Source organism: Vigna angularis, chromosome 1 (assembly GCF_016808095.1).
Source record: "Vigna angularis cultivar LongXiaoDou No.4 chromosome 1, ASM1680809v1, whole genome shotgun sequence".
Taxonomy (NCBI): Eukaryota; Viridiplantae; Streptophyta; class Magnoliopsida; order Fabales; family Fabaceae; genus Vigna; species Vigna angularis.
The window spans coordinates 48,424,433-48,496,521 of record NC_068970.1 but is presented as its reverse complement, the minus strand read 5'-3'; the positions used below and the strand labels follow the sequence as shown (position 1 = coordinate 48,496,521).

General features: G+C 33.7%; 5 protein-coding genes across 6 annotated transcripts in view; 4 read left to right on the top strand and 1 right to left on the bottom strand.

Moving 5' to 3' along the window:
* Positions 1 to 18,928: 18,928 nt before the first annotated feature.
* Positions 18,929 to 23,921, top strand: LOC108347664 (ATP-dependent DNA helicase 2 subunit KU80). Of its 2 annotated transcripts, none has more exons than XM_017587093.2 (12): positions 18,929 to 19,037; positions 19,240 to 19,332; positions 19,425 to 19,476; positions 19,898 to 20,029; positions 20,576 to 20,979; positions 21,535 to 21,821; positions 21,932 to 22,127; positions 22,231 to 22,437; positions 22,668 to 22,835; positions 22,934 to 23,257; positions 23,391 to 23,521; positions 23,607 to 23,921. In XM_017587093.2, exons 1-12 carry the CDS (start codon positions 19,023 to 19,025, stop codon positions 23,665 to 23,667), a joined length of 2,070 nt encoding a protein of 689 aa, XP_017442582.1. In that variant the 5' UTR covers positions 18,929 to 19,022; the 3' UTR covers positions 23,668 to 23,921. The 2 variants fall into 2 exon arrangements, with proteins under 2 accessions (XP_017442582.1, XP_017442719.1); XM_017587230.2 differs by having other exon boundaries at positions 18,991 to 19,131.
* A 14,024-nt stretch (positions 23,922 to 37,945) lies between these two features.
* LOC128195543 (uncharacterized) lies at positions 37,946 to 39,489 on the top strand. The gene is made up of 2 exons (XM_052873481.1): positions 37,946 to 38,008; positions 39,229 to 39,489. Exons 1-2 carry the CDS (start codon positions 37,954 to 37,956, stop codon positions 39,480 to 39,482), a joined length of 309 nt encoding a protein of 102 aa, XP_052729441.1. The 5' UTR covers positions 37,946 to 37,953; the 3' UTR covers positions 39,483 to 39,489.
* A 7,252-nt stretch (positions 39,490 to 46,741) lies between these two features.
* On the bottom strand, positions 46,742 to 53,645 carry LOC108326749 (uncharacterized mitochondrial protein AtMg00810-like). Its single transcript, XM_017560311.2, has 2 exons — positions 53,105 to 53,645; positions 46,742 to 46,785 (listed from the first exon to the last, which is right to left on the bottom strand). The coding sequence occupies exons 1-2, from the start codon at positions 53,643 to 53,645 to the stop codon at positions 46,742 to 46,744; spliced, it is 585 nt and encodes a 194-aa protein (XP_017415800.2).
* Positions 53,646 to 58,134: 4,489 nt separating this feature from the next.
* LOC108326733 (tetrahydroberberine oxidase-like) lies at positions 58,135 to 60,083 on the top strand. The gene has a single exon (XM_017560310.2). It carries the CDS (start codon positions 58,317 to 58,319, stop codon positions 59,967 to 59,969), a length of 1,653 nt encoding a protein of 550 aa, XP_017415799.2. The 5' UTR covers positions 58,135 to 58,316; the 3' UTR covers positions 59,970 to 60,083.
* Positions 60,084 to 69,804: 9,721 nt separating this feature from the next.
* LOC128195187 (uncharacterized) overlaps positions 69,805 to 72,089 on the top strand; it is a 2,719-nt gene continuing 434 nt past the window's right edge. Inside the window, exons 1-4 of the mRNA XM_052872232.1 lie at positions 69,805 to 69,887; positions 70,131 to 70,671; positions 70,731 to 71,578; positions 71,659 to 72,061. Coding sequence (XP_052728192.1) covers positions 69,805 to 69,887; positions 70,131 to 70,671; positions 70,731 to 71,578; positions 71,659 to 72,061 — 1,875 coding nt within the window. The remainder of the gene's footprint in view (positions 69,888 to 70,130; positions 70,672 to 70,730; positions 71,579 to 71,658; positions 72,062 to 72,089) is intronic.

The following is a 72,089-nucleotide window of genomic DNA, read 5'->3' as shown; positions in this document are numbered from 1 at the left end:
TACGTTCATCTCTCAAACTAAGTATTGTAGAGAAATTCTTAAGAAGTTTGAAATGGACAAAGCAAAGGAAGCATCTAAACCTATGGGAACCTATTGCTATCTTGACAAAGATGAGTCAGGTAAAGAGGTAAATCAAACTAAATATAGATGCATGATAGGTTCTTTGTTATACCTTACTGCTAGTAGACCGGATATTATGCAGAGTGTTTGTGTGTGTGCTAGGTATCAATATAGTCCTAGAGAATCTCACCTTACAGCAGTTAAAAGAATATTGAAATATCTTAAGGGAACTGCATCCATTGGTTTATGGTATCCATCAGGAACAGAACCTAGTCTTGTAGGTTTTTCCGATGCAGATTATGGAGGTTGTAAGATAGATAGAAAAAGCACTAGTGGAACATGTCATCTTCTAGGTAGTTCCTTAGTTTCTTGGAACTCTAAGAAACAAGCCTGTGTAGCCTTATCAACCACTGAGGCTGAATATATTGCTGCTGGAAATTGTTGTGCGCAAATTTTATGGATGAAACAGCAATTAGAAGATTATGACATTTATTTAGATCATATTCCACTCAAGTGTGATAATACAAGTGCAATAAATCTTACAAAGAATCCCATAATGCATTCTAGAACCAAGCACATTGAGATTAGGCATCACTTCCTTAGAGATCATTGTTGAGACCTCGGCAAGTGTACCGAATCGTACAAGTAATAAACCGGTAAGTCCGGAAATCGTTTTCCCAAGAGATTTGTTTTGATTCACAGAATGATTAAAGTTTACTAATTTAGAGATTAATTTTACAACACAAGTAAGATTTGCATACAGATGAAATTAAAGTGGTAAAAACAGATGAATTAAAGTTCACTGGGGTTGATTTTCAAGTTCATCACTCAAGTAATTTTTCTACTAACACAATTCCTCAAAATTAAGCATCAACATCCTAGGCGCATGCAGTCCTGATCTCTCAGATGACCGTTCAGAATCATTCAAACTAAATCCTAATCTCTTAGATAATTCAGTTATCAGATTTGCCTTAATCACAATGTCACAGATGACTAAAAATTTCCTCCTATGTCTAGGACTCGAAATCCTTTAGCAGTTCTATCCTAGGTCCGCGGTCTCATACATTTCTCAATGATTTAACCGTTCAAATAGCTCAGATTCTCATCATAGGCATGAATAATAAAGATAGAACACAAAATTCATACAAGATCATGCATTAATATAGAGATTACAAAGAGTTTCAGAAATGTACTCTCAACCCCAGTGAAATGGAGTTCTAGCTACTCATATACATCATAGAAGCGATAAAGCATGGATTGGACGGTGGAAATTGGTGATTTTCCACCTTGGAAGCACCCAAAACGAGCTCTGCAGCGTCCTCTAGTCTCCTCCCCTCCAGAACTGCCTCTCTCTGCCTCTGGATCGCGTCTTTAAAGAGATAAGTCGTAAGTGACTTTTCGCTGGGCGAAAGGAATCCACTCGCTGGGCGAGTGGGCTAGCTGGGCGAGTTGCTCCAGCTCGCTGGGCGACTGGCTCGCTGGGCCACTGGTTCCTGGTCGCTGGGCCACTGGTTCACTTCTGGCTAGGCCACTGGTGTGCTCTGGCTGGGCCACTGATTCACTTCTGGCTGGGCCACTGGTGCGCTCTGGCTGGGCCATTGATGCACACAGGGTCTCTTCGATATTATCCAATCCTTATTCTATTGCAAAAATAAACACACAAAAGCATCAAAACACATTTAAACATTACAAACTATACTTACATCAATAATTATATACTTTTCATGAGAATTAATACTAAAACTTACTCAAAAACACAACATTTTAAGTAACAAAAGCAAGTAAAGTTTACACCTATCAATCATGTGCAAAAGGGAGATTGTAAAATAGAATATATTGATACACAACATCAATTAGCTGATATTTTCACCAAAGCATTGCCTAGGGAAAGATTTTTTGAGCTTAGAAGGGAGTTAGGGATATTGGAAATAGAAAAATAGGTACTCTTGGACTTAATATTGCATTTTTCGTTGCTTAAACAGGTTTAATCTACGTGTAAATCGATTAAAAGCATTACTTTTCCATTTAGGACTGGATTAATCGATTAATCTACGTATTAATCGATTACGTAATCGATTAAAATACCATTTAATCGATTAAAACCGCTCCAGACTGTTTTTTTAAAAATGTTACCGTTTCTAACCGTTGCCAACGGCTATAAACGGTCAAAATCTCAAATTCTGAACGTTGGGGAGCCTTCTTGAGCCTATTTATACCTCCCTTAGTCTCCACTCTCCATACTTGAACCAATCTTGAGCCTTTACCTCTTGCTTTCCCTTTTTCTTTCATCAAAATCTTTGCTTTCATCCATTGAAATGGCTGAACCTTCCAGAAGAAGAAGACGAAGAACAAGTGAAGTTTCGGAAAATAATATTCGCAGAAGAGATGCTACCAAAGACGGGTGGCTCTCCGATGAGCAAGATCATCATTCATTCTCCACATTTTGGAAGGAAAGGAAGCTCATTAAACAAAAGTTCATTGATCTCTCATGGTACACATACTACAACTTCTCCTTTCCCAATCTCATCATTGAACAAGGAGTCCAACACATCATGGATCTCCGAGGGAAGTACTATCCCGATCTTGTTCGAATATTCTATTTCAACTTAAAGGTTTGTGATGGGGTTTTTCGAACAAGGGTCAAAGGTGTAGACATTGTCTTGGACAATGAGATTTGGACAAATGTGGCCAAAGTCCCTGTTCTTGCAAATTCTCAAATCATTCCAAGTGACTTTCCTCACTTCAACAAAATAATGGTGTATCAATCATTTCTCCGAAATCCTAGACAACGCAACAATCGCCTCTTTCTTGCTGGTGGCCTCAAAATGGAAGAACGCCTTTTGCATTACATTATTGTGTGGCTTTTGTGCCCTAAAGGGTCAAATCATGCACAGTGTTCTGAAACTGATCTCATCGTTATGCATGCAATTACTCAGAGCATTCCACTCAACTGGCCTCACCTGATTCAAACAATCATGCTCAAAGCCAAAAGGTTAGATCTTGCACCTCTTCCATATCCTCTCCTTGTCTCCAAAATTTGTGAATACAAAGGAGTAGATATCTCAAATGAACATTTTGAGCATGTCCTACCGGGTCATAAGATTGGAGAAAATTCCCTGAGGCAAATGGGCTTTATCCAACAAGGACTCTCCTACATTCACCCTGAGGATGCCATTGGTGAGCAAGCAAGTGAAGACGATGATGCAAATATTCCCATGCCTGACCCTACAAATGTTGCTGGCCCATCTCAAATCCATGAGGACTATAGTCTAGAGAGTCTCTCTAGACAAATTACTGAGATGGCTCGCCTTCAAAACACTCGTCATGAAGAAATATGTACTCATCTAAAAAATCTAGACAATAGGATTTCATGATTAGAGCGCCACTTTAATAGTGACGAAAGTGATGAGTTCTAGATCTTATTTCTTAGTTATCTTTATAATTGTATGCTTGTCTATTTAAATTCAATAAAATGTATGTTTTTCCCTAAATATTTCTATGCATATATGCTTTTATTAAGGGGGAGTATAAGTCCTAATAAATTTAGGGGGAGAAACTTAAACACAACTTTTTAATTATGATCAAAAAGGTGGAGAAAATAATTTAAAAGCTTATTTGCTTATTAGTGTTTCCTCACTAGTGCACTCTTTCTTCCATAAGTTGTGCTTTAAATACAGGTTATTCCAAAAGCTTTAAATCAAGGAGTTTTTTATCATCATCAAAAAGGGGGAGATTGTTAGCAAAATGATGAAGATGAAGTTTTGATGATGTCCAAATCAAGTCAAGAAGAAATCAAGATGTTATGAAGACTTGTATTGCTATGGAAAAGCTTTTGTAATAATTGTAATCTAGTGTCTAGGACTTAGACATTTAGTGTTTTTGATTCCATGTAATTCCATACCATATAATCAAAAACCAGAGTCCAAAGTGCACTGTTTTAATCGATTAAAATGGGTATTAATCGATTAAAACGAGGCTGACACTGAAAACCAAATTGCCTCTGGATTAATCGATTAAAGCTTGTTTTAATCGATTACATAATCGATTAATCCTGAGATTAATTGATTAAAACAGACCGTTGGAGGTTCCTAAGTTGAAGACTAGTCGTTGCACTGGAATAATCGATTAAAGCCTAAAATAATCGTTTAGTTAATCGATTAAACCTGAGAATAATCGATTAACACTAGCCGTTAGGGGTTTCAGATTTGAAAAACTAGCCGTTGTACTTAGTTTAATCGATTAATACTTGATTTAATCGATTAAAACAGTCAGATGGCTCATTTCGAAGAATGGAATAGCCTTTGGATGAGTCTATAAATAGACTCTCATTTTCCTCTCAAGGCATCAACTACTACTCTTCCCTTGTGCTAAAATACTCAGAAACTCTTGAGAATTGTGTGCTCTTGCTCAGCTAAGGAAACTCTGTCTGTAGAGTTGGTGAAATACTGCTACGGTGATAGAGGAATAGCTGGTTCATCCTTGGTGTATCTAAGGAAGTGTTCGGAAGAGAAAGTCATCCTTCGTGAAGTATTCGGAGGAAGTGTTTCATCCTTTGTGAAGATTCAAAGGAGGTGTTGTCTCATCTCTTGTGGCATCAAGAGAGGTGTTTTCTAAACTTTTACAAATTGTATCTTTGTGATTGTAGTTTGTAATTGTTTTGTGATTAGTAAATTGTTTATCTTGTTTTGAGATAAGCGACTGGACGTAGGATTGGTAAGATCCGAACCAGGATAAAATCATCTATGCAAATTTCTCTCATCCTTACTCTATTTTATTATTATTATTAATTGCTAAGTAAGTTTAATTGAGTAGAAATTTTTAAGGCACATGTTTTTAGTAAGAACCAATTCACCCCCCCTCTTGGTTTGTTATTCCACGCTAACCATTCAGCTGCAGCCGCTCTGACAATGTGTACCTAGAGGACATTTTCAGAGGAACAGAACTGGTTCTGTGGTGAACATTAGAAGGACTGATCTTAACCCTCTTGCAAAGTATTGGATGGCATTTTCTCATGCCAACATTCAGGCATGTTCTCATGTTTCAAACATCACTCTTAGCAGGGCACTCCTCCTCTAGTGTGCGATCAGGAATTTGAATGTCAACATTGGATAGGTAATAGCTAATGAGATACGGATGTGTGCTAACACAATAAACAACAAAGCACCCTTAGGACATCTTTCTTTGATCACACACCTGTGCAAGATAGTTGGGGTGGATACTTTTGCTCCACCATTTGAGAGGCCAAGGAAAGCAATTGATGAGGCCTATTACAAACAATATTGTGGAGGTGAGGAGGCAGCTCAGCCAGTTCCACCACGCCGTCCTCATAGAGAAAGAGGACAAGCACAAAGTCAAGCATCTGTAGATACACATGAAGCAGAGCCTTTCCACATGAGGGACATGAATATGTCTCTTATAGGTGCACAATTGCAATCTATCCAAAGAGGGCAGGTAGCCACTACTGAGATGATTGTTGGAATGTATGATACACCTCCAGCACACAGGTGGACTATGGATGAGTTCCATAATGTGGTAGCTTGGCCAGAGGAGCAGGCCCAAGGCGGTAGAGCTGGAGCAGCTGAAGTTTCAGCCATGGAGAAGGATGAAGATGATGCTGATGATGACACATTTGAGGATGCTGAAGATGAGGAACAAGAGGAGGATACAAATGATAGCGCAGACTAATGAGGAGCTGAGATAGCATTTACTGATGGATGCTATCAGCACTAGAGCAGGATTTATTTTATGCTTTTGTTTGGTTTTATATTATTGAACTTATTTGCTTCTCTTTTTAGAATAGGGTTTGATGTACTCAATTGGAAACTTTATCTATTATGATGGTTTGCTTATGATTGTTGTTTGATAAGTAATACCTGATGATGCTTTGATGTTGATTGATGTTGAGATTGTGCACATTATATGCCTATACAGATGGTTCACAAGCTTTGTGAACAAATGCATGATGTTGTGATTGTGATTATGATACTAAGCAGGATGTGTATATGTGGAATTTGAATGAGCTTATATGTAAGGCTTTGAGCTCCAGAGTTGTTGTGATTGAATGCTATTACTTTGAAAGTATGAATGACTTTGCCCAGGTTTTCTATGATTGAATCAATTGCTTGTTTGCATCATATGATCAAGGCCATTTGTTCGTAACCCTTTTATTAGCCAAATGCATGATTTTAGCCCACAAAAGAGAGCATTATGTGTTCTATCCTTTGAACCCTTAGCCTTGAACATGATTTGAAAACCCCTTGTGAAAAGCTTTACCTCGAGTTAAGTAGAAAATATTTTGTGGTATAGACAAATGTTCAAGTTTGGGGTTGTTGGGAAGTTATGAAAGGCAAATTGAAAGCATTGAGCTAAGAGCTAAGAACTAAGTACGTGAAAAGAAAAAGAAAAAGAGAAAGAAAAGAGAAGAAAAATCAAAGCTCAATGCAAAGGAAAGTTGGGAATAAGTAAGAATGATTGTGTTTATATGATTCTCTTAACTCAAGGGTTTTGTGATCCAGAAAAATCAATTTTCTTGTTAGCCCAGCCACATTATAAGCCATTGAAAAGTCCTTGTGATGATGCATGCTTGTGAATGTATTTGATTGTGGTTAAATAAAGGCAAAGCCAATTCATGTGACATTGAGATAGTAGAGTGAATGAGTGAATACCTCTTATACACTTGTGTGTTTGAGTGATACACTTTATCTAGTGAGGAAAGATTCCATGAACATATAAGAACATCTTTACTTAGTTGATTGATCATTCATGAAAAGTAGCATTTGTTGGATAGTATGTGATTATGTGAACACTAAAGCTTGTGCATGTCTTGATTGAAATCTTTGCAATGAGCTTAATTGAGTACTTACTTATCTTGAAAAGGGATTTTTGAATGTGGTGAATCATTGTATTGATTGGTAGAAGATTGAGTTACATCTTGTTTGCTTGAAGACAAGCAAAGTTCTAAGTTTGGGGTTGTGATAACAGTTGAAAAACTGTTATTTTCATGCTTAAAATTGATACTAAAAGCAACCTTTAGCACTTAGAAACTAGCTTGAAATCATGCTTTTGCTTATATTTTTGGAAATAAGAGAGTTGGACAGGTTTATGCTTGATTTCAGTGTTTTATGCAGATTTTGAGGTGAATTTGATGAAAGAAGTGAAGAAGGATAGAGATGGAATCAGAAAAGAACTCAAAAAGTGCAAAAGAAGAGAAACCGCAAGTACCGCTCAGCGCCATTTTACCGCTGAGCGGCACTAATTAACACTCGTTGGCACCGTTGAGGGGTGAAAGTGCAGCTGAGGGGAAGAATTCAACACACGCACTTACCGCTGAGCGGTATTTTACCACTGAGCGGCGTTAATTAACACTCGTTGGCACCATTGAGGGGTGAAAGTGCAGCTGAGGGGAAGAATTCAACACACGCACTTACCGTTGAGCGCCATTATTTTGGGCTTAGGCCTACTTTTCTGTAATTTTTAGAATAATATATAAGCTTTAGGACTTCCTAGGGATTGTATCTTTGGCAGAGTATGAAGCAAACACACACCTTTCCACCCCTTGGAGGAAGATCTTGGATGCTAAGGCTACCTACTCAACTTTCTAGGGTTCTATCTTTCACTCTTTCATTGTATTTCATCTAGTTTCAACATGAATATGGTGAACTAAACTCTTATTGTTGTTGGGGAATCAATGTAATCTTTTGAAGCTCTCATATATGGAATTTTGTGTTTAAACATCATATTTATGATACATGCTTTCTTTCATCATTAGTTAGGGTTTTTCCTCTTTGCTCAAAGCATGCATTGTTTAACTCATTCGATGTTATGATTATTGGTTTTATTGATATGGACACATACGGTAAAATCTAGATTTGGGGAAACTCTCCCAACAGTAGTATAAACCTAGACATCGGGTTTAAGGTAATTTAGAGAGTGACATTAACATTGATGAAAAGAATGATGAATTCCTAAAATATATGAGAGTGGATAAGATGAAATTGATTGCTCCAACAACATACTCATTGATGAGTCAATATTTTCTTTCCTTCACCTAGTTTATTGTGCTAGAATTAATCAGGGAATTGTGCTTAAATGTCCGATATTTTTCCGTTTTTGCTAATTGTGCTTAAATTGACCAGAAATTCTTATTTTAATTAATTTGAATTATTTGAGCTAATTATTTTCATCATTGATTGCAGGAAAAATTTTGGAGATACATTTTGGGACAGCAGGAAGAATGCAAATAAATTCAAGACTATCCACATAGACATTTTAGAATTAATTAAATTGTGATTTAGTAATGTAGAATGTTTTTGGATTAACTTTTGTAGATTGAGCAAATTTTTGGCAAAATGAACTAGGCCCAAAAGTGAGGATGGATGACTTGGCACCTTAGGATTTTTGTATGAACCCCACCCTCATAAAAGAGAACTCACGGCCTAAGAAAGGGGAGCCGCCACCCTCACGGAATTTTTCTCGCTTTGGAACATTGTTTTAAGTTTGGAAGGAATGAAAAAATAGGCACGCTGCTACGTTTTGAATTTGCCATTTAATTTCATTTTGATCATAAAATTTTTGAGTGAAGCTTCGGTCCAGTAATGCTTCATTATTGGACTGCATGGTGATTTTTAATTTGGAAAGAAGATGCGCTGATTCCAGGAGCTGTGAGGTGCACTCGGTGAATCATTTTCATCTCGGCTGGTGATTGGAATTTTATTTTCTTTGTTGGAGAGAAGCAAGCTGCTGAACACGTCCAGCATAGAATGGAAGCGCTGATTCATAGCACATGGTCTTGTTTTTGTCTTCATGTTTGAACCAGATTTTTATTTTTATATTCTATAAATTAGAGTGTTATTTTGCTGTGAAGAAGTGTGCATGCTGGCAGCCTTTATCACTTTCATTGGTTTTGGAAGAAGCGCTGCTGGCATCCAATTAATTTCTTGTATAAAAAAGAAGTGTGATTAAGTGGAAGCAGCACACGGTGATTCACTGGATGAAGTGGTGTGCACAGCATGGTGGATTTTGAGAAGCGCAATTCCTTTTCTTTTTAGCTGCACGGTGCATTTACTTTTTTTTATTGAGAAAATGAAGAAGGGGTGCTAGAATGAGGAGGGTTGTTGCATTTCGCTTTAGGGAAGTAGCGTTGATACAATTTAGAGAAGTTGGTGCACGGGAATGAGCTGGAGATGAAGCGGTGGTTTATTTGAAAAGTAGGGCACACGCGTGATTGATTTTGGTGGTGCAGCACGGATGGAGTCTTTCTTTCTTTTAGGAGAGCACAGTGTCCAACAGGTTATGTCCACTAGGGGTTAGCATCCATAGGTTTTATTTTCTTTTTATTAGCTCAAGTATATGTAGTGAAACGGATTGGATATTATATATATTGGAATGCATTCAGCTTGGAAGGAGCTTACTAATTCATTTTATTTTCACTCTTTTCAAACGTTTTTAATACCGTTTTCGTGATGAATGTTGCATTTCATTTTTCTGCCGTGTGCTTTCCAAGAGATGCTGCAATGTTCAATTAATTTATTAGTTAAGCATTACTCTTTTATTTGAAGTTTTATTCCAGTTGTCGTGTGCATCTGATTGTTTAGCTCAATGTTGCATTTTAATAGCTTTAATTGTGTTTGGATATTTACCTATTACATTGTTTATTTTAATGTTTTCATACACTTTAATGCTTTCAATTATATTCGGTTGTGTTTAATTTTCATTTTTTTGAATTTAGTTCAATTGTATTCACAAACCTTTCACAAACCCCTCCTCCCCCACTTCGTGTTTGACCTGATTCTTGAACCACAGTTTGGTCCTTGAGAGACAACCTAGGAGTCACTTCCTAGCACTATACTGTATTCTTTAATGCACATCAAATTTGATGGGCCGCAATAGCCGCATCACTCATCCACATATTTCAATTCACGTGTTTTTGTTTCTTCTTTCCCATTGATCATCACATGAATACATGTTTACTTTTTGTCTTTTACATTTGAAACTTATAATAATTTGTTCACAAGTCTTAAATAATCAAGAAATCATATAACTAACTAGGCCATGAGTCCTTTGGGAGAATGATACTTGATTTTACCGAGTTTATTACTTGATATGATTCGGTCACACTTGCCGAGGGTTAAACAAGTTTTTGGCGCCGTTTTTCGGTGTTCATAAATTTTTCATCAGACACATATGTGGAAATCTAGATCTGGGGAATCTCTCCCAAAAGTATATTACCAACCTAGACATAGGAGTATGATAGTTGGTTGCCTTTAAGCTTATGTTCACTATAATGCATGATTAATTGCTAGGGAGACAAGACATTGTAAACTAGTGATTCTGATTAGGCTTTCTTCGCCGAGACATCGGGTTTAAGGTAATTTAGAGAGTGACATTAACATTAATGAAAAGAAAGACGAATTCATAAATGCATGAGAGTAAATTACGTGAAATTTAAACCCAATAACAATATCATCAACTTCATCCATTTTTTCTTGTGTTTAACCTCAATTGATCAAATTGAATTCATGTTTATTTTATTGCATTTACATTCAAAAACCCCAAAATATTTTCTTTAGAGTCTTAATTAGCTGAGTAATCACATAACTGTTTAGTGCCGTGAGTCTCTTAGGAAAACGATACTTGGTCTTACCATGTTTTATTACTTGATACGATTCGGTTACACTTGTCGAGGGTTAACAAGTTTTTGACTCCGTTTTCGGTGATCGAAGATTTGTTCATCAATGACTTCAACATCCTTACCTATTGTTGGATTATCTACAGATCTTTCAATTTCTGCCTTAGTTACTTTCTTTTCATTTTAAGTGACACTCAACTCTAACCTAAGACTATTTACTTTTTGTTGAAGAGTGTTGACATTATTCCTAAACTTATCTACTTTATCTTTTAAGTTGTTTCTATGTGCAAGAAGTTTCGTACATTGATTACATAAATTTTTGTATGTACATGAAAGTTTAGACGAATATGACAGTAGTTCATAATATGCATTTCTCACTGAGTGTAGATTAGAAAAGTTTACCTCGTCATCCGAGTCGTTTGATGTACTCTCAGCACTTCCTACGACCAAGCATACTTTGGCATCTTTGTCTTCGTCAAATGTGTCTAGGTCTTCCCTGGTGCTCATCAACATGTTTTTCTCTTCGTATCTGGGCCATGATGACTTCTTCTTCAACTTTTCAAGCTTGGGATATTGTGATATGAAATGTCCAGGTGTGTTGCACTCGTAACACACAATTGTATCTTTTGGTTGTCTGTCTCTGGTAATGTTCTTGGAACCAGATCCGACACGTATGGTCTTGAACATTGTGCCTTTTCTTTTTCTCCATACTGTTTTGAGCTTTCTTGTGATGAATGAAAGCTCATTTTCTTCGTTCTTGTCCATGGAGTCATATGTTCATCATCATTTGACTCCTCGGAGGATTCGTCCGTTCTAAGAGCCTTGGTGGGTGTCTTCTTGATAGCTTTGAGCGCGCTTCTTTTCTCCTTCTTGATGGAGCCTCGGAGCATTCTTTTTTACTTCATTTGATCCTTCGTATGTGATGACCAAGGTGTCCCACATTTATTTTGCTACTTGGTAAGCATGGACCTTCCTGTATTCTTCTTCAAAGAGTTGCGAGCCTTGGAGTTTAACAAGTAGCATTGTTTCTGCTAGTCAATATACTTACTTTTTGTGAGTGGCTCTCCTTCTTCATCTGTGGGAATGTAGTTGTCGTTCTCCACCACGTCCCACATGTCAATGTGACATGATTCAAAGAATGTGATCATTCTTTGCTTCAAGTAGTTGAACTTCTCTCCCTTGAACAGGGGAGGACGGTTGACGGTGTATCCTTCGTTTTCCATTCCTTAGGATCATTTCCTCGAGCCTTGCTAAGAACTAACCCCGCAAGGTTAGCTTTGATACCAACTGAAGTACCTGAAAAACACTTGAAAGGAGGGGGGTTGAATAGTGTTTTTGGAAAATGTTTTTCGTAATCCTTCTGATATAGCATGTTTATTAAGCGTGTAAAATATTGTTTCAAAGGCTTAAACGCTCGACTTGAAATATAATCTTTGAAAAGATCAGCGTGTTATTCAGAATAAATCCTACTACAATGTTTGTAAGAACTTCCTTTAAAAATACAGGATTGTTTAGCCTAGAAGTTCTTATATTTTAAAATATAAAGGTCAACTGTAGGTTTTCTAAGAGGATCGTTTAGAAAAGAGAAGAGAGAATAACACGAGAGATTTTATACTGGTTCGCTCCAACTGAGCTACGTCTAGTCTCCTCCGCAGAGGGTTCCACTATAATTCTCACACGATTACTGTAAGAAATATTATGCTTTGTTTCTCAACACCAAGAGGGGGGGGGGGTGATGGACAAATTTATGATCACCAAAATATGATGTCACAAACTTGTTTTACAATTGGCAAGTATGACCGAATCGTTTCAAGTAATAAACTCGGTAAGACCAAGTATCATTCTCCCAAAGGACTCACGGCCTAGTTTAGTTATGTGATTCGTTGATTAGCTAAGACTTAAGAACAAAATAATTGGATTTTACTATGCAAAAGACGAAAATAAACATGTATGCATGAGGTTGATCAATGGCAAAAGCAAAAGACAAGCACTTTCAATGAAATATATATATGAATATGTTGTTGGGGTTCAATTTCATCTTATCCACTCTCATATATTTTAGGAATTCAACATTCAAATCATCATTGTTAATGCCACTCTCTAAAGTACCTTTCAAAGAAGGCTTCTCCCTAATTACGAGTTCATACAATTCCTAGCATTCCTAATAATTAGTTCATCAAGTGCAGGAGCTTAACGACAATCAATATAATATTGGGAGAAATTCCCCGGATCTAGACTTCCCCGTACGTTCCCGTATCGACAAAATCAATAATCATGCATTGAATGACTTAAACAAAGCAAGCATTAAGCAAAGAGGAAAAACCCTAACTAATGATGAAAGAAAGCATAAATCTTAGATTAAGATGTAAGCACAAATTCCATATATGAGAGCTTCAAAAGATTACATTGATTCCCCAACAAACATACAAGGTTTAGTTCACCATATTCATGGTGAACCTAGATGAACAATAATGAAAGAATGAAAGAGATAGAACCCTAGAAAGGTGAAGAGGTAGCCTGAGCATCCAAGATCCTCCTTCAAAGGGGTGGAAGAGAGAGTGTTTGCTTTGTTTATGCCAAAGATACCAACCCTAAGACATCTAGGTCTTTAAATAGGACATAAAAATAATAGAAAACGGGTTCAGGCCCAAACAGATCATAAAACTGGCCCAAAACTCGTCTGGTTGACTTTTTTTGTATTCTGGTTGACTGGTTGACTTTTTGGTTGACTGGTTGACTTTTCTGGTTTCTGGTTGACTTTTCTGATTCCATCTCTCTCCTTCTTCACTTCTTTCACTAAATTCACCTTAAAACCTGCACAAAAACACTGAAATCAAGCATAAACCTGTCCAGCTCTCTTATTTCTGAAAATATGGATAAAAGCATGATTTCAAGTTAGTTTCTAAGTGTAAAGGTTGTTTTTTGTGTCAATTTTAAGCATGAAAATAACAGTTTTTCAACTGTTATCAGGGGGGGGAGTGAATTGGTTTTTAATAAAAATACTTTCTTTTCTATCTTTTTGGAATCATTAGAATGATCTTTAACTCATAACACAATAATGAAAATAATGTAGTAAAGGAGTTTAAGGATAGAAAACAAACACAACTTTTTATACTGGTTCGGCCTCTATGCCTACATCCAGTCTCTTCCAATCAATCTTAGATTGAAAGACCTTCCATGATAAAAATTTGAGTTTTTACAACAAGGATTTATAGAAAACACCTCTCAAATGAAATCTCCTCTCTAACTCACCAATCTAATATAGTGAAAACACAGCCTGCAGAAAGCACATTCCTCTTCTCTATAATACCCCTTTGAGACCCTTCTCAAAGTCAAAAGAACACCACATTCTTCTTCCTGGCAACACATACAAGGAAACCAAAATCTCTTGATTGCACAAAAAGTTCTGATCAGGAAAGAAAACACCTTAACGTGCAGTAGTTGATAAGCAAATAAAAAGTCCAAAGCTCTCCTTCAAGAACCCTTCAAAAATCTATAAATCTTTTGTATCTTGATTTTTGGAGCAATCAACGCACCTGCAATTCTTTTCTTGACTCACTGATATCATATATGAAAGTTCAAATGATCAAAAGTGGTTAATGTAGAGTGCATCGCGTCATTATATAGATTTTCTTATATTTGGCGCTTTTTAATCGATTGGGAAAATAATGTAATCAATTACACTTTTAACAGAGTTACACCAGAATTACATTGAAATAGATTTAACTGATTAAGTAATTAATGTAATTAATGGCACATAAGCTGTAAGACGGATTATTTGAAAAATATGACCATTGTGATAATTATAACATCTCATGAAAACAATTTTCAAAGAATACCACACTTAACCGATTAGGTAAACAGTGTAATCGGTTAATCATTACAGTTAGACAATTTTGAAAACTTTTTCTTCTCAAAACTCATCACAGCACATAGCAAACAGGTGTTAGCAAAGGCACGAGTTTTAATCGATTATACATATAATGTAATCGGTTAAAACTTTGTAGTTTCCCACAGTTTAAGCATTAGCTATCTGATGAACTTAATTGATTACATAACCACTATAATCGATTACTTCATACAGATCTACTATGTGCAAGTTGTTTTAACAAATGAAAACATGAGTATGCATACAACAAATGTAAACAATAAAGTATGCAACCCAAACAATTCAGTCAATATATGAAACATTTTTATTGTTGTCATGCAAACATATATGTGTTGTCATCATTAGAAACCAAACACATTAGGGATTGGGTTTAACATTCACATTGCTCCTCCTATCAACAATCTCCACCTTTTTGATGATGCACAACCATGATGTACAACACAACCATGATGCACAACCAGAAATTGTTCTACCAATTATTTCAATTTTACTAATTTCTAATGCCATTAATTTCTCCCCCTTTGGGCATTAGCAAAAAAGATATAATGAATTAGAAACAGAATATCATCCAGAGATACACCATTATGTATTTTTACATATTAATATTAGAAATTGATGCCCCCCTATCATTATGCAGTAGTTCTAATTTCACTAGTTTCTCCCTTTATCATTTAGTAGCAGAGCTAACAATAATGAATGTATCAGGTATGTAACAGCTTAAGAACAACAGAATTAGATTCAAACATATAGCAGATTTAATAACATGTATTAGAGTAATAAGTAATGCTTGATGTCAATGGATTTTAGTTTCCAACATCCAAAATGCTCAAAATGATTAACAACAGATATGATATAATGAGTATAAGAATGCATGAAATCATATGTCATTAGAATGAATGTGATAGAATATATGATTTAGTATAAAAGAAACTCAAACCACATTCACAAGGACTAATCGGTTTAACTACTTTTGCAATCGATTAATATATGCAGAGCCACTTATATTCCATTTCATATCAATGCAACTTCAAGTAAACATATTATGTTCAGTAACAGACCTGCAAATCACATTCTTCTCAACTTTGTTGAGTGTTAGTACAGAGATAAAGTACAATTGTGAAATGATAGAATCATCAATTGAGTGTGAGTGTGTAAAGAAGTATATGACAGTGAATTTCCAATTTGCACTCATACAACTCATTCAGCATATATATTCAATGTTATTTTATGTAGTTTTGATCAAGTATTCCTAGTTCATTCCTTATAGTATAATTTTTTTTTTGTTCAGAGGCTTTGTAAAAATATTCGCCCATTGATGTAAGGTATCCACATACTCAATTTTGATTTCTCCTTTCAAAATGTGATCCTTTATAAAGTGATGCCTTATTTCAATGTGCTTGGTTTTGGGATGAAGTACAATATTTTTTTGTTACATTTATGGCACTTGTGTTATCACATTTCAAAGGTATATGATTTAAAAGTATGCCATAGTCTTCTAGTTGACTCTTTATCCAAATAGGCTGAGCACAACAACTTCCTACTACAATGTACTCGACTTTTGTGGTGGACAGTGACACACAAGTCTGTTTCTTTGAATGCCAAGACACTAGAGAACAACCTAGAAGGTGACATATGAAACTGATGCTTTTCTTATCTAGTTTGCAACCACAAAAGTCAGAATCACTGTAACCTTCTAGCAAAATATTTGCACCACTATGGTACCATAATCCAAGATTTTTAGTTCCCTTTAGGTATTTTAAAATCCTTTTACAACAGTAAGGTGTGATTCTTTTGGATTGGATTGAATCCTAGCACATAGGCAAACACTATGCATGATGTCAGGATGACTAACAATGAGATAGAGTAAGGAACCGATCATACCTCTATATAGCTTTTGATCGACATAATTACCTTTCTCATCCAGGTCTAGATAGTAATTCGTTGCCATTGGTGTGGCTGCTTCTTTGCACTCGCTCATTTTAAACTTCTTTAGTAAATCAGTGCAATATTTTGACTGGTGTATGAAGATGCCATTCTCATCTTGTGTGACTTGTAGTCCGAGAAAGTAGGTCAGTTCTCCCATCATACATATTTCGAATTCATCCTACATAGTTTTTGATAAATCCTTGCATAGAAGTGGATTAGTAAATCCAAATATAATGTCATCAACATATATTTGTACATATAATTGATCTTTACCAGACTTTTTAATGACACCTAGAGCCTAGGATCATCAAACTTTAGTATGATTCCTCAGTGCCTGCTTGAATGGATCACCTGAATTAAGATCAAGACTCTATATCCAACTGCAACCTTATATATATTCCTAGCATCTAAGCATACAAGATAATTGATCGGACCACAACTTGAAACTAGCTTCCACCCAATCTCAAGTCAGTGAATTATAATGAGTGATCAGTTCTACCAACAACAAGCACAAATCAATTCACAAACTTAAAATCAAAAGCAAGCATGTATACATAAAATAGTTTTGAATACAAGAAAGTTTCAAAGTGGTTTACATCTCACTTCAACGCATAGGAGATTTAGTTCCTTATAAAAGATAGAAAGAAGTTAATACGTGGAAGAAACTCCATCTCCTAGGCCTCTAATGTTGTTCTTTAAAAATAAAGAGGAAGTGTGAGAAGACTCTTAAAGTTTTTCTCTAAATCTCTCTAAAGGAGTCTCTCAAAAGTTCTCCAAAAAGCTCCCTTAAAATATAGGATAACTGTTTTTATAGAGACTGACAACGTGGCTTCAACGATGGCTTCTATGGCTTTAGTTGTGAGATTTCCTTTTAAGGTGGGTTTCCTCTGTGGCTTTAGCTTTGTCTTTCTAGGTTGGAGCCTTCTGAGATTACTTATAGGTGAAGGATTTTTCATGGCTTAAGCCTCAGGTTAGGGCTTGAGGTTTCCCTCCAAGGTGGGTTTTCTTTGTGTGGCTCAAGTCCCAGATTTAAACATTACAACCGCCCTATAATCAATTTATTGTATTTTGCTTAGAATTTCTTTGTTTTCTTCAAAATTCAACTTTGACTCTCGAAATTAATAAAAACTTGCAAAACAAATAGAACCTTTCTGGGCTGATGGGCTACAATCTCGACTTCCTCGCGAACATCGCCAAGTTGGAAGGTTGTACCTTGCTTGAGAATTCTAGGGGCCTTCTTCACGGGGGTCTAGCCGAGGTCGAAGAAATGACCTCTCATTTTCCAAGGGAGTCAACCTATGTTGTAGCTTTTGGAGTTCGTGTAGGTCGGCTTATTGTCGGATGTGCATAGCCTTCAACTCCAACTCAATATTGCATTGCCTGTGTTGTTCATTGTGTTATTGTATAAGCGTTTGCACTTACTGGTTAAGGGTCACCACTTGATTGACTTCTATCTCATGGGAGATTTGGATAGACCTTCAGGTGGTGACCATAAGGAGGTGAAATCGGGAAAGTTTTACTAGAGCCCCATGGTCTTACCAAAGTCTCACGGTGGACGTTAAATGATCTTACCGGGATCTTGAACGTGGATTTGTAGACAAGTGACAAGATCTTATCGGTGACTTGTGAGCTCTTATTAGTCAGAATGAAAATTCATTGTTGTTAAGAAGGGGAGAGGAATCCATCTATAAAAGACTCTCTAATGCTCAAGTTAATAAGAGAATTTAAATTTTTTATGAGTAAGTAATTATTAAGTGAATATTCCTTGAAAAATACTAGTTGAATTTATAAAATCAATAATACTTCAAGCATATAATAACAATTTAGTTAATAATAACATAATGATACATCATCATAAATAATAACCATAGTTCCATAATGAAAATACTTAATAAAAGTTAATGAGTTGTACTTTTTAGATTGAATATGATAAAAACAATATTTAAGAATTTAAACTGAACAAGATGTAAAACTAAAACTAAAAACGGGACAAATATATATATATATATATATATATATATATATATATTTATACTAAATTAAAAAAAATTAAATATTACTCAATGAATACGAAGATTTTCCATATTCGAACAATATCAACCAAAATGGATTTATATGTCATCCCTCTCTAAATTAATTTAACATGAAAATCTACACTTTTAATATTTATTTTAACATGAAAACACTACACTTGTTTTAAAGTACATTTTTTACTTCATTAATTAAATATATCTGGTTTAATATAAGGCGAGACAAGAATGATTTTTAATATGAGATGATTACACTTGTTTAATATGAAAAATCTACCTCTTAATATTTATGTCAAGATGAAAACACTACACTTGTTTTAATACTACAATTTTTTTCTTATTAATTAATTAAAGATTATTTGCTTTTGAAATAACTATTACAAATACAATTGAAGAATTTCTCTTAAAGCGGGAAGTCCGAAAAAAGCCTGTTCATTCAACTCTCCTTCTTCTGCAAGCCTAATCTCACTCTTTCTCTCCTTTTCCATCCATGCCTCCGGTCAAGGTTCGATTTTACTTCGTTTTTCTGTACCCTTTTTTGTTTCCCCACTTCACTTCTCTGGGTTTAGGGTTTTGCTTCAATATTACTCATTTTCAGGGTAAACCCCATTTATAATGTTATTATCTTTCCTTTTGTTCTTCTGAATTTCATTACTTCTGAATCTATAATTTAATTTTGTATTGCCTCAACGATGTTACGAAAACAGGATGCGTTGCTTTTGTTGCTTGATGTGGGCCCATCCATGGATTCTGTTCTTCCTGAAATTGAGAAAGCCTGCTCCTTGCTTGTACAAAAGAAGGTATTAATCGTTCCCACCCTCTTATTCAAAGTTTAAATTTTTTTATTGTTGTTATTTCAGTCTTGTGTGTTTTGACTTTGTTTTATTTGCAGATGATCTATAGCAAAAATGATGAAGTGGGAATAGTCTTATTTGGAGCTGAAGGTACTCACTCACTTTGATTTTTACTATGCAATGAATCGTGTTGATTTGATGCTTTTATGTGCATTTGATTTTTTGTCATGTGATTGCCGAGTATGCTTGCACTGAAAATGGTAACTGTCTGTAATGCAGAAATGGGGAGTAAGAACTGAGAAATTATTGAATCTTCCTTGAATTTCTTTTTTCTTCTGTTGTTTTCAATCTGATTGTAAATAGAATATTTTCCCTGTTGACTACACTGAGTTTTTACATTTTCATTTCTTGCTGTTGCTGTTACTATCTAGTAACTATTCATGTTGCTGTGTGTCAATGGAAGAATCCCATTAATACTTTGCTATTTGTTTTTTTTATTATGTCATTTTCCAGTGGTGACATTTGATTTAGGGCCCCTCCCTCACCTCTTTTTATGTTGATATTTCCTCAGACACTGATAATGAACTAACGACGGAAGTGGGTGGGTATCAACATGTTGTGGTTTTAAAAAAGATTAAAGTTGTGGATGGAGATATTCATGAGGCTTTACAACAGCTGCCTCGAGGAACAACTGATGGTGATTGTATCCATAAGTTTCTTGGTTGTTTTATATTATGCTAGACTTTGCTTGTTAATTGATAACATTTTTAACATGTAAAATTATTACCATACGGTTTTGAGTTTTGCCATGCAATAAAATATGCACATGTTTGCTTCTGGCAAAAAGTATTTTCTTTTGCAATCGCAGAGATTAGTTTTTCTGATTACACTATATTACAAAATGCCATTAATCTTTCAAATTAGGTCTGTTTTTTTTCCTTTTCTAATATTTATCTATACAAACCTCTGTTTCGGGCTTTACAGTTTACTTGCCTTCTTATTCAGTAACTCATTGATTTATTTAATTTTTGTCGATGGTATTGTTTTTGCATGAATTGTATTACAAGTCTAGATGTCCCTGAAACCCACTAGGTTTGTGTAATTAAAATCAAGTTATTCAATAAATAGCAAAACCTTTTAAGATTGACTATTTAAATTTCGGGAGGAAGTTGATCCTTTCCTACTGCCATAGATTTTACTTCATCAGCTTGCTGTTACTCTTTTTCGTATTCCTTGACTTCGATGTTAGTTCTTGATGCTGTCATTGTTGGCATGGATATGTTGATAAAAAAATTTGATCAAACAAATAAAGGAAAGAAACGTCTCTGTCTTATTACAAATGCACAATGTCCAATAAAAGAACCTTATGAAGGCACAAAGGAAGAGCAAGTTACCATCATTGCCAAACAACTGACTGCCCATGGTATGAAAATGGAAAGTATTATTTTTAGAGGAAAGCTTGGTCAAGATGCAAACAGGGAAATAATGGATGAGAATGATCACTTGTTAAATATTTTTTCCAAGGAAACATCAACAAGATTGTTGTATTTGGAGAATCCAATTTCTTTGTTTGGTGCTCTTAGAACAAGAAATATAACACTTGTTACAACTTTCAGAGGGGATCTCGAAATCAGTCAAAAATTGAGCATTAAGGTGAGATCTATGAATATAAATAAATTTAATTTCCAGAACATGAATCCATGTATCTTCAAATGTCATTTATCCAATGAACCCATCATAGTCCTTTCACATGTTTTTCATTGTCATTGTCATATTGATTAAGATATTTAATGATGTTATGCCTTCTTACATACTTTTTTCCTCTGTAAAAGATTACCAAATATAAAATGGTATAATTTTTAGTTGTCCGTGTACCATGATCCATGGACAGTTTATCTCTGATCAAGTTTACTGTGGAGGGGCATATACAATTATTTATCTTGCATCTTACTATTTAACACCATATTTCTTTTAATTTTCTGTTAGAATATTAAGTATAATTTTTTTTTCTGGAGTAATGTATATCGTGATTTGTGAAAAAATTTCAAGTTGAAGATTGCTTGTTTACTGTGTTTTTAATTTTTTTTCTTGTCCCTCTGACAATTGACACACCAAGCAAGTGGACTATTTTTGTCCAATTGTGTTTTAAATAGAACATTCTTAGTAAAAAATGTATTTTGTTTTCTTGAAAATGGCAATGGTAATTAGGTAATGGTATACAAGAAAACAGCAGAAGAGAAATTTCCTACACTGAAGAAATATTCTGATAAGGCTCCTCCAAGTGCTCAATATGCTACACATGAACTCAAAATAGATTATGAGTACAAGAGTTCTGAAGATCGTGACAAAGTTCTCCCCCCTGACCAAAGAATTAAAGGCTATCCTTATGGGCCTCAAATAGTTCCCATATCCCGTTCTGAGTGGGATGCTGTTAAATTCCAACCGGAAAAGGGTGTGAAGCTTTTGGGATTTACTGATTCTTCTAATATATTTAGGTAAGATTGTATATGTTTTAGAAAAATATATTTGATGAATTTGTTTTAGGAGATTTCCTGACTCGTTGTTTCTCTTATATCCCTGTCCGAAAATGAAATATGCACTTAAGACATCATTACATGAAAGATGTATATGTGTTCCTACCTCAACCTGGAAATACAGGAGCCATGCTTGCACTTTCTGCTCTTGCACGAGCCATGAAGGAAATGGATAAGGTGGCAATATTACGCTGTGTCTGGAGAAAGGGACAATCAAATGTTAGCATTGGGGTCTTGACACCTAATTTATCTGATAAAGAAAATATTGTTAGTTTTTCCTATCTGTTGCTTGTATTTTATAGGTTTTCTGTTCTCTTTAATTTTGCCTCTACTTTTATTTATTTCTTGCTTCTCTCATTATGCTGTGCAGCCTGATTCATTTTACTTAAATGTACTTCCTTTTGCCGAGGATGTTAGAGAGTTTCAATTCCCTTCCTTCTCTAATTTCCCAGCTTCGTGGAAGCCAAATGGACAACAGCTAGAGGCTGCAGCTAACTTAATAAAAACGCTTGATCTTGCACCACATGGGCAACCGGAAGTTTTGCTACCTGACTTTACAACAAATCCAGTGTTAGAGGTTCTTATTCTATCCACACGTATATTTCTGGTTTATATTCTCATTTCTTCCGAATCTGCATTTACGTCTTGTTGGCTAGAGCTAGTACTGGATGTTTTAAGACATGGAGAAGTATGCTTAATTAGCATTGATCTCTAATAAACTATCCCCTAACCCCCCCCCCCCCCCCCCCCCCCCCCCCCTTTTAAAGGGTAATCATATGATAAAGTTATATTTCTTCAACCTTTCAGCGCTTTTATCGTTTCCTTGAGCTGAAATCAAAGGATCCTGATGTGGCGGTACCTCCTATTGATGACACACTCAAGAAAATTACAGAGCCTGACGCCGACCTGCTTTTGCAAAATAAATCTGTAATAGACTCATTTTGCAGGTCTTTCGAGCTTAAGGGACAACCGTTGGTGAGAATGAGTCCTATGGTCTTATGTTTTAAACATCGACTGTGATATTTGGAACAACCACATCAACTATGATTTACGTTCAAAATGTCTTGCTGTAGAAAAAGTCTAGGCGATTATGGGGAGGGAAGAGATCTTCTACAAATGATGTTATTGAAAATGCATCTGTTAAAGTTGAGAAAATCGGAGATCTGACTCCTGCTCAAAATGCATCTGTTAAAGTTGAGAAAATCGGGGATCTGACTCCTGCTCAAGATTTTGAAGCCTTGATTTCCCGCAGAGATAGTCCAGATTGGGTTGTAAAAGCGATCAATGAAATGAAAAATAAAATATTTGACCTGGTGGAGGACTCTCACGAAGGTGATAACTATCCTAAAGCATTTGAATGTTTAGTTGTGCTTCGCAAGGGTTGCATTCTTGAGCAGGTAATCATCTCCCTTATTCAAGATGGTAGGATTTTCGCTATTCAACCCTTAATGTTATCACTCTTCGAATTTCTTTTGTTTTATCTGCCTTGGCTTTTTAACTTGTTGAATTAACAATTTTTCGTTTGTGAAGGAACCAAAACAGTTCAATGATTTCCTTAAACATATTTGTAATTTCTGTCGAGAGAATAGACTTCACAGTTTCTGTCAATATCTTGCTTCTAAGGATCTCACCTTGATCTCCAAAACAGAAGCTGTAGACAGGTTTTTGTATTCTCATCATTCAATTCATACAAGTGTTTCTTTTTTTCTTTATTGGATCATAATTTGTTCTTTGGTTTCTTTACAGTGATGTTACTGATGAGGAAGCCAGAAGTTTCTTGGTTGAATCTGAACCAAAAGTTGAATGATTCCTTCTCTATATGTACTGAAATAAAAAGCTGTTGTTTTTTTGGTCTCAGTAATGATTATCTTGTAGAAACAACTGATTTTTGAAAAAAAGAAAAGTACATAGGAATACCTTGTGAATATTGTTAGTACTCGCCGGAGATTCTCTCACTTCGATTGCATTTGTGAGAAATCAGAATTTGATAAGCCTGAGTTTATCAAGCATATGTTATCAACACAATAAACTATTGCAATGTCTATTATGTACTTGTTTTTATTTTTAATGTTAAAAGCTAAATTTTCATGTAGCGTTAGCGAGAAGATTTTTATAAAGAGATGGATTTGAAGGTAATTAAAAATTAAAGCATGCAACGAGTTTAAAGTAAGCATAAAAAAATATATTGTTAATGTGTATAATTTTTTAAATATCTGATGTTTAGACATTATATTTATTTGCTTTTTTAAGTTTTGTTTGTAATGTTATCAATTGATAAGAACATTCATATGAGTAATGAAACATATAAATTAAAAAAGGCTATGCTTGAATGCTCGTTTGGGTAGTTCTAACATACTCTGTCTTGTACTTGTGAAGTTCAGTCAGTTATAATATTTGGTTTTCTCAAATGCATGTATTGGAACATATGATTAGCGAGGAAAGTGAATTGAACTGAAAAAAAAGACCCATTAGTTTGCTATGACTTAAGAAAAAAGAAAAAGATTAAAAAGTAATTGAGCCTATTTTAAAAGGAGTAAAAGTAGTTGTTATATATGCAATGTTTAAATATGTTGTTAGGAATTCTAACTATTTTAAAAAAAATTATAGTTAGTTCTTATTCGAATATTTAATTCTAATGGGTTTTTTATTTTCTGAAACATTGAATTTAATTATTGTTTCCAACAACGTTAAATTTTGTCTCACATGTAACAAACGATATTTTACATAAACATCTGTAGTGCTTAAACGTGTATTGGCATATAACGTGTATTGGCATATAACGTGTTCAATTTATTTATTATTGAATAAAAAATATTTTTTTTAAACTTAGAGTTATAATAACTATTATTACTGAGTGCACCTTCACCACCATCTTCTGCGTTTTCAAATCACATCTTCACCTTCATCAACCCAAACTATTCCTCCATTTTTTCCATCTCTACTCACAAAACAGACTCAGCCTTCTTCACTTTTTCTGCTGACTTATCTCTTCACAAACCTATCTTGGAAGTTGTACCTTTTAACAAGGATAACCAAAAATAATAGTATAAACAATATTAGAGATCTCATCTTTAGATATATTAATGGAAACACATTTCTCTGCACGTGTTTTCACTTTTATCTTATGATTATAAAAAAATAAAAAAATTAATTATTCTAATTATTATTAAATTAAAATTGTTATTAAATTTATGAAAAATATATTCCTAAAATATAATTATAAAAAATAGATATTAAATTTAAAGAATAAAATAATTTATATTATTAAAAGTAAAATATGTACATAAAAAACGGTTACATTTAAATATATAGGTATATATAACTAAAATAATATATATTTAGGTATACTAAACCAATTTTATAAAGTTCAATTATCCATTTTCTTGTAAATCTACCTAAAATTTCTTTAATTAACAAACCCAAATCCATTCAATGAGATTAATTAATTTAAAATTATATTATCACAAGAAAATAACAATCAATTTTAAAGACAAAAAATAATTAGTAAAAACTAAAAATTTATAAACTAAAAATTAAATAATTAATGTTGTTTAATATAGTAAAAACTATATATGAGATTAACCTTTCTTGTATTGAATATACACATAAATACTCTATTTATAATAGAAGAAATATGAGTTAAGACTAGATCGTCTATAAGATTGAACTGTCTAAATGACTTCATATGTTTTGAAGTTTAACAAACAAAAATAAATGAAATGAGTATATGACAGAGTATTATCTTTAGAAAAGCAATCCAATTAAAAGATTAGTAGTTTATGAAAAAGTTTTATGAAAACTAACTATCTTGAGAAAAGCTTTAGTAAACACACCAAACACATGAATAAACACACTACTAAACAATTTCCCTATTATATCCGTTAATTAAAGTCTTGTTGAATACACTAGTGTTATACATTGTTAAGTTTTCTAAGATCTTTGGTTTAAAAATAGTTGCAAAGATGTTGTTTCATTTGAGAGATGCCATGACTGCCCCTACTTGTAAGAACGATGTCATTAACATATACTATAAAGTAGACATATCCAACACTCGAGTGACGATAAAAGATTGAATGATCTGCCTCACACAAAATCATACCAAATTGTTGAACAATGTTACTAAATTTTACAAATTAGGCCCTAGGAGATTTTTTTAGGCCATATAAGGATTTGTGAAAATGACAGACCAACCCAAAGAACTCTTCTTGAGCAAAAAATCATTGAGGTTGCAGCATATAAATATCTTCTTGAGCAAAAAATCATTCGACATCCAATTGATAGGCGATTGTTGAATAGCTGCATGACTATAAATACACGAACAAATGTCATCTTTTTTTATGGAGAAAAAGTATCACCATAATCCAACCAAAAAATCTGTGTATAACTTTTGGCCACAAGACGAGCTTTGAGGCGATTAATAGTTTCATCAAGACCAACTTCGATGGAGAAAACCCATATGCAACCAACAATAGATTTTCCAGATGGTAATGGGATAAATTGTCAAGTTCTACTATTCTGAAGAGAATTTAGTTCATCTAACATGGGCTGACACCAACCTGGATAGGCTAAGGCATCACTAACAAATTTTAGGATGGTCATAGAAGAAATAGACGAAAGGTAGGTATAAAAAGGTGAAGACAATCTATGATAACTTAAAGCAATATAATGTGGAGAGGGATTACAGGTATAACATATACCTTTGTGGAGGACAATTGGAAGGGTAGACTCTGTTGTAGGAACCAGAGTAGACAAAATAGTTCACACTTGTATTGAGTCACTTGGTGGTTGTTGAGAAACACTTGGTGGACTAGGCAGAATTAGAGGAGCACAAATAATAGGAATATTAATTGTATTAAGAATATTGACATGTATTAGAGGGAGACATATCAGAAGAATAATGATTGTTAAATAAAAAGAAGACTCATTGAAAGTGGAATCTACAAAAACAAAATAACGGTTGGAAAAAGGAAAACACTTGTATCCTTTTTTGATCTAGTAAATCCTAAAAAAACAAGTTTGTGTCATTGAAAAGATAAGTTATCTGTCCATTGGTAAAATTATGAACAAAACATGTATACCCAAAAACATTTAGAGGTAAGGGGTGAAGGGTTCATGAGGAAATAAAATAGAATGATGTATTTTATTATCTAAATCCGAAAAGGGCATGCAATTAATGAGATAACATGTAGTAAGAGTATAATCACCGCAAAAATAATAAGGAATGTTACCTTGAATTAAAAGAGTGCGAGTTATTTCAATGAAATGTCTATTTTTGTGATTAACCATCCCATTTTGTTGAAATGTATATGCACATGAAGTTTGACAGAGAATACCATGAGAAGCCATAAATTGTTTAAAAATATGGTTTGTGCCTGAAAAATTCCCCCCTTTTATAAACTGATTTTATAACAAAAATCGACTCTTTCAAAACAAGAACGATAAAGATAATAAAAACTAAAGACAATAGTGTAAAGAAAGAGAAATTCACACAAATAATTTTATACTGGTTCTGTTTAAAAGATCTTATGTTTAGTTATTAATCTCTCTAGAGAAGGATTAACCAATCACTAAAAATAACTAATAACTTACACTAACAGATAATAAAGTTAAGGTTATAAAACACCTCTTTTGAAGACACAAAAAATGAATAAGACTTTCTTTGACATACAAAGGACGAATAACACTTTCTTTGACACACAAAAGATGAAAAAGTTTTCTAGAAACAACAACGCACAATCAAAAGACATACTTAGTGAAAGTTCTCACTCTACTCATAATAGGGTTTTCAAAGACCCTTTTCACAAGCATAAATAATTTCTCTAGCACACAACTCTTAAACATGGGTAAAACGTTTTTTTTTCAAATTAGGTTTAGAGAAACTATATATAGACCCTTAACCATTAATTTGAAATTTAGGTTGGAAAACTGAAGAGTCCTTTAGCAACTAGCATTGATAATCGATTATCATAAGTGATAATCGATTATTCCAGAAACTATTTCAAAAATTATTTTCCCTTTGTGATAATCGATTACCAAGTGAGATAATCAATAATTCCAGAGTCTTTTTGAAAATTCTGAAATTAATTGAGATAATTGATTATCAATCATGGTAATTGATTATTTTAGAGCGCTTTTGAAATAAGACACTTTCATGAGTGCTTTGCTTTATGGGTTTTGTCTGTTGACTCTTGATATTTTAATTTAAATACAATACACAAATTACAAGACTTCAACAACTACATTTATTCATTCTTCGATGTATCTTTTAAATCAAGGAATTCTTTAGGTCTACAACACTTCTCCATGTATCATCATCATCATCATCAAAACTCTTTATTGAAGCAAGATGTCCATCTTCTTCTTTTTGCTAACAATCTCCCATATTTGTTGAAAGCTTGTGAAGTATCTATTCTTGAAGGCTTGTGATATCTCCTATTCTAAATCAACAACTTAAAGGAAAAGAATAATTATAGAAAATATTAGACCAAGTTTCTCAACCAAGAGGAGGGAGGGTGAATTGATTTTTCTTTATAAAATTTGTTCTTTTAAAACTCTTTTAAAAATCTTTGAACCTTTCTTGGAATACAAACAAATAAAGAAAGTAAGGAAATAAAAGAGTGTAAGGATAGAAAGATCAACACCATAGTTTATATTTGCTAAAAAGCCTCTAGAATAATCGATTATCACACCTCATAATCGGTTATCACGTAGAGAAAATAAATTTTGAAATAATAATCGATTACTAGTTACGAAAAGACTCTTCAGTTTTCTGACCTAATTTTTAAATTAAGAGTTGAGGATCTATACATAGTTTCTCTAATCCTAATTTAAAAAAAAAAAAAATCACTCAGAGGTTTAAGAGTTGTGTACTAGAGAAACTATCTATGTTTGTGAAAAGGATCTTTGAAAAACCTAATGTGAATAGAGCGAGAACTTTCACTAAGTGTGTCTAGTGATTGATTGTTGCTGTTGTTTCTAGAAAAGTTATTCATCGTTTGTATGTCGAAGGAGGTGTTGTTCATCCTTTGTGTGTCAAAGGAGGTGTTGTTCATCTCTTGTGTCTTCAAGAATTGTGTTTTCTAACCTTAACTTTATTCTTTGTGATTGTAAGTTGTTGGTTATTTTTAGTGATTGATTAATCCCTCCTTAGAGAGATTAACAATTGGACGTAGAGTCTTTTGATCCAAACCATATAAAATTCCTTGTGCAAATTTCTCTATAACTACACTATTTTATTTACTTGGTATTATCTTTATTGTTCTTGTTTTGAAAGAATCAATCTTTGTTATAAAATCACTTTATAAAAGGGAGAAATTTTATGGAACAAGCCAATTTACCCCCTCTTGGTTTTTGTCTACATGTGAACATTCCGTTGCCCGATTCTAAAACTTCAAATTTTTCGAAAATGGTGGGAAAAAACCAAACCTTTGCAGAAGGTGTGTCTATTCATAGACCTCGATTTTTTATTGGTGAAAATTATCCATTCTAGAAATTTAGAATCCAAATCTTTATGGAATCTATGATAGAGGTGTTTGGGATGCTATTTTGAATGAACCATATATGCCTACTATTGTTGTAAATAACATGTAGGAACCAAAAGCCCTAGAAAATAAAAGATATCAATACGATTTAAGAGCTATATATATTATTTCATCTACCTTAACCCTCGATGAGTTTTACTAGACCTCTGTTTGTAAAAGCGCTCAAGAAATGTGGGAAGTTCTAAGAGTGACACATGAAGGAACATATGATGTAAAGCATGCACAAAAGAACTACTTGATACAAGAATATGAGATGTTGCAGATGCAACAAGGAGAAACAATATATGACATGTATAAGCACTTCACTCATATTGTTAATCATGTCTCTACTTGTGTAAAAAAATTTATATTGATGAAATAAATATAAAAAATTTGAAATCTTTGAACAAGTTGTCACAACCTAAACATGCTACAATAACGGAATCACAAAACCATATCACCATGTGCGTGGAGACACTCTTTGGTAAGTTAAGAGAACATGAACTAGAACTTGGGCGATTGAATGAAGAAGAGAAGCAAGGAAAGAGAAAGAACTTGGCCTTTAAATTTGAAGTTGAGAGGTGTAAAAGTCTCGAGGAAGATGAAGACTTAAGTGATGAAAATTTGAGTCACATGATCAAAATTCAACAAGTTCATGAAATCCAAAGGTAAGGAACAATTTAAAAATGGAAAGAAGGAGAAATAACGATCTTCTTCAAAGTATCGATGCTATGGTTGGGGAGAAAAAGCACATGTTAAGGCAAACTGTCCAAATGAGCAAAAGGGTGAAAAAAGGAAAAAAAATCTTCAAGAAGAAGAAAGATTATTCTACTTAGAAGGATAATGATTCTACCTTATCAAACTCAAGCAATTTTGACGAGCAAGCAAACCTCTGCATAATGACCAACAAAGAATCATCTAGAAGCCAAGTAAGTATTTCTAGTTACAATAATGATTATGATGAATTGCATGATGCTTTTCAATAATTATTGCATGAATCTGAAAAATTAGATATTGCCCATAAAAAGTTAAAAGGGGATTTTAAAGAGTTACAATCAAAATTTGAAAAATCTCTTGAAGAGGAAGACATTTTGAAAAATAAAATATCAAAGTTAGAAAATAAAGATGTTTTAAATGTTGAAGTGACTCTTGTAAGAGTCACGTGTTTCATATTGATATTCTTGAAAATTTGCTTGAAGAGGCAACTAAAAATAAAAATGTTGAAAATCCTACACTTAAGAAAAATATTTTTAAACATAAAAGTGTTTCTAAGAATACTAATGAGAGAATTCATATGGTATGAGTTAAAAAAGGAAGCACTAATTATAGGAACCCAAATGTTATTACATGTTTTTATTGCATGCAAAAGGAACATACCTATAATAAATGTAGAATAAAACATTAAGGTCTTCCAAATGAAAAATATGTTTGAATTCCCTTTATAAAGTAATTAACATGTAAACTTAAAGGACCTAAATACGATTATGGGACCAAAATTCTTAGTTTTGTTTTACAAGTTAAAATTAAAAAATAAAGAAAGGCGCTATGGTATCTTGGTAAGTTTTATGAGCTTTGAAAAGTTTCAGGAAAATTAGATATGTTTTAAAGGATTAAGAATACTCAAAATTTGACTTTTCCAAAAATTTAAGTGTAGATAATCGATTATCAATGGTGATAATCGATTCTCAAGGCCTTAAAATGTTCATTTTGGCTCTTGAATAACCGACTATGAAATATAATAATTGATTATCTCCATGCAGCCCCAAAATATATATTTTCCTCTGAAATAATCAATTATCCTAAGTGATAATCGATTATCTTAAGTTCTAAAAAGAAAAACTAGTTTTTTTAAAATCTTATTAATCAAGGGATTACTTATCCTAGAAAGAAAGGTTTATTTTAATCATTTAGGAGGAATACTACATTTATGAGGGAGTAAACTTTTAATGATTAAGAGAGAGCTAAATTCTAATTGAATTAACGAAAGGAAAAATATTAATAGTCCCAATACCATGAGCTAAAACTCTAGATGCATCAGCCATTGTAATAGAAGATAAAGAATTCAAAGAGGATAAGAAGGACAACAAAGATATGTTACCAGTAATGTGATTTGTGGCTCCTGAGTCAAGAACCTAACACTGAAAAGAAGATGGAGTCAAACCAACAAAAGATGTACTTATGTGTGTTATATATTGTTGGTCCTTATACCATTTCAAAAATTTACTGAAAATACATCATTGGTAATATCGGATGAAAGAGGATCCTAGTAGGTGATTGTGAGGGAGGAGAAGTGTGAGCAACAACAAAAAATCTAGGAGGACAAACATGTAATGCATAACACTTGTCAATCTTATGGCCTAGTGTGCCACAATGGTAACACTTGTGACGTCCTTTTCCCGGTTTGCGAAAGTGATTGTGATCATCATGTTGAGATGCCAACATAGAGGAATCATCAAAAAATAGGTGTATCATTGATGGGTTTACTAGGTACACGTAAAAGAGTGGAATAAGTAGAAGTTAAAGTGGGTAGAACAAGTGAACCCAAAATCTGATCACAAATATGGGAATATTTATCAGCAAGGTCAATGCCAATATCATGAAGAAATTTTACCATTGCTGTATTTCTTGGACAAGAGTAGAGGTAAGAGGAATTAATTATTAAGTTCATGAAAAAGAACATGAATTTTATCCATATAATCAACCATAAAGTCTTCATGCAGAGGAGTAATAACATTGAAAAGATCATTACAAATATCATAAATACGTTGCGTATCATTGGTGTATAATAATTTGGCGTGTTCCCAGATTTGGTGTATAAGTCAAAGTTTAACGTCTGATGTCCAAGTCACATAATTAGTGTCATCTAACTTATACATAGATAAATGCACATTGACATAATTAATATATATGGACAAGTCAGATATACTAGTGACAACATAGAGGTCAGAATGGAAAGCTAGATCAACGCAAAGGCTTACAAGCCCAATCAACGCAAAGCTAGATCCAAAGAGATTAGGTCCCAATGAGTCCAACGAACTATGATTAGCGTGTGAGAGTGCATCTAGACTCTGATGACAACAGTCTAGACAACGTTGTAGTCGCCTGGCCAAGATAAGGAAAATCATGTGGTTGCTGGTCAAAATTGATGCTCTAGCGATGGTGATACACTTGTAAAAAAATGCCTTTTTAACGCGCTATATACGCCTCGGTTTTACTGAAACTGAAGCGTATAAAAGCGCGGTGGTATTTTCGTAGTTTTAGGGAAGTTATATGCCTCGATTTAAAAGAAACCGAAACGCAAGATGTCTACTACCTCGGTTAAGCCAGAAACCGAATCATAAAGTTTTTCCATGTACCCTCTGCTTCTTTGCAAATCAGTTGACAAACTTTTCTAAAAACGCATATTGCCTCAATTACAATCAGAGCCGAGGCATAAAGGCCACGCTATCACATCAGTTTGGTGCCAACCGAGTCAGACAATGAATGATGGGATAGGTATGTAAAATGACACAAAATGATGGGATAGGTAAACTGACACACTGAATGAACATGGAAATGTAGTATATATTTCTCTCTTTAAAAATAATTCTTATTCGAGTTTTTTTTTTAATTTTATTTTAAATAATTTGTTGTTTTAAAAGTTAAAGAATATTGTTTATTCTACCATGTGGTGTTTTTAATAATGATAGCGATATTATAGAACGAAGAAAATTTATAATATTTAACATTTGAAAAAATATATACAATTTTGATCTTATTCTTATTCTTCTCGGTTTTCAAATTTTAAAAGACTTGTTGATCTAATTCCCAACTTTTTGTTTACATTTTATTTCTTTTATTTTACTGAAAGCAAATATCATATATTCATTTCATGTATGACAAAAATAATAAAAATAAAAGATAAACATATATAAAATTGATTATAAAATAAAAGTTACAGATTTTATAAATTATGAAAACTAAAATAAAGAGAAAAAAAATTAATTAACAATATTTTTTAATAGATGAAAACATTGTATGTGAAAAAGTGATAAAAGAAATCCCCCAGTGACCTAATTAAGGGTTCAACTTCTTCCCTTGAACGCGCTAGCTAGAGGCTGAAGCTTATTTCCTTTCTTTTCTTCCTTTCTGTGAGCACGAGCAGCGAAAGTGTTGTGATGGAGGTGAGTGGCCAGCGAAGACGCAAAGAGATGCGGCGAGGCGTGGCAAGGTCGCGTCCGACAGCGGCAGTGCTTTCGGGAAGGTTCAAACTCCGACTTCTTCGATGGCAACGACTGCGCGAGGACGTTGGTCGTTCTGATTTGCGACGCAAGTTTCCTTCTCCTCCTTCTTCCTTTGTTTTCGTTTGAGTTTTAGGTGTTTCCTGTTTCGTATAAGAACGCGGGTTGGGTGTGAATGGGGTTGTGATGATGGACGAAGGCGGCGAAGGCGCGTTGCGAGGAAGGTGGTAGCGAAGTGAATCGTTTTTCGATTTGGCATTATAGGGTTTCTGAAATTGAGAATTGGGGAATTAGGTGTTTCATTTTCAAATTTGGGGTTTCTGTTCTTGTTTTTACGACTTAGGGTTTCAGCTATTCATCTGATTTGGGGTTTCTAGCTTTGCTATCTGAGTTTGTGAATTAGGAGACAAAGATTTCATTTCAAATTAATTTTTGGGCTTCTATCTTTGCAATCGTGATTTTTTTTTTCAGTTTGGGAGTTTGAAATTAGAATCTGGAATTGAAATCAGAATCGAGGCATAAAGGTGGCAAAAGAAGAAAAACAAAATAAGGACCCTACTGCCTCGGTTCAGGTTCCAACCGAGGCAGTAGAGGGGGACAAACTACCTCAGTTCAGAATCGAGGCAAAAAGTCTACCACTTGTTGCGTTGCTTGTATATGCCTTTGTTGAAGAACCGCTGCCTATAAGCGATAATAATCACTGCCATTTCCCCTGACTGCACTAGTGATAGCAACAACGAAAACTCTAATATATAGTGGCAGAAATTGTAGTGGGCAAGGGTAACAATTTTTTTTGCAAAGAACCTAACTTTAGATATGTTCAATATAGTAAAAACCATTGTACTATACCTGGGTAGCCGACCGTTCGAGGGGAGTGTCATCCGCACCAACCGGTAATCCAGTGATCGCGAGCCAGGTAAGATGAATGTCATTCATGGCCAGTTAATATATTTAATGACCATATCAAAGGCAAATATATGATATTTATGGGTGATTGGAAGATTATATTGCACAAATATATTGTATTAATGAATAATTAATATAATTAATGGGCTGGACAATTATGAGGCCAATAAATACAATATTAATGTTCAGGTAAAATGATATGATTCCAAATTACTATCAGAATACACAAGGGGAATTTTTTTCTGACTTGAGCGTCGAAGTATTTTCTACAGGACCACCCCTGGCCGGGAGGACAACTTAAACACTAGACGAACGGATTGGCATAGTGAAGGTCATATCTGTAGGCAGAAGAGGCTAGGATTGAAGACGGACAACCTCAGACCCCAATTAAACCGAAACAAATGGAGCCCACCGCGGGGCCGAGGCTTGCAAAAGAAACCCAACTTGAGACCACAATGGCAGAACAACTCCACTTACAGGTGCTTCAGGAGATGTAAGAACTAGGGGTAGAGGTGACGACTTTAAGGGTTGAGCGTGATGGTGGCCAGAGGGAGTAATCAGTGCAGCAGTCAGTGATCCCGACACAAGAGCATCCAGCTGATATTGACCGTACATCTTAGGCAGAGAATAGAGGCCAATGGGAACCAGTGATGTGAGGAGAAATGCTCAGGATGCTCAACATAACTTGGGGAACCGTTTGGTCCGTGATGAAAACCCAACCACGGTAAATCGTCCCGAGAGGGGTAACCATATTGTGCTGGTGGAGCGTCCCGATCAGGCAGAAGGCCTTCATCCCTTTACAACAGCAGTAATGAGGGCTCCAATACCCGAAAACAAAATGCTACCCACAATGGATAAGTATAACGGAACGACTAACCTAGAAAAGTACTTGTGGTCTTTCGTGGATGCTATGGCGGTTTACTCACTGGACGATCTAGTCTAGTGTCGGGTTTTCTCTTTATCCTTGAAAGGAGAAGCCTTAGATTGGTTCTACTCTCTAGAGTCTGAGACAGTTGATGGATTCGCGACGTTGCGAAACTTGTTCGGTCAACAGTATGTGTCTAACAAAGCGCAGGGTTTGACATACCTTGCGCTGGTCAAGATGCGGCAAGGGAGGGAGGAGACGCTGAAAGACTTCATGGATCGGTTTAATCAAACCGTTCGGTAGGTGAAGGTTGTAGATAGGAAGCTCATAATAAGTACCTTGACCAATGCATTAAAACCTGGACCTTTTGCTGATTTTCTATATGCCGAGGATCCACAAACGCTTGGAGAGTTGCAAAATAGGGCAGCAAAGTTCATACACATTGAGGAAATGCGCATCTTTCTGAGGGAGGAAAGGGAGGAGGCAACACAAGCGGTTAAGCCCAGTCGTGAAAACAAGGAAGGAAAAGAACTGTTCATTCCAAACGAACGGGTGGTGGTGCAAGGCTCCAATATACGAGTTACACACCTTTGAATGCCTCCAAGGCGAAGATGTTGCAGGAGGCACTACGGGCGGACCTGTTAGTAGTAAAACGAGTACCTACTTCACTAAATGCTGATGGGGGAAAGCATTGCCAGTATCATCAGAATCTAGGGCACAATACCAAAGATTGTGTGGCCCTCTAGGACAGCATAGAGAGAATGGTGAGAGCTGGGCATTTGAAAAGGTATGTACGGGAGAGTTGCAGTGAAAGGCCCCGAGGGAAGACAATCGGCAACCTGACAGGGCCGATCGGTGGCATGACGATTCGCACAGTAGGAGGAGGAGTAGGGAACGACCTCTTACGGGTCATATCAGTTAAGTACAATTTGTAATATGATATTCAAGAAATAATACTATATGTTTTTAGATATTTGTTAACTTATTGTCTGCAGCCAAAAACTTACCTCTACCTAGAGCGGAACTGCGACTCGCTCGGTGACTCCACAGACGAATCATCTCAACCAAGAGCGAAGCACACACACCTCTCGATGATTCCACAAACAAATCACCTCTACCCAAAGCGGAACTACGACTCGTTCGGTGATTCCACAGGCGAATCATCTCAACCAAGAGCGAAGGAAATGCACCACTCGGTGATTCCACAGACGAATCACCTCTACCTAGAGCGGAACTACGACTTGCTCAGTGATTCCACATACGAATCACCTCTACCCAGAGCGGAACGACGACTTACTCAATGACACTACAAACGAATCTACTTCGACCACAAAGCTCCTTTGTAGAAGAAGACAATCACCAGTAATCGCATTCGGTCCAACTATTCCTACCACTACTTAACTACCTGATTTATAAAACCTCTTCGCACCTGCAAACAGCTGCTCGGGGCTTGGGGGGCTTAATGTACTATATCCCGGTAGCCGACTATTTGAGGGGAGTGTCATTAGCACCAACCGATAATCCAGTGATCGCGAGCCAAGTAAGATGAATGTCATTAATGGCCAGTTAATATATTTAATGACCATATCAAAGGCAAATATATGGTATTTATGGGTGATTGGCAGACTATATTGCACAAATATATTGTATTAATGAATAATTAATATAATTAATGGGCTGGACAATTATGAGGCCAATAAATACAAATATATTGTATTAATGAATAATTAATATAATTAATGGGTTGGACAATTATGAGGCCAATAAATACAATATTAATGTTCAAGTAAAATGATCTGATACCGAATTACTATCAGAATAGACAAGGGCAGTTTTTTCTGACTTGAGCGTTGGAGTATTTTCTGCAAAACCATCTTTGGCCGGGAGGACAACTTAAACATTTGACGAACAGATTGGTATAGTGAAGGTCATATCTACAGGGAGAAGAGGTTAGGATTGAAGACAAACAACCTTAAACCTCAATTAAACCGAAACAACTATATATAAGATTAATCTTCATTATGTTGAATATACTATAAGGTATTGTATTAATAATAAAAATAACATGAATTAAATTCAAAATACAAATAAGAAATAATAACAAACTAACTAGAAATAAAAAATAAAGACAAGATATCTATTTAAAATATCTAAGAATCTAATATATTGCACAAATGCCTAAATTGGTTACTAATTAATTATAAACCAATTTACGCACTAATTTCTTTATGATAGAAAAATCGAATAAATAAAACATATTCACAATTCAATTATAATTTTTTTATTGACAGACTACTTTATATACTAATAATATTTAGTTTAAAAATTGTTATTTAGAACCGTCATTGTAACAACCAATTATATTTTAAACCTATTTTTTTATGATTGTTATTGTTGTTTGTAGGTTATAACCCAAGTGACTTTATTAAGTTACTTTTCGGTTTTATACATATCATTAATGTTTTAAATTGATTTTCCAGTTTTCTCTGCACGTAACGAATTAAAGTCAAGTTGTCCCTCCAGCTATATATATTGCAATGCTCCTTTTATTCCACAAAACAATTAAATAAAAAACATTGAAAATGGCTAGACCAACCAGAAGTCTTCTATTTCTTGCTGCCATCATTTTATTATCAGGTATACTCAATACTTATGATATAATAGGAAGTAAAAAGGTTTTGTTCTATGCTTTGATGTTCAGAATACATTAATGAATGGAATTAGGGTTAAAATTAAATATGTCAAATAATTTTTATTTTTAAACGAATAATTACTCTATTTTATTTCATCTAAAATTTGATTCGATTCAATTTAAGAAAAAAATAATTTATTTGAATACTACTAATTTTTATCTATGGATATCGCAACAAGTAATATTTTAAAAAAAATAAAAAACTTAATATATATATCTAAGAGGAAAAGTTTTGGATTTGTTGATATTAATAAAAAGTATTTACAATTATTTTACTAATTTTTATTAAAACCTAATTGGGTATAAGTTTTATTTTCATAATCATACTTTTATCCATAATATCTTGATTGATAAGTAGATTTTCTTTACCTCTCATTATCTAATCTAATATATATATATATATATATATATATATATATATATATATATATATATATGTAGGCACCCTAACAGTACCAACCACGATGTTATTTTAAAATAAAAAAAATTTCAATTTTTTTAATAATATGCGAATATGGTTGTCACCAGTTTCAAATGTATCAATATTTTGGATTTGGATTTAGCTTCCTCAATTCACCTTAGACAAAATAAAAAGTAATTGATATTAATAATTCAAATTGTATTAAAATTTCAAATTTCCATTATTATCTATGCAAATTGCTATACACAACAATTTTTCTTTCCCTTTTAGCCTTCTGTTGTTTGGGTATGATGTTTGGCTCAGATATATTTTTTTCTATTTGCTTTTATTCCAGCAAAAATAAATGGAAATACCAGCTAGAATGCATTTTTGACTTCTTGTTGGCATTCTTCTCATAATTTTAATTGAGTTAAACTCAATTTCATGATCGGAGAAACTAAAAAAGTTTGGTTCTAATCTTTGCTGCTTCAGTATACATTAACGAATGTTACATAATAGAATATACGTTCTGTGTATTAACCATTAAAGAATCAGTGAATAGGAATAGATTCCATATATTGACCATTTAAGATTCAGATAATGCAAGGTTAATTTATCTTAAGGTAATGATGCATGTTCAAGTTAAAAAGTGTTGTTCCGTTAATCATGTATATGTATGTGAGAGGAGTTGATTTATGACGTTATAAATGATTATGGTACACATTGTATTCCTTATTAAGTTATATCATTGGTGTGTGAACATAGTTGAAGCAGAATCAAGGTACGAGAAAACGATGAAAGAGAGTAAAGTGATGGATTTAACTGAATTGATGGACATAAAAGATACACAAACGGATGTGTTTTGCTGCTATGACAATCAGGTACGAAGTTGCAAGCCCGGAACATCGGACGAGAGTCATTGTAATTCCCTTTGCCTAAAACATCCCTGTGGAAAAGGTGGTCGTTGCAAAGTCTTTGGTCATAAACACCCAAGAGAAGTTTGCCATTGTTTCTGCTAAATGTATGCAAACCCTAAACCTGTATGTATGCAACAAATAAGATAATTGCTTCCTGTCCGTATACAAATAAGATGATGAAGATTCAAAATCTTAAATATACTATATGGAATTCTGTGAATAATAATTTGCTTATGAAAGTCTTATGTTTCATTTTGTTATAGAATTTCGTAACTTTCAAGATTCACCGTAAAATAATAGGGTACAAAAGATTCAAAATAAACTATTTTCGTCCCTATAATATAGTACGAAAACTCTATAAGAAGCAGACACTTTCTTTCAGATCATATCAACAAAGCAAGTAATCAAAATAAGAAGAATTGCAAAATCTAATTTAATTTATGGTAATTCATTGGTTAACATGTTAGTTAACTGTATTTTATAATACCCAAAAACAAATCATTAGCTTATAATAAATTAATTAAAAATATGGAATGTTGTATGGCTTGGCAACCAGTATTTTTTAATCAATATATTAAATATAAGTTGATTTATGTCTTTTATATGGAACTTTATTAAATATCATTAGTTGATGTTATAAAACAAAGAATATTAATTTACACACATAAATTTTTATTAATATATTTCTAGAATAAAATTTCTATAATATTGTAATAAATTTCATAAATATAATACTGTAAAAAAATAATGTATTCAATTCAGAAAGAAAGTCTTGAACGTATCCTTAATAGATTTATTAATACTATAGTAGTACTTGTAACATCCCAAAATATAGTAATAAACCATATAATAGTAGTCACAAAAATAATAAAATAGAACAGTTAAAGACAGGAAGATCAAGTATAAACTTTACAGTCATCCAAAATAACCGTAGAATTTAAAACTTTATATACATAAGAGTATTACAAAACTATACACCAAAATAACAATCTAACTAAACTAAGCAGTAGCATCTTCGTCGTCCAAAGCCTGCTCTAGAGGCACCTCATCTCCCTCGAATGATCATTGCGCAGAAAGAACACCAAACATACAAGATACAAACACAAGCAGAAGGGTAAGCTAGATATAAAAGAAAACATACAAACTAATAACACATAACATACACAAGATAAATCAAGCAAAGTAACTAAGTCAAACATCCTAGCATGTTATATTCTAGGCTTGACTTGTCCGGACTTAGAATGATTGTCGAGTTATGGTGGGTCATGCACTCCTGGTGGCCTCTACTACTTTACAAAGTCATTGCCAATGGGTTTCACCCTACCACACTCACGAGGTTAGTTTGTACCACACCTTGGAGCATACTGGAAGCCTCCAAGACTAAGACCTCCTGCTACTCCTCACGACATGGTTCAATCCTCTCTACTTGAGAATGAAAGACTATTGAAGTTTCAGGATAACCCCAATACTGAGCTCCTGCATTCATTCTAAACAACCTGGAATCTCACCACGAGATTCTACACTGAAACTTACATTCACCACTTTTGAATCACATACTCTTACTTGTAAATTTACTCATAATAATAATCAATTATATATTATTATACGCCTTCAAACATACTTCACAATGCATACAACACTTAACTTAATTCAACTCAAGACAAAGAAATAAAGAGTAGACTAACTCAAACCTGTCGCTCCGCGCACCCTATTCACAAGGCGAAACCAGGAGTTTCTCGTACAACGACTTATCTTGTTGTGCGAATTAACTCGCAGAGGTACCAGACCTCATTCCCTCGCATAACGCTCCCAGGTCGCTATGCGAAAACCCAGACAAAGACCAAACCCCCCAAACACTCACTGTGCGCCCCTTTTCGCTATTCAAATTAATTTGGCAGTGACCCTAGACCACCTCCAATCGCTCAGATAAATGATTCGCTGTGCGAATCATCAAACAGAGAGCAAACCCCCTAGCCATTCGCATAACGCACCCTACCGTTGTGCCAATTGCCCAAACAAAGAGAAGCTCGCAAAGGCCACTCGCTGTGCGAATCCATTCGCACAACAAGTCTGCATAATTCTGCAACACGAATTCTACAGAATTAAGCAACCCAACCCAAGTTTACCAATTCTAACTATTTTTTCCAACTTCTAACACTCCTAAATTGTATTATATACCTAATTAGACTTGACTAAACGTTCTTAAACCTTCTTAACATCAATCTAAAGTGTTTATGGATCAATTTCTACTCCAAATCATCAAATTCCTCAACTTAGAGACTGAAATCACAATCTACCACTTTGAACATACTTTTGACCACTTTGATGACTCAAACAAGTTACATTTGACTTACCTAAATTGTCTCAACAAACCAATTGAGCCCTTAACTCCTAGTTCTCCTTTTCACTACCTCACTTCCTCCAAGTTGACTTAAAACAAACATAAACTACTATAAACCACAACAAGATGACTCAGTTCACAACCAATTCATATTATCACAAATTTTTAACTTCTAACACAGCCAATTACACATTAAACATCATTCAATCAAGTCAAATTTCACAGTTCAACGATTGGCAGACCATAATCATTCAAAATACATCTCAATAATACCTTAAACCAGAAATTTAGTTTAATAGTTCACGATTTCACATGCTGACCATTTATATATACAATAAAATTTAAAAATCAAATTACTCTAGCTTCCCTTACCTTAGAGATATATTGCCCCAACTCACAAGATTACTCCGACCGTGCCTTGCACCCAAGGAAACTCTAGAAACACCTACAAATCACTAATTGGTGATAGAAACAACTGTTAGAGCTTAAATGGAACTAGAAATTAAGAGAAGGAAACTCCAAACACATGCAGGAGCAGAAATTCTGTGAAACCACAGAATTATAGAAAACCTAGAAAATGGGAACGAATCTTACCAGTTCAAAACGTGAAATTGATCGGTCTAGATTGTTGCCCTTGACGCCAGGATCCTCTAGGCGCTTCCTGATCGTCAATCAGAGACTCCAATCGTAAGAAAAGTTAGAGAGAAGACAGAGAAATGAAAGGAAACAGTGTTTTAGAGAGATAGAGGTGATTTAGATAATGAACCGAGTATTAAAAATTTTTATTTATATTATAAGATTATTTTAAAATAAAAATGTTTGTCTCATTATTTTAATACACCTATCTACTTTAATACTCTATTTTCTAAGTCCTTACAATACTATTTATAGTATAGTATTGTTATTATCATTGAAAATACATGTACGTGTATTAACTTTTTTTATAATAAAACTAAATAACTTTTGTAATTTCATTATAGATGATTTTTATTCATTTTGTAGTTATTTTAAAAATTAGCTAATTTAAAGAAAGTGATAAAATAAAAAAAAATAAAAAAATTCATGTAAAGAATAAAATTGATATATTATAATTAATTTAATTTAAAAGACGTTATTAAAAGGTTAAAATGAGAAAGAAAGAAGCAATCCTTTCATATGGTATATATTATTATTATACTAATTACACTATTGTAATTATATACTATAGTAATTTTTTATTCAACTCTTAATAAATAAACTATACGAGTTTTAAATGTATAATTTTTAAGTATATAAATTATGCTCCCAATAATTTTACAAAAACAAATCACATGTAATTGACGTTAGAAAATGGATGTAATTAAATTTTTTTTTTTCATATGTTTACACCTATAATTATTATTGTAATTTTAATGAATAAAATATATTTTAAAAATTTAAGGGTTAAATTTTTAATCTGTTAATTTTAATGAAAAATTGGACTTCTATCTTAATCTAAACTTTAAAAAATTTCATTCCCAAACTTTATTAATGAGTTTTTGTGAACAAACATACTTAAAGACTTGTTGATTATGTGTTTATGTTTTGGCACGTGTGTGCTCGTTTCAATATCCTTCTCCCTTACAAAAAATTTAAAGACAAAAAGATATTACTTATTATATTATATTGAGACACTTTTTTATAAACTTAAAACTAATAGTCTCAATTTGTTATATTGAGACACTTTAAATAGTCTCTATTAGTTATAAAAGAATATAACTAGCATGTGAATTAAAGTCTAAATTAGTCTCAAATATTTTAGTAAGATTTTACTTACTTATTATTATTAATTCTAAATTAGTTTCGATTTACTAAACTTTAATAGTGGTGGTTGATACATGGTAGTTGCGGGTGGAGAATATGAGAGGGGAGGTAAGGTTATGGACGAGGAAAAAAGGAAAATGAAAAAGGAGAAGGGCACTGTGTGCACACACAACCCGACTAGGGGGGTTGGGAGGGGTTTAACAGTGTTAATGGAAAACTTTTTTCCAACTTTTCTAATATAGCACTTTAGTTGAATATAAGATTTTTCAGGTAAGTTGTTAAAAGCTCGACATTATGATTGGTTTTAAACAATAAATTCTTTTCAAGTGTTGTTTAGAATATTCATTACAGTATTTGTAAGTATTTTCTCCTAATGAATAATCGTTTAGTTTGAGAAGCTCTTATATTTAAAACTAAAATGTAACTGTACGTATTATAAGAGAAGCATTGAGAGAAAAACAAACAGTAAATGTACAAATATTTTTATATTGGTTCACTCCAACTAAGCTACATCTAGTCTTATCTAACCTTAAAGGGTTCCACTTTAATCTTGAACAACATTACAACGAAGTATTTTCACCGCTCTTGGTATCCCTAGGTTTTCCTAGTATCCCCTGATATGCTACCTAGTTGAGTTTCACCCACTCCTAGTTGTGTAGTATTCTTCACCACTCCTAGTCAACGAATAACGCCTAGTACCCTAGACTAGTTGAGTTTAACCCACTATTGGTTTCTACTAGACAATCCTAGTATCCTTTGATATGTTGTCTAGTTATCCTTAACTCGCTTGACTTATACAACAAATGTTTTAATTCTCTTCAAAATTGCAATCAAATGATTTCTTACAAGTCGTTAGACGATTAATCTCACAGAGAGGATATATGTTCTATACAATACAATCAACAAACTCGATGATTATTTCTCTCTTTTCACTTTTTTCTCAACTTAAAAATAGTAAGCTAATATTACAATGACGCTTGAGAGTGTTTCTTGACTATGCTTTTTCATTTCTCAGATATTCTCTTTTAGCTTGAGCTTCTTTGTACTTTACTCTAAACGATGTTTCTGCGTTGGATGATATTCTTTTCGTAAGCTATCCTCTTGATTCTTTCTTTGAATCTTCTTCTCTTTAAAGGATTTTCAAAAGATATATGTTAGACTGAGCTCTTGCCTTGAATCTTGTGTCTTCTCTGTCTTGTCGTGTGAAGCATTCGTTGGTTAAAGTTAATTTGTCAAAGTAGGCTTGCTTTTTTAGTACTTTGATTGAAGTATGTTGTGCTATTTTTTTGGCACGACTTCTGTTGGGGTGAACATTCTATGAATGTCTTCTTTGTCTCTAACATCCACTTCTGATATATTTCGATTAGAGTAAGTGGATGCGTGTGGTAGGTTATCTAGATAAAATATAGTAGATGTACATGCAACAAGTATGTCTTTTCTCGTTGTTTTTGAATGTTGAGCATTTAATGACACTTAATGCTTGCTCATAAAAACAAAGTGTTTTTTCACATTTTCTATAGTTGAGGTATCGTTTATCATTTAAGCTTTTCTCTTAAGATACCAAGCGTTGAATAAGAACTTCATTGGACGAATTGAGGGGTTTAGCTCATGGTATCATCTAGTCTGTTTCTAAACGCTTTTTGAGATTTTTCTTTCTTTAGCTAAAACGTTTAACAAGTTTTGGTTTCTACATGTTTTTGGATTTTTTCTTGAGACACTTCAGGATTTTACCAAAAACATTGTTTCGACACTTCAACGTCCTTTTAAGAGTATAACTGATTACCGTTTAGTACCGTATAGCTTACATGTTTATCATAACTCTTATAGATTCTTTGACTTGTAAGACGTTTGGTGTTGCGTTTGTATGCCTTAACTTTCTTTGTTTTATGTTTCGTTTGTTCTTAAGTGTTTTCCTAAGGTTTTTCCTATGTTACTAGATAATTATGGAATTTGAGCCTAACACTTATGTTTTTGCTTATCCTATTATTCTAGTTATAGCATCTTTAGATTCTCATATCATTTAATGTTATTTGGTTAAACTTCAAAACATATTATAGCATTTAGAGATATAAGTCTTATAGACGATTTTTTCTTAACATGTTAGGTATGAGATGAAATAAAAATTTTCATAAAAGTTAAGTGATTAAAAACATGTTTAATCCAAAAGTTAAATATTTTAAGGTTACAAAAAAAAAACAACAACAATTTTTCATACATATACATACTTTGACACTGTAACTAGTGAAAAAGTGTTTTTTATGTTTTAGATTTAATGTTTGAAGCACCTAGATGCTTACACGTCTATCTCTTTTCTCCCCCTTATTTGATAAACATCAAAAGGGAAGGAGAGAGAAGACATCATCACCCGACGAAAGGAGAAGAAGAGGATCATGAAGGGATAGGATGACATGGAGATAAAAGAATTTGATGATGGAGGAGGAGGAAGTGAAAAGATGTGTAACGTCCAAAAATTTAGGATGTCACGAGAGGTTACAAAAACCGATAAAATTTCAAACTTTTATCATAGCAAGGAAACATACTTTTCAAAAACCTAATAGTTCTAAATTTCTTATCCAATTACATTGTTCATAAATAATGAAAATAACGAAGGAAATATAAAACTCCAATTACATTGTCTCAAAGTTCAAACTCAATAACTTTAAAATAAAATCTTAAATTTTCCCCTCACCATCTCTCGAATCTATCGTTCCTCAACAACAGTTGTAACATCATCTGCTCACATATAACACATTATACGATCATTGTCGATAACAACACGTTTGGGGTAAGCTATCATTAAAAAAAATCATAATTACAAGATATGAACACACACTGATTTTATCAACCATAAACAACTACCCTACACATACTAGTAATAACAATAGAATTCTTAATCCTCTAACATAGACAAATCAATCATAATGAATTACTCAATCCGTGATCCGCGATCTTCGATCCGTGATCCTTGATCCTTGAACTTTAACCATTGATGTCGTCACTAACATCTCACACCTAGACCCTTGGTCTATCCACTCATTAGCACATGTGCTAATTACCTACTATAACTATTATAGTAACACCACTATCAACATAACATAACCAGGAGCCTCTCCGACACCATGATCATCATCATAGAGGTATCACCATCATGATTATCCCAATCATGACCAACACCATGAGCATCACCAAACCATGAAATCCATCATGACAAGACTCAATAAGACTCATGTACCCTACCTCACTCACTTGTAGCCTCCCCTATTGGCCCACCTATAGCCTCCCCTACAACCATACATACATTCATAGGGAAAACCATCACAATATGACATAAACCCTATCCACATGCATACACAAATCCTTTCCCAACAACAACCATAAATAATCATATCCATAATTATGCACACATGCATCAAAAGTAGAATTAACCAATCGAGATAATCCAAATTACATGACATACAACAAATAAACAAACATAGGTAAGATTCCTCATACCTTGGCCAATACTAGGGCTTTATCTACAACCCTAAAACACTATCAATCTTCTCTTCTCTCCCAAATGTCACTATCTCCTTTGCTTCTCTCTTTGATTTAGAGTTTCTAAGGTTTCTAAAACACGCATGCTACCCCTCTCTCTATATCTTAATATTTATAAACCAATCCAACTTTATCTCTAATATCTCCTTACTTATAATAATATATTTTAAAAAACCAAATCTATCTAAATCTCTATTCTCCTTCTATCTCACGTGCACCATCTATCTTTTATTTTATTTTATTTAGTTCACACACTTTTCCTTCCTACACCCCCTTGTTTAATTTCTTCACCAATTAAATAAAGGTAAGAGACCATTTTGTCCCTAAAAATACAAATAAAACAAAGATTTTCCTTAACTCTCTTTCTCCCTAGAATTGAGCCCACATCCATTCAATCCTAAATCATCCTTCCATTAACAAGCCAACACATCACATTAATAATATCAGACTCACACCAATCACCCAATTATCAACATATCAATCATGTGTTGCACTTTATTAATAATAACATCAATGAATTAACATAATTATGTTTTAACAAAGATACACACACATATAAAATCTTAAAAGAAAACATAATCAATTCTTAACAAAACTTTATTTCAAAGACCCTTATTTTTCCGGGTCTTACATTCATCCCTCCTCAAGAGAATTTTTGTCCTCCAAAATTGCAGTCATCAGAAAACATATGTAGTGCAAAATGAATCTAGTACAACAATCAATATCGACAGACCATACTCTAAAATACTAACACAATCCTTCGTCCAAAGTATACTAATTTTAAAAAGAACACACTATTCAAATACCTTGTAGTAATTTACTAATGTACAACAAAGAAACCAATCCAATTGTAATTATTTGCAACGTAAAGTGCATAAGAGAAAACATCATGCATTCCAACTATGTACCATTCAAAATACAACAACGAAAATAGTTTATATTGCACCTTATACATATGTAAGATTGTTCATTACTTTCATTCAATTAGCATATGAGTAGACTTACTTATAGCCACACATTATTTCATTATAAACCATGTTGTACCTACACGTGCTCCTTTGTAATTATGCCTACTAACAATTATACAAACCACAAGCATATAGATGCAATACCCATGCAATCAACTTGTTTTAGTGATTGACTAAATTGAACATTAAAACATAGATGCATCAAGGCACAACAATTTATGACCCAAATATAATTCAATACATAATGAACCAAAACTACATTTACCAATTCTACCTTACATATTCTGACATATGTTTCTACAATTATTTAATTCGTAAACATAAAATAAGCTAAACACAATAATGTCAATTAACAATCTCATAACATAGAATAAGCTATAAGGTTACACAACAAAACTAAAGACAATAACAGTCAACATACAAGGCACGTAGTACTTCACACTCTAAAGGTACACAATTAAAGCTAAACGAGCTCACTCCCCAAAAGTTCAAATTTTTTTTTCATAAACCTAGCCTTGATACCAAATGTAATGCCCCAAAATTTAAGGTGTCACGAGAGGTTACAAAAACCGATAAAATTTCAAACTTTTATCATAACACGAAAACATACTTTTCAAAAACCTTAACTTTTAAACATGCATAATTTATTCAAAATATAATAGTTCTAAATCCTTATCCATATATATTATTCATAAATAATGAAAATAACGAAGGAAATATAGAACTCCAATTACATTGTCTCAAAGTTCAAATTCAATAACTTTAAAATAAAATCTCAAGTCTGTCCTCTGTCATGCCTCAACAACATATGTAAGATCATCTACTAACGTATAACACATTATACGATCATAACATCATTCACAACACACAAACATAAACGCATATGGGGTAAACTACCATTAAAACAATTATAATTACAAGATATAGACTCCAACCTGGCTCTGATACCATATTAGAAGGTGGGTTTTAAGTCTAACTCAACCCCACAAAACCGGCTTGTAAGGTGAGGTTTGCACCTCACTTATATATTATAATTTGGCCTTATCTCTAGTCGATGTGGGACTTCCAACATTAACTATAAACAACCACCCCATACATAGTTGTAATACCAATAGGATTTCTAATCCTCTAACATAGACAACTCAATCATAATGATTTACTCAATCCGATCCCTGATCGTCAATCCTCGATCCTTGATCCTTGATCTTCGATTCTTGATTCTTGAACTTTAACCATGGATACATCTCAAACTATCTTTTAATTAGTAAATATATCTAGTATATAACAAAATCCAAAAATATATTTTAGAAAATCTATCAATATCTAATAATATTATTTTATAATTAAATTATCCAAAATCTTCTAATTAAATTATCATCCCATACATACTAACTTTTATAACAATTATAATAATTATATAATAAATAATATAAAACTATAATTACATATAGAAGAAACTCACAACTAACATATTTAATTTTGAAAATATATTTTACTTTTATTATTATTTAACAATAATATTTAAACACTACAACAACCGTGAATACAATTCTTTATTTATATTACCACTGCATATATAAGTGTGAATTTATATTATATACTATATATAATATTAATATAACCAACTCAAATCATATTAAAACTATAATTTCACGTTCTTAAATAAAACATTTATTTTAATATATCATAAAATCACAAAACAAATGTACCCTGTAAAATGTTATTCATACAATTATATATAATCTGTTACTAATATAATCACACAATATTTTATTTTAATTATTATATTTTTCTGGTCTTACAATATGTGTATTTTAATTAAAAGATATTTTTTTAATAACTTTTTTAACAATTTTTTCACAACAATATATGTGATAGCTTGTGATTGGTCCGTTTTAAATATACAAATCAATAAAATAATGACACATAGTCTATTGTCAAAAAATTATTAAAAAAAATTATTAATATAACATGTTCTATTAATTTTATTACGATGCTGATACATGAATGATGATATGCGTGGATTGTTTTGGACTGCTTAGGTATTGGTCTAACCGTGTTTCGTGAGAACAGTGTCACAAGTTGTACATTGTTTTGATTGGAAGCTTCCAAATAACATATTACCATCTGAGTTGGACATGACAGAGGAGTTTGGACTCACAAGGCTAAGGGCCAATCATCTTCTTGCCATTCCCACTCACCGCCTTCACTGTCACAGTGATTGATGAAGAGAACAAAACTTCTTGCCAACGTTTTGAATGAATAAAAAAGAAGACCTTATTACATATGAATAAATGTAACTTCTCATTTCTGTAAATTCCTGCAATGGCTTGTTTTAAAATATTGTCTTCACTTGCACAAAGGTTTGCAGCGGGATTTCCGCATACTTACAAAATGCTTTCTTTACCATTATTTTTTAAAAAAGGGTTAGTATTTCCTTTTCTTTTTAAAGAAATTTTTAACTCTGCCATAGGACTTTGGAAATTGATACTTTTATATGTAAGTCCACTCATCATTTGCTTAGGTCTGAGTCCAAATAAAGTATATATATATATATATATATATATATATATATATATATATATATATATATATATATTTATATTTATATTTATATGATACATATTTTCTCTATATTTTAGGCTGCAAAAAAAACTTATAAAAAAAAAAGTTTAGCACTCTGTTGTTTCGTATCTTCCTCTTAGAAATACCATTTATAAAGTAAGAAAGCAAAGATTCTTGTTTTGAAATAGGTCACAAGACACATATATATAGGATTTTTCGAATCTTGACGCATTATAATCGATTAGGATTTTTATGTAATTTGTTAAGCTTTTGCTTCTGTTTTAACAAATTATCCAGAGCATGTAATAGATTATTTAAGCACATAAGCCAGTTAATTATTCATTTGATCGTTATAACAGATCAGACTATAAATGCAAAGGATTATATTATGTAAACTAATTTGATCGATTAGAAAACTTATGTAATCGATTATTCCAACACTTAAGAAAATTGTCAATCCAATTTCCATTTTAAACAGATTATCTTACTTATGAAACATGTTATGGCTTGCTTTATGTTTGAATCAGTTATATACATTGTATAATCGATTATTATAGAACAATTTGCCCCTGTTAAGCTTACTAAGTGATCTTGTTAAATGTAACATATTATATACCATGTTTATCAATCTATTTTAAGCATGATTCATTTAACAATAATGAATTAATGTATCAAGCACAAACAAGATAAAGATAAAACAATTGTTATGCCATTTGTTGTGTAAGAAACTAAAAAACTATTCTTTCATTCATCTAAAACTAAGATATAAGGAGGTTAAAGCTCCCCCTATCAACATGATGCATCCTTTAAGAAGGTTGGGCCAACCTTAGAGGAAAAGATAGAAGAAGTCTAGAAAAGAGAGCACTCCAATATAACTTTGAAATTGAGAATTACAATTTTGGCAAAGTTTCACCAATGTCATTAAAGTTTTGAAATCTTACAAAGGGAGGAGCTATTTTTTTATAGGAGAAGGAGAACCTTCTAGAAAGAAAAGAGTACATGCTCTTGAAAAGAACGTAGAAGCTTCCTTGTCCAAGTGGGGATGAATGACAGTCTCCCCCTTCAAATAACTCATGACTAACGTCAAAGGGAGATGCATGGGAGCCTCTCCCTTAAGTGACTAGGAAAGGGGGATGTCCTTTCTTCGTTCCAAGTTCAAAGGATCTTCAAGGCCCAAATCAAGCCCAATTAGACGCTAAACAAAGTCCAAGGTACAAAAGGTGGCACTAATCTCCTAATTTGCACCAAGCTACTTAACAACACTAAACAATGTTCTTGACCAAAAAGAAAGCTATATTACATATTTACAAAGGTTTTTAAGAGAAATTAAGAGTCTAGTAATTGATCCTCCAGAAAAGTAGAGTTCTTGTGAGTTGTCCAACATGTCCCCTGGATGAAGTGGCCTCATCTACCATCTACTTCGCCACCTACGAGTTCAATAAATCATTCACTGAGTGAATAAAGAGGTTGAAAAGCGTAAAGAATGAAGAGACTTTTTTAAAGAGAGACCCTAGAAATGCGAAAGGTGAAGATACAAACTTACTTTCACCGAGAATGATGACCTTTAGTAGAGTTCTTCTTCGAGAAGGAATGGCGGTAGCGTGTGATGCGATCGGAAGAAGAAGAAGGAGCAACATTAGAAAGGCCCTTTAATTAGGACTTCAATGAAATTTTCTCCAATTTTCTTTTTTAAAAATGTGAAATTTCATGTCATTGAACCACGTCATTTAAAAATTATACAACAACGTGCCACGTCATTTAAAATTTACACAACAACATGTCACGTTTATTTTTTAATGTTGTTCAACCAATTTAACGGCAAGGGTTACAATTCTTTAATTTTTCAAAATTAGGAACTCAATTGAGACAAATAAAATTGAAGGATCTATATGTGACTTCCAAGGAAAGGCTATATAAAGAGGATTAGGTGAAGAGATGAAACAAGAATTTATCTATGTATTATTCTCTCTCTAAGATTCTATCGTTGCTAGAAGAAAAGAAAGGATGAAAATTGTGTATCTTATTCCATATTAAGGAGAGAGTACAATTGATATATATAGTTGTTTAAAACAATATAAAAACAGAATATAAATATAAAAACAGAATATAAATATATGAATATAAATGCACATATATGAAAGGAAAATAAATTAAATCCAATATCCCCCCTCAAGCTACAACATATATATCCTTAATGCTCAGCTTGGACAACAAAGATTGAAATTGTGCTGGATGCAAAGCTTTAGTATGAATGTCTGCAAGTTGGGTTGAAGTAGAAATGGGCAGGAGCTTAATTACACCAGCTTGAACTTTATCCCTTACGAGTTGACAATCAATTTCAATATGTTTTGTCCTTTCATGCATGGCTGGATTCTGTGAAATTTGTATAGCAGATTGATTATCACAAAATAGAGGAACTGGTTGTGGTAGAGGTTGTTTCAAATCATGGAGCAAATACAGAAGCCATTGAATTTCACATGTTGTGGAAGCTAAGGCTCTATATTCTACTTCGGTTGATGATCTAGATATAGTACCTTGCTTCTTGGATTTCCAACTGATTAAGGATGCACCATAGAACACATTAAAACTAGTCACATACCTTCTAGTGTCAGGGCAAGCAGCCCAATCAGAATCACTAAAAGCCATGAGAGCATGTTCTGTGTTGTAGGGAAAGAATAATCCTTGTCCTGAATTGTTCTTGATATATCTCAAGATCCTTATTGCTACTACATAGTGTTCTTCCAAAGGATTGGAAAGAAATTGACTGAGAGTACTAACAGCAAAACATAAATCTGGTCTCGTATTGGTTAGATATAGTAACCTGCCAAGAAGTCTTCTATAGGCATGCACATCTGAATAGAGTTTCCCTTCTGTCTTGGAAAATTTTGTGCCTGGTTGTATGGGAGTAGAAATAGGTTGACATCCCAACAATCCTGCATCTTTTAGTAACTCTAGAGCATACTTCCTTTGTGACAAATTAATGCCCTGTTGAGATCTTGCAATTTCTAAGCCCAGAAAATACTTGAGTTGGCCTAGGTCTTTAATCTTGAACTTTGCATTCAATAGAGTCTTCATAGTTTGGATTTCCTAGATGTCATTACCTGCCAAGACTATATCATCTACATAAACAAATAAGATGGTGATATGAGCAGAATCACTTTTGACAAAAAGTGAATAATCTGATTTTGATTGTATGTAACCCAAAGAAAGTAAAGTAGTTGTCAACCTTTAATTCCATTGTCTAGAGGCCTGCTTGAGTCCATATAAAGACTTCAACAACTTGCAAACTTGCCCTGGTTTTTCTGTTTTGTAGCCAAGAGGAAGAGACATGTATACTTCTTCATCTAGATCCCCATGTAAAAAAGTATTATTTACATCTAGTTGATGTAAATACCAATGTTTAGAAGCTGTTAAAGCCAGAACCAATCTTATTGTTGTGAGTTTGACAATAGGTGAAAAAGTCTCAAAGTAATCTAAACCTTGTTGTTGTGTGTAGCCTTTGGCTACTAACCTTGCCTTGTATCGTTCAATACTTCCATCAGCATGCCTCTTTATTTTGTATACCCATTTACATCCGATAGGTTGCTTTCCATAAGGTAGATCAGTCAAAATCCAAGTTTTGGTATTTTCTAAAGCTGCAATTTCTTGATCCATGGCATTTCTCCAACAATCATGTTTGATGGCTTGGTTATAGGTTTTAGGTTCACTAACTTGGGAAAGATTAAGGACATATGATTTATGAAGAGATGATAATGCATCATATAAGAGATATGATATAAGGTACCTGTGGATGACTGAGTGGCGGAAGAAGTAGATAACATGTTGCAATGATAGTCCTGCAAATAAGATGGTTTATGTTTTGGCCTGGTTGATTTCCTTTGTGGAGTAGCAGTGACAGGTTCAACAGAAACAGGTTGAGAAGGAGGAGATGTAGGTGGTAAAGAGGGTTGATCAGTAACTTCTAAGAAAAGAGGTGATGGAGAGGAAATGATTTTGGTGACAGAATCCAAGGAATTTGTGTATCAATAGGTGAGTGCTTGTCACTAGTAAGAAAAAGAAATATGTTTTCATAAAATACTACATTCCTTGATAAAAAAATTTCCCTTGAGTTGAAATCTAACAAAAGGTAGCCTTTCACTCCGGTTTTAAAACCAAGTAAAACACATTTTCTTGCACGAGGTTGAAATTTTGTTCTATGAGTTTGAAGAGTTGAAGCATAGCAAAGTGAGCCAAAAACTCGTAAGTAATGTCAGGTTTAACATTGTGTAACAGTTGAGATGGAGAAAAATATGCCAAAACTTTGGAAGGTAAAAGATTAATGAGTTGCACAACATAACGAACAGCAAAAGACCAGAAAATTATGGGCAAATGAGATTGAAACATTAAAGATCTAGCAACATTGAGAATGTGTTGATGTTTTCTCTCAATAACTCCATTTTGTTGAGGTGTTTCAACACAAGATAATTGATGTTGTATCCCTTTTTGTCTATAAAAATCTATCATTGCAAACTCATTATCATTATATGATCTAATAGCTTTTACATCAATGCCAAATTGTGTTTTGATATAAGAAACAAAGCCAATAAGTTGTGATCTTGTATCTGACTTACTTGCCATCAATTTAATCCATGTGAATCTAGACCTATCATCCACTATTGTTAAACAATATTTGAAACCATCAACAGAAGAAGTACAATAGGACCCCCAAATATCAACATGAATTAAATCAAAAGGAGCTTTTGAAACAGTAGTACTTAATTGAAAAGGCAATTTTATTTGCTTAGAATAGTGACAAGTATCACAATGAGTGTATTTTGTATCAGGTAAAGTGGCATACATGGTACGTAGTTTGATATAACAAGAAGAAGAAGGATGCCCTAGTCTAGAGTGCCAAATATCTATAGAGTTAAGTCTTATTATAGAACAAGCAATAGAATTCTCAAGAGTAATAGCAGTTGGTGAACCAAGGGGTGCGGATGCAGGAACTATCATGACATACAAGCCATCTTTTTCTTCAGCTTTTCCAATCATCTGTAGGGTTGACTTGTCCTGTATTTCACATGAAAATTCAGAAATGGTAATTTTACAAGAGAGAGATTTAGTTAACTTTGTGACCGAAATAAGATTGACTGAAAAATTAGGAACAAAAAAAACATTATGTAAAGTAAGGTGTGGGCCAAGAGAAACTGTGCTAGAAAAATGAGCAAATGAAGAGTTCTTATTGGGTAGAGATATTGTAATTGGTGAGATTCTACGATAAGAAATAAAATGAGACAAAGAACTAGATATATGATCAGTAGCACTTGTGTCTAGAATTGGGAATAGATATTACCTTGATCCTGAGAAGAAGTGGAAACATTATGAGAACTCACTAGACCAATAGAATGCGTAACTGTGGGATTAGATTGAGGAAGAAGTGCCAATAAACCATGAATTTTCTCTTGAGAAAGTCCCAGAGTTGAGGAATGTGGCTGCGCCTGAGAGTTATTAGAAGAAGGAAAAACTATAGAAGCCATTGATTTTTACAACCTCAAATTGGACAAAAATGGGAGAACCCGAATCTCCGAAAACTCCTTCAGATTCCTCAAAAATCAATCTAGGGTTACGAGTGATGAAAGCACCCAATTGTTTCTCATTGAAAACCCTAGCAAGCAAAGTCAAAACATAAAACATAACGATGTGAGAGTACCAGAGGGAGTAGCCATAAAAGGAGAAGAAATTGTAGGAAAGCCAAGAACGAAAGGTAGAAGATGAAGATCTTGATAGTAACAGAATTGGTTGCGGAAGAACGTGATCAAGAATTAATTTTCTTTTGATACCATGTTAGAAGAAAAGAAATGATGAAAATTGTGTATCTTATTCCATAATAAGGAGAGAGTACAATTGATATATATAGTTGTTTAAAACAATATAAAAACGGAATATAAATATAAAAACAGAATATAAATATATGAACATAAATGCACATATATGAAAGGAAAATAAATTAAATCCAATAATCGTCTAATGTTTTCTTTGCTTAAAAAAGGTTTTTACAAGTCTTTAGATTTCATTGTATTAAAAACAAACTCTCTTTGAGAGTTTTGATCTATACTTGTTTTTCTAAAACACTTTTATTGTGTTTGTAAATTCTGAAGAGAATTAAAACACTTGATTGTTTAGTTCAGTTGAGCTAAACAGTCTAGTGTTGAACCAGGAATGGATAAACTTGTATATTCACATTGAATAGTTTTAAAACAGTAGTGGTAAAAATACTTATAGTTTTAAAAGATTAGTGAAATACGTTAAGAGTATTTAAGGAAGAATTAGACGTAATTTAGTTAAGATGAACGAGTATAAAAACAAATTTATTTTCTTGAATAAAAATACATGTGCTGTGTTATTTATTTTATTCATCATAACAAAAATAATAAAATTATAATTATAAAATTAAATATAAATAATTTTTACAATTTATTTTAAATAATTATTTTAATTTAGAAAATAATTAAATTTAAAAAGTATAATTTAAAGAATAAAATTGATAAAATAATTATTTTAATAAAAAATCATTAGTTAAATGATAAAATTAAAAAATAGGTATAAAATAAACAAATTTTATATAATAGTATAGATAACTTTAAAATATATAAACAACCATTTAATTATTATTATATTTTTTTAATGGAATTGGATATCAACAATATAACGGTGGTGAAATGGTTGGATTAATAAAAATAATATACTATAAAATTGTCTTAAAAAACTTTTCCATGATTATGATTTGATGATAACCGTAAATCAATAAAATTCATATTTATTAAAAAAGATTTCATTATGTAACATCTGTAGTCTAAATGGAAAAAGAGTTTATCAAAAAAATAAATACTCTGAAATTCTGAAAAAAGAATAGAAAAACAGCATTCAACATGTCTTATTTAACTCCGTGTTCAACTTTTTCTTGAATAAAATCCTCGGTGACGGACAGCTATTAAAAAGTAGGAAAGCTACAGTAGAATAGTCATCCAAAAACAGTAATACTGAATTGAAAATTATGTTAATAATTTAATAATATCATATTTTATGTCAAAAAACAATTAAAATATAAATATTTTTGGTTGTGAATTGATTATTTTTTAATTTATAACAATGATATGAATATATTTTAATGTTATCTATCTATTATTATATATTTAAACTTTTTATCTTTTTTTTCTTATCATATCATATTATTTGTAAATTTATCAGTTTTTCTTTCTCTCTAAATATAATTTAAATATCAAAATTTAGTAATATAAATATTTTTCTTTACTTTAACTGTACGAAGGATATCTCATTCTGAAAAAATATTTCCTTAGTTTTTGGTTGTGAATTAAGTAACTATTTTATTTTTCATATATCGTACATATAGGCCGAAAAAAAAATCTTTCTAAATAGTTAAACATTGGTTAAAATCTATAAAACTCAAGTTTTGGGCATGAGTTGATAAATATTTACACTTCTGGATGTTAACGTCAAACTCGACAATACTATATGAATTAGAGATTCCGCATTAAATTACACTTCTCATATCGACAACCAACCAACCATAGAAACCAGTCTCTCAGCTCCTATTTCACCTTCACATGCTTCACTGTTAGTGCTCTTTTATTTTCACTGTGTTTTCATGCTAAGAGAAAATGAAACAGTGGAACACAACAATAAACTCCAGACTACTATAAATTAAACACTTTGCACTTCCATATAAACAACAAACCATTCAAAAAAATGAAGTATCTAAGCTTCTATTTCACCTTCGCTACCGTCGTTACTTTTTTATTTTCATTTGCACCTCATTCACTTGATACTCCTCAAAAGTTTGTTCAATGTCTTTACAATTATCCCTTTATCTCCAACTCAATCTTCGATGTTGTTTACACACAAACCAACTCTTCATACTTTTCTATTCTAGATATGTCCATTCGAAATTCGAGGTTCTCCAACTTAAGCTCAAAACCCCGAGTCATTGTCACGCCACTGGACGTTTCCCATATTCAAGCCACCATAATGTGCTCCCAACGCCATGGCTTGCAGATTCGAACCCGAAGTGGAGGCCATGATTACGAGGGTCTCTCGTACGTTGCCGAGGTTCCCTTTGTCATCATTGATATCTTCAACCTTCGACAAATCACAGTTGACGTAGAAAACCGAACTGCATCGGTTCAAGCTGGGGCAACTCTTGGTGAACTTTACTACACGATTAGCCAGAAAAGCAAAACACTAGGGTTCCCAGCGGGTGTGTGTGCCACTGTAGGCACTGGTGGCCACTTCAGCGGTGGTGGTTATGGATTCTTGATGCGTAAGTACGGTCTTGCCGCAGATAATATCATTGATGCTCACATAATAGACGTGAATGGTAATCTTCTTGACAGAAAAGCCATGGGTGAGGGTCTGTTTTGGGGCATTAGAGGAGGTGGTGGAGCAAGCTTTGGAGTCATCGTGGCTTGGAAGATAAAACTAGTTCCAGTTCCATCAACTGTGACAGTATTCAATGTTGCAAGGACATTGGAAGAGAACGCAACCGAGATCATTCAAAAGTGGCAGCTTGTGGCCAATCAATTGGACGAGCGCATATTCATTAGGGTGGACGTGAAAAAGGTAAATTCAGTTGAACATGGAAAGCAAATAATACAAGCAAATTTTGTGTCCATGTTTCTTGGAGGTGTAGAAGAACTTATTCCATTGATGCAAAAGAGTTTACCAGAGTTGGGTTTGGACAGAAAAGACTGTACTGAGACTAATTGGATTGGTTCAGTTGTCTTCGCGAATGCTGTGTTACTTGGATCTACCGTGAATGAAGCCCCTGAAGTTCTGCTGAACAGAAGTCGATTTCTTGGACGAATAAACAAAGCAAAATCTGATTATGTTAGGAAACCCATTCCTATTGATGGATTACAAGGGTTATGGAGTTTGCTTTATGAAGTTCCAGATGGTGAGCTTCAATTTGCCCCTTATGGAGGCAGAATGGATGAGATATCGGAATCTGAAATTTCATTCTCACACAGATCTGGATTCATATTTCATATTCACTATATGGTCATTTGGGAAGAGGAAGGGGATGAGGTTGCACAAAGGTACATGAATTGGATTAGAAAGTTGTACAAATATATGGAACCTTATGTTTCAAAGTCTCCAAGAGCTGCATATCTGAATTACAGAGACCTTGACATTGGGGTTAATAACAATGGCTACACAAGCTACAACCAAGCCAGCATTTGGGGTCTCAAGTATTTCGGTAACAATTTCAGGAGATTGGCTGAAGTGAAGACCAAGGTTGATCCTCGCAACTTCTTTAGAAACGAACAAAGCATTCCTACCCTGTCCGATGAAGAAAATTATATTAACTCTAACCATGTAGTATCTACAATTGAAACAAAATAAATGTTATATGCAATATGTATTGCATTGATACATACTATATGTATAGAACATTGTGTTAATATTAAGATGTAACATTAAATTCTAAAATAATATAGAAACTCCTAATATATTGAAGTATCAGGGTTGATGTAAATTTTTGATAAATATAAAAAACACTACAAAAAAAAAACTGTTATTTAATGGAGGTTTATTTTCTAATTTGTGGGAGCTTTTTAAACCTTCGCATTAGAGTCGCAGCTATTAATTTGCGTAAGTTTTTAAAGATTCCTGATATCCAATTTATATCGTAGAGGTTTTTTTATTGAGGATTTTAACCTCTTCTACTAATACTTTTATTTTATGGAGGTTTGATACCTCCTTTATTTATAATTACTCACCTACAATAAGTCCTTAATTTAATGAAACGCGGTTTCTAAAATAAGAAATAAATAAAATATATAAAATTGTAAATTACACAAATTAATTTTATTCATGATTTAAGATAAAATACTTCCTTTGACAATAATGTAAATATAAAAAAATACACAATATTTAAGCAAAATTACAAGATTGACTAAAAAAATGAACATGGCTGATAAGGGTTTAAAATATCGTCATCTATAATGTAATTTTGATACTAAATGCACCCTTTTTGACTTAGAAACTTGCTTTAACTCATGTTTTTGCTTAAGTTTTGTGAATAAGAGAGTTGAGGTTATACTTAATAATTTTATCACTAAATTCCCTTGATTTTGTAGGCTATTGGAATGATTTGAAGGAAGAGTTAAAGTACCAAATAGTTGGAATGCAAAAAAGTCAACAAGAATGCAGAAAAGTCAACCAGAGTGCAGAAAACTCAATTAGAATGCACTCTACGAGGCTTGGACGCCCGATTTGGAGGCTTGAGCGCCAAAAATCAATGTCCACCGCCCGGGCGCCCTAAATGGGGAGCCCGAGCGTCGTGCATCATGGATTAGGCCCAGTTTTTGCTCTGTTTCGACTCTTTTGGACCAGACCCTGTTTCTACTCTTTTCCGACTCTATTTAAAGGACCCAGGCGCTCTAGGTTTTGTATCTCTGGCTGGAGTAACACAACAACACACTCTTCTACTCTCTGAAGGCGGATTTGGAGGCGGGAGCTTCCTCTTCTACTTTTAGGGTTTCACTATCTCATGTTTTTCCATTATTCATCTATTTCTCCATGTCTGTGGGGAACTAAACTCTATTTGTTGTTGGGGAATGATGTAACCTTGTAAACTCTCATGTATTTGAATTGATTCTTAATTTATATGCTTTTTCATTAATTGTTAGGGAATTCATCTGTTTCAATGCTTGCTCTATTTAACTCATTTAGTAGCATGATTTATGAATTCCATGAGTGCTGGGAGGTTCCTTACAATTCAGGTTCTTGTTGAATTCTCCCAAGGCTAATATTTCTCAAGGATGAGGGTATGAGTACTTGGTCCTCTTAAGCTCTTGATCTTCAGACTTAATTTTTTAGGAACGCTAGGAATTGCACGAACTAGGAATTAAGGCAGGCTTATTGCGCCAAGGGATCAGGTTCTAAGTAATTTAGTGAGTGACGTTAACATTAATGTAAAAAGAAGAATTCTTATATACATGAGAGTAAACTTGGTGAAATCATTTTATAACCAACCTCTGTTCATCTTTGTGTTACTCTACTATTGATGAATTTGCATTCATATTTAATTTTCTGTCTTTGCATCTTAAACCAATGACCTCGTTTCTTTTAAGTCTTAATTAATCGAGTTATCACATAATTGTTTAGTGTCGAGAGTCCTCTGGGATACGATACTTGGTCTTACCATTTTATATTATTTGTGCGATTTGGTACACTTGTCAATCGATCAACAAGTTTTTGGCGCCGTTGTTAGGGACTCACGATTTAAACTATTATTTGTGTGATTCTTGATTAACTTTGACTTTTTTTTATTTTTTGTATTTTTATTTTTATTTTTTCTTATTTTTATTTTTATTTTTTGTTTTGTGCCATTTAATTTTTAATTTTTGTTTTTATACTAACAATGTTTTCTAGGGTTTTGTGTCTAGTGCTTGTAGGATGCAATTTAGACAAGAAGTTAACTATATGGACACTCAATTCCACCAAGGTAATTTCAACCACTGGTAGGAACATCACTCAAGCATGGATCAAAGTCAATTTGGGCATTCTGTCGGACAATTTTATAGAGAACCACAACAACAATGGCAGCAACAACCCTCTATATTAGAAAGATGGGCTAAGATGGATGACACGCTTCAACAGTTCATGCAAATGTCTGATTCTCATCATAAAAACAATCAGGTGGCATTCAAAAGGATAGGAAGCCAGTTTGTTCATATAATTCAAAAGTTGGATGATCTTGGGAGTAACATGAAGGCTAACCCTAGAGAGGAGTGTAACGCCGTTATCACTGAAAGTGGCAAGGTTTTAGATGAGAGAAAAATAGAGAGAAAAGAAGAAGAAAGTTTGAGTGAAAAAGAGAAAGATGTAGAGAAAAAGAAAGAAAAAGAAGAGAGTGAGAGAAAAGAAAATGAGAGGGAAGAAAAAAAAGAAGAGAGAAAAAGCGAGGTTGAGAGAAAAGAAAAGGGGAAGAATGTGGAAGAAGAGAGAAAAGAAATAGAAGAAGTTGAGAGAGAAAAGGAAAAAATTGAGAAAAATCTTTTTTACCCTAAGGAGTGTTCCAAGGAGGAAAAAGAGAGGGAAGAAAAGGAAAAAGAGAGAGAAGGAGGATGAGAGAAAAAAAGAAAGAATCATATGAAAAACCCCTTCCTCACCCAAAGAAGTATCATAGGAAGGAGAAGGAAAAATAGTTTGAGCGTTTCATGGAAATCTTCAAGAAATTGGAGATTAAAATTCCTATGATTAGGACACTGCAACAGGTTCCTGGTTATATTAAATTCTTGAAAAAATTTAACAAAAAGAAAAAAAAATATCCACAAAAGGGAACAATTGACGCACAAGGTAATTGCAGTGGGTCATGCCATTTTTTTTATCTTTTATCTTTTTATCTTTTATTTTTTTATTTTTTTATTTATTTATTTATTCATCTTTTTATCTTTCTATCTCTTTTCTTTTTATCTTTTTATCTTTTTATTTTTTATCTTTTTATTTTTTATCTTTTTATTTTTTATCTTTTTATTTTTTATCTTTATCTTTTTATTTTTTTATCTTTTTATTCTATCTTTTTATTTTATCTTTTTATTTTATCTTTTTATTTTTTTTATTTATCTTTTAGTGCTAATTGGGTGCTCTAGTGCAGTGTTCTTTAGTGTTTACAGGATAAAATTCGAAAATTTGTACTAGGAGCACAAGATCATCAAAAGAAGAAAAAGCAAGAAGGTCGCAAGGTGCGCTTGGGCGCCCCATTAAGGGCGCTGAGAGCTGGCCTTCAAGTGCTATGTTCATCAAGACTTTGTGCATGAAGTGGTTAAAGATATCAAAGATGGTGAACAGGAAGATGTTGCACAAAAGTTGGTGTGATGAAAGCAAAAGGAACACTAACATCATAGATGCAGATTGCTTAATGGTGTCAGGCTCGTGACGTTAAACAAGCGCTTATTGGGAGGCAACCCAATTTTTGATTTTATTTATTTATTTTGATTATTTGTGTGGTTTGGATTTGATTTTTCTTTGTGTTTAAGTTTTTTTTAAGTTATATGCTACTTCTGATGGCAGAGATGAGAGCATCTACTGATGGATCCTATTTTGTCTCTAGAATAGGATTTCTTTTATTTTTATGTTTATTGCTTTTATGGTTTTCATTATTGAACTATATTTTGCTTCTGTTTTTATTATTTTGTTGTCATTGTAGTATAGGGTAATGTACTTGCTTGAATTAACTATATTGCAGTGGTTTAATTTTTCTCTGATATGTTGTGCTTTTTGATGAGTATTGCTTTATGAGGAGTATTGTTTTATGATGCTTTATTGTTTGGGTTGATGTTGAGATGATGCATGATGTAAAAATATACAGGTGGTTGCTTTTAATTGTGAAACAGATGCTTGAGGTAAAATTTTGATTAAAATACTGGGCAGGATGTTTTTCTGAATTATGGAACTTGAATTTAACCTATGTGAGGATTGAACTCCTGAGTTTTTGTAAATAATTGGTATTACTTTGAAAGCATGAATGATTTTGCCCAAATTTTCTGTGATTAAACTATTTGCTTGCAGGTTTCACATGATCAAGGTCATCTGTTGTTTATCCCTTTTTAGCCTACTCATGAATTTTCCCTAAACAAAAAGAGAACAGTTTGTTCCATCCTTTGAACCTTTAGCTTTAAGCATGTTTTGAAAACCTTGTTGTAAATTCTTTACCTTGAGTTAAGTTGAGAATATTTGAGGGGTATTGATAAAGGTTCAAGTTTGGGGTTGCAGGAAAATAAACAGTGAGCAAAAAGAAAAAGAAAAAGAAAAATCAAAAGAAAAGAAAAATCAAAAGAAAGGAAAAATAAAGGGAAAGAAAAGAAAGCTCACTGCAAAGGGAAAAAAAGTTGGGAAAGATCTTCTTAAAAAGAGAACCTGTGTGTGAATGTTAAAATCAAGAATGCCTCTCTTAACTCAAGGATTTTGTACTCCTGAAAAACCAAGTTTCTTCTTAGCCCACCCAAGTTACAAGCCGAGAAAAGCCCTTGTGATGAAAACTTTCTTGTGAGTATGTTTGATTGTGGTTAAATGAAAGGAAAAGTTAATTTGTGTGACATTGTGATAGCAGAGTGATTGAGGGACCTCACTAAACATGTGTGAGTTTGAGTGATACACTTTGAGCGCTTGAGTGATACACTTTTGAGTGCTTGAGTAAAACACTTACCTTGGTGAGGAACAGTTCTTTGAATTTCTGATTACTCTCTGCTTGGTTGATTGATCATTCATACTGATAGCATCTGTTGAACTGGTTGAGCATCATAGTGAGTTTGATTGAATTAAGGCATTTGTGCATCTTGACTGATATTCTTATGATGAGCTGATTGAAGTGATTACTTGTCTTGGAAAAAGATTGTGAAAAACTACTGAACCACTGTGATATTTGTTGAGAGCTAAGTTACATTTTGTTTGTTTTGCTTGAGGACAAACAAAGTTCTAAGTTTGCGGTTGTGATAACGGTTTAAAATACTGTTATCTGTGATGTAATTTTGATACTAAATGCACCCTTTTTTACTTAGAAGCTTGCTTTAACTCATGTTTTTGCTTTAGTTTTGTGAATAAGAGAGTTGAGGTTATACTTGATAATTTTATCACTAAATTCCCTTGATTTTGTAGGCAATTGGAATGATATGAAGGAAGAGTTAAAGTACCAAATAGTTGGAATGCAGAAAAGTCAACCAGAGGGCAGAAAAGTCAACCAGAGTGCAGAAAAGTCAACCAGAATACACTTTGCGAGGCTTCGACGCCCGATTTGGAGGCTTGAGCGCCAGAAATCGACGTCCACCGCCCGACTGTCCTAAATGGGGTGCCCGAGCGTCGTGCGTCGTGGATTAGGCCCAGTTTTTGCTTTGTTTCGACTCTTTCGCACTAGGCCATGTTTCTACTCTTTTCCGACTCTATTTAAAGGACCCAAGCGCTCTAGGTTTTGTATCTCTGGCTGGAGTAACACAACAACACACTCTTCTACTCTTTTAAGGCGAATCTGGAGGCGGGAGCTTCCTCTTCTACTTTTAGGGTTTCACTATCTCATGTTTTTCCATTATTCATCTAGTTTCTCCATGTCTATGGGGAACTAAACTCTATTTGTTGTTGGGGAATGATGTAACCTTGTAAACTCTCATGTATTTGAATTGATTATTAATTTATATGTTTTTTCGTTAATTGTTAGGGAATTCATCTGTTTCAATGCTTGCTCTATTTAACTCATTTAGTAACATAATTTATGAATTGCATGAGTGTCGGGAGGTTCCTTACAATTCAGGTTCTTGTTGAATTCTCCCAAGGGTAATATTTCCAAGGGTGAGGGTATGTGTACTTGGTCCTCTTAAGCTCTTGATCTTCAGACTTAATTTTCTAGGAACGCTAGGAATTGCACGAACTAGGAATTAAGGCAGGCTTATTGCGCCGAGAGATCAGGTTCTAAGTAATTTAGTGAGTGAAGTTAACATTAATGTAAAAAAAAGAATTCTTATATACATGAGAGTAAACTTGGTGAAATCAAACCCTAACAACATAATCATCTCATTTTATAAACAACCTCCGTTCATCTTTGTGTTACTTTACTATTAATTAATTTGCATTCATATTTAATTTTTTGTCTTTGCATCTTAAACCAATGATATCGTTTCTTTTAAGTCTTAATTAATCGAGTTATCACACAATTATTTAGTGTTGAGGGTCTTCAGGGTTACGATACTTGGTCTTACCATTTTATATGACTTGTGCGATTTGGTACACTTGCCAATCCATCAACACTTACACCGACGATACAAATCTCAAATAACGCCCCAATTACTTCTCGCACAAGGATTTTCTTAAAATACCTACGAATCACCAATTGGTGATTGAAGACGAATCTTAGAACCCAAATTTAACCAATGATTAAGGAAGAAGATCACTTGATACATGCAAAATAGTTCCTTTTTGCATGATCAAGGATCAAGCAAAAGAACAAGAAAAGGGATGAAAACTTACTTGCTCTAAACACCAAATTCATCGGATAGAATGGTAGACCGTGACGTCGTGATCGTCTAGGCACCTCCTGATCGTCAAACAGATGACTTAAGATCAAGAACTCTTAGAGAGAAGGTAGAGAAGTCTAGAAAAGTGGTTTCTAGAGAGATGATACGTTTTAAAATAATGAAACTCGTTTATAACAAAACTATTTATAAGAAAATCGTTTAATATTAAAATAATCGAGTCTCACTATTTTTAGACCACCATCTCGGCACGAGTGATCGAGGTCGTACCCGAGTCAAATTAATATGCAATTAAAGTGGAGTATAAACTAGGAATTGACTCCTAGGTCGTCTCTCAAGGAACAATTATTGGTTCAGTCATTAGATCAAACACTTGGTGGCGGTTGGTTTATGATAGTTTTGTGAACTAAAAGCTACCAAATTCAAACACAAAATTCAACACAATTCAAAGATAGTTTGGTCATTAGCTCAGTTACAACACTTTCAATCCTCGATTAACAATCAATTAAATGTTGCTCTCGCCCTATTCCAACATCAATCAACCAACTAAGCGAAGATCAATTGAGTTTTCCTAAATTCTAATTAAGCAAACGAATTGCACACATCTAATCCATCTTGCACTAAACAGATTAATTAACTAAGCGATAATCAACCCGAATTAGACCATTAAGCGAGTTCTAATCTCCAATGCACAACATATTCAATGAAATGCAATGTAAGTGCAGCAAATTTACATTTAATACCCATAAATCTCAAGGAAAACGCTGCAACATCTCTAATGACCAAACTAAACCAATTAAACTTCCATTAACATGAATTCAAATAGTAAATCTAATGCATAAAAACGAAACCGAATTCAGAAAAACGTAAACCCAATGGCAAATGAAATCAAACAGAAATTAAAAGCAAGTGAAACGAACTCAAAACGAATTGGAAGAGCTTAAAACGAAATTGCAATGCATGGAAAACGAAAGTGCAGAATTGAAATTGCATTGAAATGTAAATGAAAACCTAAAACCCCAAATTGGGAGAGCTCTCCCTTGTTGTCCAAAGTGCACAAAAACGTAAAATGAGAGAGTGAGTGACATTTTTTCCCCTTTGGGTCCTAAAACCTTAGTCCTAGGTCAGCCCACAAGTTGGGCTTTTAGTATTTTGACCCAACAAATGGCCCAATGGTCCAAATCTGTCCAAAAATACGCTAAAAACGAATTCACACATGAATTAAATCTAAAACGCCTATGTGGAGAGTGGTTGTTGACATTCTTGCCCTCTTGAAGTCTCAAATTAATATTCCAAATAATTCCCTACAATTAATAATGTAAATAATTACCCTCAGATAATTCAAATTAATTAAAATAAGAATTATTGGCCAAATTAAGCCCAAATATCAAAACTAAGGAAATATTGGACAATTAAGCACAATTCCCTAATCAAATGTAGTACAAAAAGCTAAGTGAATAATATAAAAATATTAACTCATCAACGAGTATGGACAAAAGCTGAAGCAGGACATCACAAAAGAGCTCATGCAGAAGATCACAAAGAAGGTCAAGGTAGAGAGTTGTATGATGAAGTTGCTGAAATGGTTATGCGTCAGTTCCAACAGCAGTTTGAGCATTATGGCATGCGTCCTGCGCCATCTCCTGTAGCAGAACATGTCCCTCCTACAAGTAAACTTAATAATCATTTTTGTTTATTAATTTACATTTTGTATAACCTAACATTTAATTTGACAAGTAGAAACGACAAAGGAAGTTGCTCAGCTACCGGTGCCCCAAGGGACGACATGGACGACACTCATCCATGTTAGCTATATGTTCTCTCTCCTACTGGGACCATGCCAGTGGCTCGTGGTACAGTCTATGAGGCAGCCACTGTAGTGCATGGTGTGAAGCTAGGAGAAGATGAGGTCAAGGTCTCGGTGGATGAAGTTGTCGTAGCAGATGCCATTGTTCTTGTGCTTACAGAGGATTTTTTCACTGTGGCATAGGCATTTAAGTGCTTCGCCGCCTAGCATAGAGAATTGGTTGGTGTTGTATCTGACCCCCCGGTAAACACTTTTACTAATGGTAAACTTTACTTTTTATTGACGTCAAAACATAACCGTTTTTTCATGAAACAGCAAACAGGTCAAGAGGGAAGTCCTACACCGAAGAAGACCCTGAGGATGACCCTCTTGGTGCGTTAGACGAGCTTTGTAACATCATTGCAGATGCGCCGATGATGGTACATGGGATTTTAGTACATTTGGAAGACATGCTGAGATCCCATTGTACTTGCATCAACAAGATGTTAGGGAGCTTGCGTCTGGGAGAGAAGAAATTAATATTACACTCGTTCAGCAGTGGATGATGTAAGTTTATGAGAACTTTTTTATATAAAATTGATTTATCAAGTTACTTATATCAGATCATTTCTTGATTTCAGGTATATGCTTGGTGTCAGTATCAAGATGGGGTTACATTTTGTACCATTCCAATGATGTTACTTAACATTTTATAATTATGATGATATATAGTAGTGTAATAGACAAACCGGGCCATATGAGTGTGATTACTATGTCATGTATTAGATGATGATCATTATTCGTGCACATGTTACCAGTGGATAGGAAACTGTAATATTTTGGTTTGAATTTTATTTTCTCTATAATTTAGATTTCGTATACACTAATTAAAATCATTGTGTTTTATGCAGAGATTCAATTTTACTACTTTAATTCTAGAGAAGTCACTTAAACTCGTAAGGAAAGCACTAGCTAAATATGTAATTCCAAGGTTATCAAACTCGCGAGTTAACTCGTTAACTCGTTCGAGTTTACGTTTTCAGTCATGGTTGCCGAGTTAACTCGGTACCAAACTCGTTTTTGGACTGAACTCGGTAGAATCGGACATGGACTCGGTGGAATCGTTCGGAATCACGATTGCACAGCGATTTAGCGAGTTCGAAAAAAGCCAGAAACGAAGAAAAGAAGGGTCGTTTTGTTTAAGGTTTAAAACCTGATTTTCACTCCACCACTGTTTAGCGTTTCGTCCCCGTCGTCGTTCGCCTGGTTTTCACTCCACCACTGATCTTCGTCGCTCGTGGTCAAGCTCCGCTCGTGATCGCGCTTGGTCCGGTTGCTGATCGTGGTCGTCGTCGCTCATTCAGTCGCCGTGCGTGGTCGCGTTTCGTCCCCGTCGTCGTTCGCCTGGTTTGCGATCACTGTCACAATGGTCGCCGTCATCGTCGCCATCCTCACCGCCTTCCTCGCATTGCAACTTCTGGTATGCCCTTCTTCTTCCAGCCGCTGGTGGTGGGTGAAGTTTTGTTATTCTAAAGTTATGATTTTAGAATAACGGGCACTGCACCGTGACCCTGTATGATTTTATTAGGAAATGAATTTTTTATTCTTTTACTAAAGAAAACGGGCACTGCACTGCACCACTTTACAACATCATTAGAGGGGAGAAATATATTACGGGCACTGCACTGCACCACTACGCAAGTTTTTATTCCATTTTTAAACTTTTGGACATTTTATTTTTTATATTTGTAGTGAAAAAGCTTACTTCACTATGTCGGGAAACGCATCAAATTCAGGAGAAGTTAATCCAAGTGTATCTTCATCAGTTAGTAGAAGTAGAAGTAAAAATGCTCCAGGAAACCGATCTGATATTGGATGGAAATATGGATTTGATGTTAATGGTAATGGAAGAAAAGTGAAATGCAACTATTGCTCAAAGATTGTAAGTGGAGGCATATTTAGATTTAAGCATCATCTTGCTGGAACTAGAGAAGATTCTGAGCCTTGTGCTTCTGTTCCGGATGAAATAAAAAATTTGATGATAAAAGTAGTTGCAGAAGCTAAGAATGCTTCATTAAAGAAAAGAAAGATAAATATCGGTGAAGACGAGGAAGAAAATGAAAATTTTGAAGGAGGACACAAGGTATTCGGTTTTAAAGGAAAAGAAAAAGTTGCTACTACTAGTAAGGGGGGAGTTCAAGCAACTATAAATCAAATGATGAAAAAAGGATACAAAGAAGAAGTTGATGCTCAAGTTGCTGAATTCTTTTACACCAGTGCCATTCCTTTCAATGTAATTAGAAATCCAGCATTTGCAAAGATGTGTGAAATGATTGGTAACCACCATCTTATCATGATATTAGAGAGAAGCTCTTGAAACAAGCTGTGAAGAAAACAAATGCAAATCTTGAGGAATATAAGGAGGAGTGGAAGAAAACTGGATGTACAATTATGTCTGATGGTTGGACGGATAGAAAAAGACGTTCTATTTGCAACTTCTTGGTGAATAGTCCTAGAGGGACGGTTTTTCTTTATTCACTTGACACTTCAGACATTTCAAAAACAGCTGATAAAGTTTTCAAAATGTTGGATGATGTTGTCGAGTTTGTTGGAGAAGAAAATGTTGTTCAAGTTGTCACTGATAATGCTGCAAATTTCAAGGCAGCCGGAGAGTTGTTGATGCAAAAGAGGGAAAAATTGTATTGGACTCCATGTGCAGCACATTGCATTGATTTGATATTCGAAGATTTTGAAAAAAATTTGAAGGTCCATGAATTGACCATTAAGAAGGGAAGAAAAATTACAACTTACATTTATGGGAGATCAATGTTGATTTCCTTATTGAAAAAGTTTACTAAAGGTAGAGACCTTATAAGACCGGGTGTGACTAGATTTGCCACGGCTTATTTAACTCTTGCTTGTCTTCATGAATTGAAGGCATCGTTGTTGACCATGTTCAGCTCTGAGGAATGGAAGACAAGCAAGTTTGGAACTTCACAAGAGGGGAGAAAAGTAGCACATGTAGTATTAGATAGCCGATTTTGGAAGAATGTCTCCATATGCTTGAAAGCTCCTGCCCCTCTCATGGTTGTCTTAAGATTAGTGGACTCAGATGTAAAACCTGCAATGGGTTTCATTTATGAAGAGATGGACTGTGCAAAAGAGAAGATTAGGTCTAACTTTAACAATATCAAAAAGAGGTAAATTTTCAAACTTTTACTCATTCAATGTTTAATTACTTATGTGTTAGATTATTTCTGATATAGCATGATTGATGTAGTTATGAAGAGGTTTGGAGAATAATTGATGCTCGATGGGATAATCAACTTCATAGGCCTTTGCATGCAGCTGCCTATTTTCTAAACCCTCATTTCCACTATGAACCTAACTTTAGATCTGATGATGGTGGAGAGGTGAAAGAAGGATTGTATTTTTGCATGAGAAGACTGATACCAGATATGGCAGAAAGAAGAAAAATTAATTTACAAATTGTTGAATTTCATAATGCTAGAGGCCTGTTTGGAATGGAAGATGCAAAAGAGTGTAGGAAAGAGTTAAATCCTGGGGAATGGTGGGACATGTTTGGTGATGGAACTCCAGAGTTGAAGAGATTTGCTATTCGAATTCTAAGCTTGACTTGTAGTTCTTCTGGATGTGAGCGTAATTGGAGTTCATTTGAAATGGTAATTTAAATTATTTTTAATTTATAAA

What these genes read in the sequence shown, in the direction of transcription:
- LOC108347664 (XM_017587093.2), top strand. An exon ending in AGCTTAAGGGACAACCGTTG is followed by an intron (nt 22,836 to 22,933) that starts GTGAGAATGAGT and finishes GTCTTGCTGTAG; the next exon opens with AAAAAGTCTAGGCGATTATG. An exon ending in AGGGTTGCATTCTTGAGCAG is followed by an intron (nt 23,258 to 23,390) that starts GTAATCATCTCC and finishes TCGTTTGTGAAG; the next exon opens with GAACCAAAACAGTTCAATGA.
- LOC128195543 (XM_052873481.1), top strand. Translation starts at nt 37,954, where the DNA reads ATGGCTAGACCAACCAGAAGTCTTCTATTTCTTGCTGCCATCATTTTA. An exon ending in TGCCATCATTTTATTATCAG is followed by an intron (nt 38,009 to 39,228) that starts GTATACTCAATA and finishes GTGTGAACATAG; the next exon opens with TTGAAGCAGAATCAAGGTAC.
- LOC108326749 (XM_017560311.2), bottom strand. Translation starts at nt 53,645, where the DNA reads ATGAAGACTCTATTGAATGCAAAGTTCAAGATTAAAGACCTAGGCCAA. An exon ending in TTGGAAATCCAAGAAGCAAG is followed by an intron (nt 46,786 to 53,104) that starts GTACTATATCTA and finishes GTATGGTTGTAG; the next exon opens with GGGAGGCTATAGGTGGGCCA.
- LOC108326733 (XM_017560310.2), top strand. Translation starts at nt 58,317, where the DNA reads ATGAAGTATCTAAGCTTCTATTTCACCTTCGCTACCGTCGTTACTTTT.